The sequence below is a fragment of the Rhagoletis pomonella genome, unplaced genomic scaffold (genome assembly GCF_013731165.1).
Source record: "Rhagoletis pomonella isolate Grant_MI unplaced genomic scaffold, Rhpom_1.0 Rhpom_scaffold_00011, whole genome shotgun sequence".
NCBI classification, from domain to species: Eukaryota; Metazoa; Arthropoda; class Insecta; order Diptera; family Tephritidae; genus Rhagoletis; species Rhagoletis pomonella.
In genome coordinates, this window is record NW_023458565.1 from 20,390,496 (window position 1) to 20,462,584 (window position 72,089).

Sequence of the window (72,089 nt, forward strand, 5' to 3'; positions counted from 1 at the left end):
CAAAAGATAAACAGACAGATAGAACACGCGAGCAAAGCAAGGAAATGATAGACAATTACAAATATTCGCTGAGCTGCAATTATAAATTGCAAATCCTTCTTGCACACAACTACGCTAACAGCCACAATAGCAACAACAATTGCAAATAATCATGAAAAAAATTTAAAAGAAAATCACCGCATTTTTTTCATGTTTAAAAACAAGTCAAAGAGAAAGAAACACTAATAACGATGATAGCGTATAACAATTAACTTCGTTTGCGCAGCTGTTTCCACTGCCGGCTGCTGGCAAGTTGATTAAAAAACACTCATCCGCAATGGTGTACCCCATAAAGCGAGCGAGCAAACGTGCCAGTTGGGGGGGCGAATGAAATCGTATTGGCAGCAAAAAATGTAGCGCAAACACAAAGAGAATTTGTTTACCTTAAATGCTTGTAAGTTTTTAAACTGTAATTAATGATGAAAATTATGCAAAAAAATTAGCAGGGAGCCATACTCCGTTTAAGAAGGGATGAAGTGAAAAAACTTTACATCGTTTCACATACATACATAGAATTTTCTTTCTGCTTGTAAGTAAAGATACTAAAAAAAATTGTCAAAATGATTAAATTTCAGGACTTTTTTACTAATGACACAGTCATTGATAGTGGGTTAGTGGTTTGTGGTTTTTACACACTTCATAGAGCGCGAATTAAGTAACAGTACTTTTTTGTATTAATAGCAGCAATGGTTATTCAAAAAAACATTTCTATAGCTTTTAATCTATAAAAATACAGTTAACATTTGAGATTACCTATTTTCGTTATCTGTAGCTACCGAGACCTCAGCCGCTTGCACCAGAGCCACTGGACGATCTATTAGTTAGGGCATCCGCTGGCGCTTGGCGAGCGCCTCTTAGAGATCAACTGGCGCTCCTCAATAGTCGCACAGTTTCTGACACCTAACGAGAGATCCACATGTGCATCTAGCAACGCGCACTGTCACTCTCACTCTTACACCGTTGATGTAAACCGCCAACAGATTCACCAATATACTATTCAATGGTCGTCTACCAGTGCTCGGAATTCTACCACATTGTTGCAGAATTTTTCAGCATCTACCATACGAGGAAATCTATATATTCGCGTTTTTGGGAAGTTTTATTTTACTCGTCACAATTTTATTTATTTGTTTTTTTTTTTTTAATTTTAAGAGCACAAAATTGTCCAACACTAAAAAATATGTAATAAAAAACTGGCAGCGCTGTGCAAAGTTGTAAAATCTTTAAAAATATGTACAAAAAAATTGTCAACGCAATTTCTTAGTAACTTTTATAGGCATACTAAAATTTAATTGGCTATGAAATTGCACCAAAATTTTTTCCACAAATTCTAATTAAAAACTTTGCAGAATTTTTGTAATTTTTGCACAAAGTTTGAATGTGTTTTGTTAGATAATGAGTTATACTTTCCACATATTATATTAGGTGCAATTCATTTCAGGGACTGATTGAAATGTTATAATTAAAACTAAATGTCGTTCCCGTAGTCTTGTTACCAAGAGGACTTAAAACCCCAAACCGAAATGAGAACAATGCATTCGAGAGTGTTTTCAGAAGAACGATTGTGAGAACAAAACTGTCGGGAGCATTCTCAAGCGGAATTATATAAGAATAAAAACCCGCGGAACGTGCCAAAAGGCACAAAATGCGTACAATAATTTCGAGAACATTTCTAAGCTTGGAACGTTCTGGCAAAGAACAAAATGGGAACAAAAGTCTAAGTAACTTTTCTCAAAAAAACAATTTGGGAACTAAAGTCTCTGGAAATTTTTGGCAGAGAACAAAACGGGAACAAATCATCTCTGAACTATTATTCGCGAAGAATGGAAACAATAACCAGATGTTTCTCATATCGATGCTATTAGTTTGAAATATTTGAATATTAAAATTAGTCAAAAAAGAACTGAAAGATAATTTTGCAAACTAAGCCAAGGAAAGACTTAAGACTTGAACTTTTCTTGCACAGAAAATAAAAAATTGTTCTTTGCGCAAACAGTTCACCCAAATGATAAACGATCAGGAAGCTGATATGATCCATTTTTTCTCTGGCTAAGAATTAACAATCATGGATTTAACTGAAATGATTTTTTATCCCAATACACAGACGCTGCTCTCATTACTAACGCTTAGTTCTCAAAACTTTTGTTTTCATTTTGTTCGCTAGTATAATGTTTCTCAAACTTTTGTTCTTATGTGATCCTCCCTGAAAACGTTCTCTATACTTTCGTTCTGATTTCGCACTCATTGGAAACGTTCCCGAAAACTTCTCTCTCATTCTCTTCTTCTTGAGCATTTTCTTGAAATGTTATCTCTCTTTCGGTTCTTTTTGAGAACGTTCTTTACGGAAACGTTCGCGAACCTTTAGCTCTCATTTGTTCCCGTTCAAACTGCTCTCAATACTCTTGTTCGCGTCTGGTTATTTTGCGGAAACGTTATTGATATTACATTTTGTTCTAATGCAGAACTTAACCAAAACCAAGCCCGCTCTCGGTCCCGTAATTTATTTCAATAAAACTAAGTAAACATAAATATTTTCACATATTTCTTTTATCTAACCCTCTTAGAAATATTTTCAAACAAAAGTCTTCTTAAGCCCCTCTCGTCTAGCACCCATATTCTCATACACATTTCAATTGCCCAATTCCCTTAACCCTTAACCCTTAATTAGGCGCATGGGGTCAAGGCCATTTCAGGTTGAAAACAAAATGCCTTGGAGTGCTTGGAGCGTGCTCGCGTAGCTTCTCAACTCCCCGCGGGGTATGTAATAAAGTCACTGCCAGAACATCGGCGAGTACATATGTGTCGCTATGAGTGCTGACCCCATGCGACCACCAATGTAACATTTTTTGGGGGAGGTAAGTTTTTAATTTTTTTTTGTTTGAAGTCGAAAATATGTTTTTGGTTTTTTAAGTTTACGACAATAGAGTACTTTAATATTTTTGCTAATACACACTTCGTTTCTTTTATTTTTGAAACTGTTTTTTCAACACTTTTATTGTGGTCACTGGGGACCCCATGCGACTAATTGTGTGATTTTTTTATGCATCTAATTAAGGCAAATTCTAGTCGAATTTTATTTTTTAAACCAGCAACCCTCCTGCTGGTAGTTTAGAAATGAGGCCTTTCAAAACCCTTGATGTTAAAAATAAAGATTTCCTAACGCCCTATCGGTTGCTAACCATATTTTAATTTTTCATACAACTTGTGTAGAATCTAATTAAATTTGACATTTAAAATAGGTGGCAACCCTACTCAAAATATTTTGAGACCACATCCTACTTAAATCTCTTTCATCTGAAACCCATTCCACTAACCTTGTTCCTTTAATTCGGGATGAATTTGATTCTTTAAATATGTGGCAACCCTCCTACATATAATTTAGAAACAAAGCTTTTTTTAACCAATTTCGATTAATACACATATTGTAAAATTTCACTTAACTTATTAAATAATTGGAATTTTATTTCTTTTTTAGAAATTAGGAATTGTTTTAATAATTTCAGGAAAGTCAAAACTAAGTTTAGATTACTTTGAAAAAGAATTGGAAACAATAAACGGCCAAAGTTTTTTGTTTGAAAGACAATAATGAAATATAATATAATACACATTTTATGATCCCCCTGATACTTAACCTTCACTTAAATGTACGCTAGTTGGCATTTTTTTCCAAAAAAAGAGCCTCCTAAAATTTGAAATTTTTTTTCTAAAAGGTTTTTCGGGCAAAATTATATTCAACGGTTTTTTTTCATAAAGTCCATTGTCTTTCGTGAGACAACAAAAAGATTTTTGTTGTTGATTTTGTCGGGATATACTCGTATATATGTATAGTAGGGCACTCATCAGGACAGCATACACTTCTAACCCTTCGGCTATCATGGGTGTCTTAATCCTTAATAAGAACATAACTCACCTGCCTTCCCAAAGCAATCATGCAACATATATGTATGAACTAAATTAATAAAAAAAAGTTTCGAACCAACAAACATGTAATCAACACATCACCAGCCCATCAACTACAACAATTTACTATGAGTGTAGTAGTTGATTACACCAAACAGTTTGCGGAAACCCACGATTATCCTTATAAATGTCATTACAAAGCAAAGCCTTACAGCTGCACGCAAACGTTAAAATGTTTGCAATGGATGCAGTAATTGCGGTAATTTGCGTCAACATTCAGACAATTATGTTTTTTTCAACTTTTATTTTTTAAATGCGCGTTCATGTGATGACACTTATGCACTGCTGCAGGCGCTTTTGCAGTACGCCGACTACAAATTACGGTGTATTTATGTACATATATGTATGTAAGTAAGCAGATACGCTGTTGGTTGGCCTCATTCGTTTTATGTAATTATTTTTTTTAAATGCTTTGGTAACGTTGAGTAATTATTTATTTACAACAGTACTTCGAAACATATGTTTGCTTATGTTTCTGTATGTACTTCTGCATGTTTCAGCTTTAAAAAATATACTTATGTATGTATGTACTATATAATACGTACAGCATATTAAAATAGTAGCAATGTTTTTGGCTTGAATGCATTTAATGAAATAAATAAATTTGTAATAAAAATTCTAGATTTCTTCAAATCCCCCAGCTTAGGTTAAACTCAACTAAGCTGTCCATTGTGATGCCTTTAAGTGGGGAGAGGGAAAAGGCAGTAGGGTGGACGGAAGGTGAATGGAAAGATAGGAAAAGAGGGGGGAAATAGAAACGCTCCGTGCTCGCAAATAACCTCTTCAGTTGGCTGATGTCCATTCCCTACAGCTCATAGGGAGTGCGAAAAAAGTGCGATCCAAGGTGCTTAAAACTTAGTCTCACAAAAGCGGGCACCAGAGCAACAGGCATTGAGATGATTCCACTTCTTCTTCCACCTCATCATCCTCCATGCAGCTGGTGCAGTAAGGGTCATCGATGATGTTCTGCCTTACGGCATGCTTACTTATTAGCGAGAGATGCAGCTTGCTTAACCTCATGAGCTCCCCAGATTGCCTACGGTCTCAGCACCTAGAACAGTGCAACGATATGTCTATCATCTGAAGCTATAAGGTTCTCTCTGCATTGTTTTATTATGCTGCATGTGATGCTTACACAGCCAAGTGCATTAATGGCTGCCTGGCTATCCGAGAATATAGCAATGCTGGTGCCGGCTAGCTTCGACACTAAAATTATTTTGCACGATTTTTGATATGGCAAAGATCTCTGCCTGAGAAACATTACCCGAATTCGGTAGTTGAATAGAATCTTCGATTTGGAGGTCAGTTGAAAAAATTCCCGCCCCTACTCCATAATTTATTTTCTAGCTGTCCGTAAAAATAGATATAAAAATATACACAAATATACTTTGGCGCACATTTAGCATTAATATTCGTTATATATATGTGAATCATTACCAATATATTTATCGCTATTGCTATTGGTGTTCTTATTAATAATGTTGGGAATAATTTTCATACGTTCTTAATTATTTATCTATAAATTTATCGATACATTTATCGATATTATCATTCGCTATATAAATATCGAGATATCTATCATAAAAACAAATAACTTTCAAGAGTACTATCGATGTAAATATATATAAATATATAAATATGCACATACATATACACATGTGTGTATATTAATAAATCCTACCAAAATATGTGAAATACGCAGTTTCGAAAAAAGTGTTGGTCAGGGCCTTTGTGAATTAAGGTAACGATATGTATGTACATTAGGGTGCCTCGCCAAAAAGAAATGCGGATTTTCCATGAGAATAATAAAATCTATTTTATTATAAGAGCTCCGGCAAAATAATTCGGAAAAACATTAAGATTTATGTGAGGTAGACCGATTTGAAAATACTTCCAAAAATCTCATTATTTTGATTACGTTGGTACAAATTCTTAACACCTTTATGCAGATCTTCTAAGTTTTAACTCTGCTATCATCTGAGATAATTTTTTTAAAAAAAATATTTGTTTAACAAATTTTATTTAAAAAAAACTCCATTTCGGAGATATTTTTAAATCGGTACAGGGCACGTAAATGTTAATATTTTTCTAAAACATGCTGGCAGGGGTCTCACAATATAATAGATTTTATAATTCCGGTGGAAAAACGGTACCGATTTTTTGTTTCTTGGGATAGCCATGCACCCTAATATACATACATTTATTTAAGCACATTATTTTTCCACATCTGCCTTCAGCGTTCTCATATTTCGACTTACATACGCTATCCAGTCCGCAACAGTTGACGTAGGTTAATTATTTTACTGAAAAAATTATTGACTATGTTAAATTCCTTTGCACAGCACCTCCTGAAATAACAGAGTAAGAGCAACACGAATATTGAAATATTTTAAACATACAGCAATCATTTACATACGTCCATACATTTAAATACAAAATTAAATAAACGGCCACAAGAAAAGAAACCATAAACGAAATGCCATCATTGAAAACCGGTTGGCGAAAAAATTTTGTCTTTTAGCAGCTTTTTAAAGTGCAACATGGCGTATGAGTGTCGCTGGAAGTGAATATTCGACATTTATGGTCGTATCGAAGTGCCATGCTTACCGCCATTATTTGTTAACTACCTTTTTATATGCAGTCTGCTGATCGTTTGACAAATATTTTTTTTTTTTAATAATATTGCGAATTTTTTTTCGAAGACAACCTTTTAGCCGGCCAGCATACTGGCTGACTCCGTGTACGAAAATGCAATTATTGGCATTGCTCACATTTAATTAATGACAAAAGAAAGGCAACTTTCTTCGCTTCGCTGATTTTAATAAATGTAAACGCACACACACACACACACATAGATATACATATGCGTAAAGGTTAACGGAGCATTATGGCAATAACTGTTCAATTAAATTCCGTTTAACTCTTTTCTTTTTTATTTTTCCAACAAGTTTCCGAACAACAATAAAAGTGAAAAATGCATATTAAATTCCTTTTTGTTCACTTTTTTTTATACAAAGAAAATTTCATATGAAATTCCAACAAAATGATGCTGATGACAAGCGACTTTTTGTAGCGTAATGAGTAATTTTCATGCTGAAATACAAGAGACAATAAATGAGAGAGGCAGACAGCAGGGCAATGCAGTGCAGTGAGAGCCACAAAGAAAATTATATTATTTAAAAAAAAAGAATTAACAAGAAAAGGCCAACAACTAAAGCACTGCCTTTAATGCTTTTTCGGTTTTCACGCCTGCTTGAATTTCCTTTTCCGCTATTGAGTTTTCACTTTCCCTTACTTCGCCATTTTTAACAGCTCTGCAATATTTTCGTATTCAGCTGTCGTTCAGTTTTGCTGCTGGCAATTGGATGCTTTTCCATATAAATAAATAAACTTAAAAGCCTTTAATAAAGCAGAAAAGCAATGTCGATATAAACAAAAGGGGCAAGCGTTATCGCAAAGGCCGACCGACGGCAGCAAAAGGATGGACTTTTATGGAAGCTGCTGAAAAAGGCGATGAAGCACTTTAGTGCCTTTGTAGCAGTCGTCAAAGCATAATATAATGCTTTGTAATTATTATTGTTTTTTTTTTTATAAGTCGGTTACTGTTATGGTGGCTATTATGCGATTTTTTTATTTACGTATATATATACATGTATCTGCAACGTTGCGTTCTTCTGCGGTACGTAAATGTTACTCAACTTTATTTCCCTTTTACCGCATTGAATACTTTTTAACCGACTTCAAAAAGGAGGAGGTTATTAATTCGTCGAAATGTTTTATTTTTTTTTTATGTATATTACGTCATAAGTTTGGACCACGTTAACCGGTTTTACGAGGTGGTCCGATACTAATTTGGTTTAGAACCGGTCATCTTTTAATTTTTATATGAAAATTGAAGTTATTTTTGTTCTTTTGTTTAAAAATGGCTTGTACTTTTTCCCGAAAAAGCACAAAAAATTATTTCAATTATGTACATTAGTGTGGTGCAACTTTTGTATGGGGAAAAAAATTCATCCTATTAAAACGGGTCACCCCCTTAGTTTTTCCTTTTGATATCTGCAATATCCATACCAACATTCAGTTTTCTACTGCAACCAATACAGAGTGCTCAATCAACTTGAAAGGCGCTACTGGATCGTTGTAAAACTGTCAAAAATATTGGTGATTTTTATAAAAAGCTACTGTTGCCATAACAACTGAAGCTTTTGATATTTTAATAGATAATTTAAATTTGAAATGTTTTTAGGTTAGTTAACAAATTGTTTGATTGATACATATATGTACACAATACCTCTAGAGTAAAATATGAGCATCATGAGCATCCCCTAAATGAATACTTAGAAACGTAAAGTTTAGTATAAGCACCTCTTTCGGCAAGAGGAAACATTTTGGAAGGTGCCCAAAACCCTATCTGGGAATTTTTTTTTTTTACCGCTCTAATGTACATCACAAAGAGCAAACTATGAGTTCTTGCATTGAAAATATTTTATCCCAAACCAACGTATCGACAAAGCGGGTTTGAACATACCGATTGCGAATAAACTGCAATGAATATTATTAATACCTTGACAAATTACTTATTCCACTTTCAAAAGAAGCAACGTATATATTTATGCTTCACGCTTTCTTTTTTCTTATATTGTGTGTATTTGTATAAGCATTAAGTGTCCAACGACCATTTGACCTTTTTTTATTATGCTTCACCCGGCCGACTGCTGACTAACTAATTTACCCCTTTTACACATACATTTCACTGACATTTTTCATAACTGCATATTTACAGTTGTAATCAATTTTTTTATTACCGTAATATTTATGTACATATAACAGCTACTGTACTTTTTCTGTGTTATCTGTTTATATTTTTAGGAAAATGCTGATATTGCTGCCGTTGTTGGGTGTGTTTTTTAACGGTTTGACCACAGCGCATGTAGAGGCGAATTTAAGTTTGGAATTTAAAGCCACAAAGGTAAGTTAGCAAAAACTATTCGTATACATACGTCCCACTCCCTCTTACATACTAGACTAGCGGATTTATGAAAAAATTTACACATATCGCACACCGTCTTCAAAAGAGTCACAACTCAAAATTAGCCATTTTTGAGATTATGCGCTAGAAATGTACACAGAGCTTTTATTTACCTTTCAGCAAATGCTGGAGCAACCTTTTGTTATAATTTGTTAAAAAAACCTAAGGTAAAGTCGGCCTTGCCCATATGATTAGCATGTGCTACGAAATAGTTTTTCGCATTTTCTGACGAACGTATTATTTTGAGTTGTGACTCTTTTGAAGACGATGTGCGATATCATTCTAAAAAAAAAATATGCACAAAAACTTGGGTATTATGGCTTATAGCCTGATAAAGATTTTACACAATTAGTGTATAAATAAATAACTGTAACATTTTAATAACACCTTTTTCTTCTTATGCGCTAATTTGTCCTGGAAATTTCATTGCAGCTTTTGAGGCAACACAATCCGGGTAAGTTCAATAATTTGACTTTAATAATAAATAGTTATGCACTACGTGCTACTATGTATGTAAGTGTTCAAAAAACTGCTCGAATAATATTAAAAAAATTAAAGTTTTGTGCACTTGCGTAATGAATACAAAATAGATAAAATAAATGTATGAATAATTTGCAAACTTAAAATACTAAAATTGTTTACTCACTGTCGTCATAGTTTGCAGTGAGAAATAATTACACTGGTCTACAAATTTCAACTTTTTTTCTGCGAATAAGACGGGACCTGGTGTTTCTGAACGGATTTTTCGTGCTGAACACGAATCCGGGGTCAAAAATGTCCCATCACGTCACGTTTTCGAGAAAAAAGGGGTTGAAACCCCTAAAAACAGCGTTTTTGGCCATTTTCGAAAAATTATAGAGCTGAACCCTGACGTGGTACAAATTTTGCATATATCAGAAATTAAAGGCTAAACCGTGCCCTTTCGAATGAGCCCTATGCCGAATTGATCGCGTGCACCCTTAAAGCAGGGGGTGTATTTGTGTTTAGGGGTGCAGGAAAAATTGATCACAGAAAGAATTTAATCTTAAACGATCATAGAAAATTAATAATGCCAAGGTTTTAACTATATTAAAAGTCGCTGATTACGAATCTGCAGTTAGATTTTAAAAATTTAAGATGACGGGTCGAATATGGTGGATATAAAAAATAAACTGAAATTCGCTAAATAAAAATTTTTAAGTCCGCCATATTGGATCCGCCATTTTGAATTTTTAAAATCTAACTTCAGATTCGTAATCAGCGACTCTTAATGTAGTTAAGACCTTAGCATCATTCATTTTATATGGTCGTTTAAGATGAAATTCTTTCTGCGATCAATTTTCCCTGGACTCCTAGACACAAATACACCCCCTGATCTAAGGGTGCATGCGATTAATTCGGCATAGGGCTCATTCGAAAGGGCACGATTTAGCCTTTAATTTCTGACATATACAAAGTTTGTAGCACGTCAGGGTTCAGCTCTACAATTTTTCAAAAATGGCCAAAAACGCTGTTTTTAGGGGTTTCAACCCCTTTTTTCTCGAAAACGTGACGTGATGGGAAGTTTTGGACCCCAGATTCGTGTTCAGCACGAAAAATCCGTTCGGAAACACCAGGTCCCGTCTTATTCGCAAAACCCTTGTAGACCAGTGTTATGTAATAGAGAAGCCAACGCTACTTCTTCACTATCTGTGAGAGCGCAATTTGTTTTATTTCGCACAAGGGAGAGGCAGCAACAGATCAACCTCGTGGGGCTACATAGACATTTCCGAAGAGTTTACTCCTCTATGTTTGGGGAGGCAAATACTACGCATCTCCGAACCCAAATCTAAGTCGGAATAAATACAGAACTCTCTCCTTTAAATGCAGAAAAAATTCGAAAATTACGAAATACAAAGGCCCGGGGTTCAAGATTTGCTCATAAAACCTGCAAATCTTGCAGCGAAAGTGTGGATTCTTACGGTGTGATAAAGGTCATCTTATTAAGCCCAATCCGCAATCATAAAATAGTACAGAAACTTTGTTTTGAAAATTGAGGGCTAACGCTTGTGGGCAGCTGATTAAACCAAGTGATATTTTGACTAGTTTTAGCTATTTTTCTTTTGTTTATTTAATGCTTAATTTTTTTTTTATAAAAGTTAGCCCTTTACCTAACCAGCGCCACATAATCCACATTTCAAACAAAATTCAACAAACTTTAACATTTGCACGCAAAAATTTTAAAATTTTTATCTAGAATTTTTAGAAATATTTTGGGTATGCAGTCTTTTAGATAAATTAGTTTTAGTAGGTTAAAGTGCAAATTTCAAGTCGCTAGAAAATCGTATTGATTTTGAAAAATTTTTTGCTGATGGTGCCAGGCATTTTCTCCCATAGAAACGAAATGTTCGAGCATATTTTAAATAATTTAATGAAATATAAAATTGCATACCCAAAATTTTTCTAAAAATTTTAAATAAAAAGTTTAAAATTTTCGGGTGCAAATGTTAAAGTTTGCTGAACTTTTATAATTTTTGTGCGAAGTCAAACATGAATAAAATTGCCAAAAATAAACGGTAAGTCCTAGCTACTTTAAAATTGCACTTATTTATTATATTAGAAATGAACGCGCTGCAAGGCTTTTTGTTTTTGTTTGTTATATTTAATTGTTTAACAAAAAAAAATTACGCAAAACAAGTTGATTCATTAAAAATTGTTATTTTTGCGAGCACTGACTGAAAAATGGGCATAAAGAGGCTGAAATATTGCCACAATTATTTTTTTTGTGGGCGACAGCGAAATTTTACTATGGAACGGAGATAAAAATACATTCGTTTTATTTGACACAGTCCAATGTATATAATATGTATATGAAAGTGAATTGGCAATTAATTTTTAATGTTTTTATGTTTGTTTTTTTTTAATCCCATTGATTTAACAACAAATTATTTTAATGGAAATCCAAAGCTTTTCCAAAAGTCACTTTTACTATTTAAGTACTTGAATATTTAACTGTTTCGCAAAATATGTATATCGCGGCGCTAATTCCTTTAGTTTTAATTTAATTTAAATTTTTGTTTTTGTTTCGCTAAGTCCATCATTGTGCATTTTTTAAATCAAAATAACTTGAGTATATAAGCAGATACAACACAAATATTTATCGCTACTATGCCATTAGTGAATTCAATGCCAATGCAATTTACTCAACAAACTCACTCACTTCATATAAAAATATTTGGCATTGTTGCAAATAAAAAGTTTTCAGTCGAATTTTTGGCAGGCTATACAACATATATATATATGGGTACGAATTATAATGCAATGTACTAAGCAGTTTTCAAAAATGCTGCCTACATTTTTTATGACCTACGCTGATGGAGTATATACAAATGCATTTACATATATTTACTTATGTATACATATATTTATATGTAGTTTTATTCACTTGGGTCGCTGGTTGCTCACTAGAGAGCGCAGTTGATACCCTAAAACAACACAGCTTTTATACTTAGTTAGCCTTGAGCCTTGACCTGAAATGGGCGAGTACGCGAGTTGAGTACACAGTCAACAAAGTGCGGAATAAATATAGAGAAAATAGAAAAATTTTAAGGTAACTAACTAAGTAGAACAAATCAACTTTAACTAAGTTGATTTTGTTGTTTTAGGCAAAAAGTTTTGCATTTTAGTTATGCACACATACATATGTTAAATATATTTATACGAGTATGTATGTATGTATGAGTAACTAGAGTACTCTGTAATGTACGAAAATATCCATTTAAGCAAACACACTCGCATGCATTTTGTTAAACTCACACGCATATGAGATTGTAAATGTGTATGTGGTGTGCTTAATTACGATTTACATTTCCTGAGTTTGCAGTTAATTTGTGTGCTCTGCCAGAATATGTAATTTCAAATGAGCGAATAAATTCAGTTTTTTGCACAGTTGTTTGCGTTTTTTTTTGCAATTGTACGTAGCTACACCGAATTTTATGAGTTTGCGTGTAGTGTAGGGAAATTAATGTTACTTATACAAGCATATGCATGTATGTAAATACGTAGGTATATTCATGGGTCAATGTTGAACAAGTTAGATTGTTTGAATACAAGTTAGAGTTATTGCAGTAACTTCAGTTATTTTAGGTTTTTGAAATTAGAAATTCTACTCGAGATTATAAATTTGCATAAGTTTTGCAGGTAAATATAGAAAAAAAAATTTCTAATTTTTATATTGACTAGTAAGAATTTGGCGGCCGCTGGGGTGTAGTGGTTAGCAGTGCGCGCTACCTGGGTTTAAGCCCTGGTCAAAGCAAGATCGCAAAAAAATTTAGGAACATTTTTTTTTCTTAACAGTGTACTTCTGCTTTCTGCCATGAAAAACAGCCTCTCATAAAAATACAATCGCCGTTCGGAGTCGGCGTAAAACTGTTGGTCCCTCCGCTTTGTGTGACAACATCAAGGCGGACGCCACAAATCGGAAGAGAAGCTCAGCTTAACACTAACATATGTTCGACGTTCATTCTTTAGCGGAATTGACAAATATGCAGAATTATTCACTTACCTTTTTTAAGTACTCTCAAATAAAAGATTTCTTCAAGTTCCTCAAAATGGGAGTTTATTTAAGTGATGATATTTCCATCTGCTTAAAATGTTTGGCCGCATATCCATTATTTCCTTTTTTGAAACGTGAAATAGTCAGGGAAGAATGCGCTGGATAGGGTAGCAGTTTTTTAGACCGTTCTCAACATCGTCAGAAGAAGCAGCAGTGCTAATCAAAGGTCTAGCTATATATCTTACTGATAAAGTGTCGTTGGCATTAAATGACAAAACTTAGCAGATGATCAGCAATGGTGTCACTTTTCTCTTCACAAGCTAAAAATTTTTCTTCCGACCATCTTTTCTGATAAGAATATTGGCAATTATCATTTGCCAAAAAAAACAAAGTCATTATAAAAGGCTGTAGTAAAAAATATTTTAACCAATTCCTGCGTTTCACTCAATTATGTAAACTAAAACTTCAAAAACTAAATGCATTCGAAAATGATAAGCGTACACCGTCTCTTTATAATCATCTATTAGCTAATAATCTCTGGCTGAACATTTGCATATCAATCAAAGAGAATATCAATGAGAAATCTATGCCAATCAAATTTGTCATCAACTTGACTTCGCGGGTATGTTGACATAAACTGGAGCCAAGGATTATTAATGTAATCTCTCTAACTGGAGTCGATTTGTCAATCTTTGATATAAAATATCAAGCTTTAAATGTAAATGTGCGTTTCCATTTACACAGACAGACCGAGCGACAGATATGGTTGTATTAATCAATCAATTGCTGACCAACGATTGGCCGCAGCACAAAGATGTGCTGGCATGCAGCAAAACACGAACGAAGAGAGCAAAGCGTTTATGTATAAAATAATGCAAATAAAAGAATAATATTATCTTTGCTTGAAATTTTCAAAAGGAAATCAATTCCAGTGCTACAAGCGAGCGTAGGAGATAGAGAGGAGTGTAGGTAAGAAAGACAACTTTACTGTCGGGAATATTGTTCTCATTTGCATATGACAATTGAAGAGCAGTGCTGGGAAAACTATTCCGAGCAAAATTTATTATTAAAGAATATATGTATATGAAAGTCAAAGATATGCAAACATGAAAGGAAATAAGTGGTAAATCAAAATATTTTTAATACGTTTGCCAATATTATCAATGCAAAATACATACATGCACACATATGAGTAATATAAATATTTGTACATACATACATAGTAAGACAGACGAATATCAGCTTATGGCTATCACAAACGTTTACCTACGTCAGACCAAAAGTAAATATTTACATTTCAATAAGATTTGGTTGGCTATAGGCTAGTCGGGTTTCAAACTCAGGCAGGATGAAGAACTTGATTGAAGCAACATAAACAAATACAAAATGTGTAAATTTAATTTAAAGGTACAGAGAAAAATTTAATATTAACTGGACAGCGTAAATCTGTTATTACTTATTATGTGTTAATTTAACTTATTTATTTTAATTTTTTTTTATTTATATTTTTTTACTAATCTTGAAAAGAAACATAGCATAGAAAAGGAAAAATAGTAAGAAGTGACTGGCATCACTGACTTTCGTTTGGGTAGCAGAAATGAAGGGGAATGCAAATAAATAACTTATTTGCTCAAGATTTTATTACAGCAGCAGAAGCAGTAGCAATGTAAGGGTCAAATATTTATATTGCTATTGCATGGAGTGAGGTGGAGTGCTGAGTTGAAGGACGAACATTGAATGCGAATGAGTACGCAAATATTCTTAAGCGCATATACCGGTATTCGTAAAATTATTTTATAATTACACGTAGCTAAAATCGTTGCATTAGGTAAAGTTTACATTTGACGTAAACTTTCTTTCGCCCAATTATTAGCAGTAAAATTTAGAGAAATAGGGATACCGAACTGATTTCAACACTATTCGAAAGGTATATTGCAGTAGATGAGAAGAGTTTCTATGATTTTAAAATTTGTCGAAAATTACGGCCAAAATCGGAATTTAAGAATTTGCGTATTTGTGTATAGTTGTTGTTGCAACATTTATGGAGATATCGATTTATTTCGGGATATATACAGTTGTGAGTTATCGAAATTTAGCACAGTTATCGAAATAGTCGAGTTATCGAATTTTGTTGTGTTATCGGATTTTAGTATTTTTGAAATTCATTGAATTATCGATATGTAACAAATTACACAAATTCATCGACGAACTGGAATTTATCGGGCCAAAGTCCTCTAAAGACCTTCAAAGATATACAAAATTTTAGTCACGTTTTAGTTTCAAAGCAGGAGATTTTCCGGCAAGGTATTTTGCGCCTCATAAGTAAACTACGTGCTAAGTTAGAAAACCGCTTCAAGGGTCGTAGAAAACTCGAAAAACGGTCGAATTTTTAAAGTGAGTAGTCCTAGTAAAAAATAAAAATGCCAAAGTCGTTAAATTTACGACCGCGATTGGGATTACAAATACGGTTACGATTATGACTACGACTACCTTTACGGTAACGATTACCCTTATGACTATGATTGCGACTACGACTAAGATTATGATAACAATTTCGATAACGATAACGAATACACCTACGATTTCGATTACTGTTACAATTACGTTTATAATTGAGATTACGATTAATATTAAAATTAGGATTACGATCATGTTTACGAATTCAACTAAAATTACGACTACCATAAGGACCTTCGATTACGATTAAGGTTGCGATTCTAATTACGAAAACAATTTTAATTACGACTACGAACACGATACCGATTACAATTAAGGTTGCCTAACCATTGCAGTTACGATAATGATGATAACAATTACGACTATGATTACAATATCGATAAAGACAACGATAACGAGAACAATTACGACTTCGATTGCTGTTAAAATTAATTTTATGATTGAGATTATGATTGCGGCTATGACTAAAATTACGATAACGATACTGTTACAATTACTTTCATGATTATTATTAAGATTTAAATTAATATTACGATCACGTTTAAGAATAGAATTTCGACAACGACTATTATTACAACTTAAGATTACGACTAAGGTTGCATAGCAATTATAATTATGAATATGGTTACCTTTGCGATTATTTTACGGGGTGCGATTACGATTACAGTGGCGATACCCATAGATAACGATAACTATTTGAGGAAGAACAATTTATCAAAGCCTGTAACTTAAACCGGTTTATTTTACTGCATTTTTCATTCTACGGCCAAGCCGAAATCCTTGGTGGCTAGCGCTCTTTTGTTTAATTATACGATTTTTGAATTTAAAAGTAAGGAAAATAAATAAATATCTAAGTACGTGCATTCCCCAAAAGCAAATGCAATATTTTAAACTTGAAACCCAATTTTTTTTAAAACAAAATGTGATGTCCATTAAGCAATATTTCTTCTAGCATATGAACACACATACACATACAAAGCAATTCATATGAGGCCACCACAAAATAACGATAGTAGTAAATAATAACTTTCATAAATTGTAGAAGTTAAAAGTCAAATTGTTAAGTGCACTTTTTAGTGTCCAAGAGCACGTGACCGAAACACCAGCAGTGGAAGTCTATGAAGGAAAAGTTTGCAAGAACAATTGAAACTCTGAAGCAGAGGTATAATATAACGGCGCCTAAAGCACAATGCAACCGAATTATTATGTATCCAAAGTCATATGTACGTCCACATGTACTCGTATATCCTCAAATACATATGCATACATACATGAGTCACACGAATACCTATGTGTATTTATAAGAATGCACGCTTGAATACCTTTGCGGCGAGCAACTTTAGCGCACTTGCACGAAAGAAGCAGTTAAAGTTTGGGTAGTGCAATGGGAAAAGCAGCATATTTTTTACTTATGTACATACATACATATATATGTATGTACATATTTATACTTACTTAAATGCAACAATTTAAGCATGTATAGTGGGAACTTCTGAAGAAACCAAAACTTAACCGCCAATTTTATTATTTTATTAACTATGGAGAATAGAAAACAATATAAAAAAATGGTAGTCATAAGTTTATAACTGAACATTAATATTTGTTTTCAACAACATCCGCGGTACGAAAGTGTAAGGGAGCTTTGAAGTTTACAAGTACATACTACATATATATAAGTCCACACTATCAGAAGTAAGCAGGGTAAATCCGGCAACTGTCTTTCTCGCACACTCTTTCGAAAGACAAAAGAAAAAAGAAAAAAATATGAGAAAATAAAATTTAAAAAAGACATTCTTTTTAAAACAATAAAATCTGAAAACTAAAAGAAAATTAAATTAAAAAAAGAAAAAAAATTTAGGAGTAAAGAAAGTTTCTAAAAATTCCATAGATGAAATTAAAAAAAATATATTTTTCTTTTTAATACAAAATCTGAAAATAAAATTAAAATTTGTATTGAAAGAAATATAATAAAAAAAAATAAAGTATGTATATTCCTAAAAGTTCAATGAGAATAAGGAATGTCAATTAAAATTTATTTATTTATCAAATACTTTGGTAAAACTTAAATAAAAAAAAAATATTGTACTTTTTAAAACCATAAAATTTAAGAAATTTAAGAAAATTATACTAAGAAAAAAAATATTTTTCTTTTTAATACAAAATCTGAAAATAAAATGAAAATTTGTATTAACAGAAATTTAATTAAAAAAAAAATAAATAAAGTATGTATATTCCTAAAAGTTCAATGAGAAGAAGGAATGTCAATTAAAATTTAGTCATTTATAAAATACTTTTGTAAAAATTAAATAAAAATAAAAAATATTGTACTTTCTAAAACAATAAAATTTAAGAATTTTAAGAAAATTGTACTAAGAAAAGAAACTAAACTAAAAAAGAATTTGTTTTCTTAAAAATTAAATGATATTAAAAGCAAATATATTTTTTCTGTTTAAAGCAATAAAATCTATAAATAAAATAAAAAAAAATTAGTTTCTAAAGATCAAATGAAATTTTAAAAATTATATACATATTTTCCCTTTTAAGATAATAAAATCTAATAATTAAATGTAAAAAAGCACACAATTAAAAGTGAAAAAAAGAATAAAAACCTATTCCCCAAGGACTCGAAACCGTATCTTTGTTGTTGATTTAACAGCATACAAATATCCCAAAGAGTTTTTGGGGAGTGATTTGCTAAAATGACAGTCCTTGGCCAGATTTAAATCAAGGTCGTTGCGATTACGTAGACCCTATTGTCGTGGGAACGAATGCGTATCTCTCGATACAAGCGCTTTCTGGCAAATGAGCTTTCCGCCGCTAATGGTGCATGAGAGAGCTTTTCTTCTAAGGCTTTTGTGTAAACTAAAAAACGTCTTTCGAACTAGCTTGCATCTGTCTTCCACTTGTCTTGCGAAAGACATTTTACAATCGTTATATTTTGATTTTTTTGCTAACAAAATAATCGTTATTTTGGATATTTAGTTCTTCGATCATTTTTAACAATCATAACGGAGACTGCCATTTAATAGTCGATTTAAATTTTTTATATCCTTAAAATTAAATCTAAAAATAACGATTATAATATTATCCAAAAATAAAAATCAAAAATATCTCTTTAAAATTTATCGATAAAATAAAAATTTATAAATTACGATTATTATTAGTTTCACTAATAAAAAAATCTTAAAATCAGATAATTATTACGCTTCCTTTCATAAACTATGTACGTTTTTTTACTGAAACGATCAATATTTTGTAGCAATATTGAAATTAATCGTAGTTGTTGCTATTTCGTTATCAAGCTCGAAATTTTACATTAGTATTTACTCAGGCGAAATGCCGAATTTAGATATCACAGTATTTAATATTCAGCAAAAAAGTGCATATTTCGCTTTGGTGATACTTTGCTAAATTACAATTTCGTCAGCAAAAATAAAATAAAAATTTGAAATAAAACACACAAGCCTAGTAGCGTTTTTCCTCAATCTATGCTATAACTGCCAAATCCTAGAGAAATATGACACTCTGCACTTAAAATCAATAATTCGCAATTTTATTATTATCCTTTTTCCGAGAATTGAATAGCTGAAAATCTCATTACACTAATGCCCATAAATTTGGTTTGTCATTTGTCAGAATCTACAGGGCGTATACGTAACTAATGTGCTGTCCCACACATACATGCACACATACTTAATACGACCTTACGTAGCATTCTCACATGCGCTTGTCAATGCCTTGCAAATCGACATTGCCGACATCTGTGACTGCTCACTTATGTACATATATGTATGTATATATACAAATATACTATGCTCATATGTACATACACACCTACGTTAATATTTAGTCACATAGCTTGATGCATACTTATATAAAAGTGCAATTTTCTAAATGCATACCAAAGAACTTTTCTACCCAATTACTCTCATCTTTCCTTTTTCTGCAATTTCTATTTTTGGTCTAATGTAGTTTACAACGCATTCAGAAATGCACACATACATATATATATGTATATGTAGACGCCGATATTTCAAGGCAAAAAATTATGCTTAAAAGTCGGTATGTTTTTGCTTTTCATCATAAATACCAAGTGTGAATATACGTCACACTATTTCTGTTGCAGGCTTTTGATTAAAATTCGTACATATGTATGTCTGCACGTATGCACAAATGCGGATTTATGACTCTTTGTAGGCGTAGATATATGCACGTATGTATGAGAACTTGTAGAAATTATGCGCACTGCATTGCAAGCAAATCGACTTACCGAATGCTTTTGAGTGACTAATGTTCTACGTTAGATGGCAAGTCAACTTAAATCTTTTTCGCTTATTTGAAAATTAAGATTCGTTGGAACGTCGTTGATTCTCGCATATTATTTGTTCCTTTGATTTCCTCTTTTCTTAACTCAATGCCGTGCGTTACTCAACTAGTTTCTTTCGAAAAAATTAATAATTAATTTAATTTTAATACGAGTAGAATAGTAACCAGATTTCTTCTTATAATTTGTTGGGTGGGGTCGAGTGTTAAAAACGACGCCAATTGCATTAACCTCTTTTTCAAAGATCGGGCTCCTAACGGTATCGGAGCAGGCGTATTTTTTCCTATACTGAAGCTTTTAGCGCACAGTGGTTCAAAACTGATATTTATTGTGCAGTTTTCACTCACTTTGAATACTTAATTTTTTTATGAAAGCTTATCTAATTTTCAATAGACTAGGTAGTACTAAAATTTTATAGTCAATAAAACTGCATGCCCAAAAGTTTTCTAAGAACTAAAACAAATTTAATTTTGGTGAAATTTTTTCGCAGATCTTAGGAAAAATCATAGTAATGTTTTTCATTATTTCCAATTGTTGAAAAAGTACTTTGCTTCTGCTGCAAATTTTCTTGAAGAAATAAATATTCTAGCACTTTTTCCTTGAGAGCTGCAAACTGATTTAAGATAGAAGAAAATTTCCTATACATAAACCTCCTCAAGGTGAAGCTAAAAATTATTAAAGCTTTTTTGTTGGTTCTTTGAGTGCTAAGAGACCACTTTCACAAGCGATGGTCTGGTTAAAGTGATCTATTTTGCTTTTGCGACTGCGTCAAATAGACATCACTGCAACTCATCTTGGAGTGTGAGGCCGTTTTACGAGGAATGGAGAGATCAACCCCCGGGATCTATTCTGAAATTTATAGAGCCTTTTATGAACTGTGATTTAGATTGGAAGCTCCCCTATTATGCTTTATATTATCAAGTTAAATAACACAAGAGTGAGTTGCCCGGCCTAAAACCTTGCCAAATTGAAACATGGCGTCGTAGAAGCGGGTTCTCTTCATGCTTTCAAAAGCGCCTTTAAAATCGATGAAAAGGTGGTTTGTCCATTGGTTTTTGGAGGGTTTATTTTATAGAGCTTTTCAGGATTTCTTGCGCTGTTAGCTTCAGTCTCTCATACAATATCGTCTAAAGAACTTTATAATGCTAACATAATGCTAAAGTACACTCAGGATTTAGAAAATTTTGGAAAATTTTTTTGGGTATGTAGTTTTGTAGATTGTTAAACTTTAGTATAGTAAAGTGTAAGTTGAAAGCGGCTAAAAGTGCGCGTTGATTATTAATAATTTTTTCCCTTACATTTCGAGCACATCTGCATGTTGTATAGTTTATATTCTTATTTAATATATTATTAAAAATCAGCGCGAACCAGGGACCGACCATAAGGGTTATTGGTGAAAACTGTCATGGAAAAATCCACTATGAAGGAAATGTTCTACAACTAAGTGATACATACGAATCGATTTATTTTTTCACTGAGGCCCAAATTTGAAAATAAATTTTTATTTGCTATTTTTATGCAAAATTAAAAAAACTAAAAATTATTTTTTATTTTTATATTTTATGTCTTAGATAACAATTATTGAAGACTTTTATTTATAACATATAAAAAAAATTGTCTGACGTCAAAGCGTACTGCGGTAGCCTTGCCGAAAATGTCTATAATTACAACGCTAAGCATAATATTAAGTGCCTAGCGCCGCGCTGATTTCATCAAGGGCGGCCCTTTGATCGCTTTCTAACTTTTTAATTAATGTAGGAAGTCAAGTTAACCGCAACGAACGATATTTAAAAATTTCTATAGGGCTCTAAAGTGCACTCAAGTTTTCGGTCAAATTTTTTCCCACCCATTTTCGTAGAACATTTTAACTTTCTTACCATCACTTAACTTCACTAAAGTCGAGATTCTACGAGTTCTAGTACTATATATGTGTGTATGTATATATACCAACAGTATGTAAAGAAAAAATCTACGTGCTCACCTGTTATCATTATTACTATTAGAAGCGTCAGTGCAAGCCCTTGATATCTGCTCTACTTACACTTAAACACATATGTCTGCAAAAAAAATTCTTTTTGCCATTAAGCTGAAAAACCTTTTAACTTTTTACCATTTCAGCCATTATCTGTCTTGCTTACTTCACTTACTTTTCGTTTTTACCACACATTCATTTCGCATAGCTATTTCCACCCACATGCATATGTATATAATGCATTCGGCTCTTCATCCGCTTGCGTTTGAAGCAAGTCAAGTTATACTCAAGGCTTGCCTCAGCCATTACTTTATTGGCATTCCATTTCACTTTGACTCATACACCAGCTTTTTCCTACATATAGTTTTTTCTTTTTTTTTTCTTTAATTTTCTCCCTTCTTTGTATCTAAGCCTCAACTGACTACTTGTTCTGGCTAGTTGACTTGCTGCCTGCTGCCTTGGTTGGCTAACTGCCACTCATACTACTACACAAATAGACTTCCGTTGACATTGACATGTCATGTTCATGGCGCGCGGGTGAGTGAATTGAGGTACATAAATGGCAGTAAGAAAAAACAAAAAAAATGCAGTCAACCTCAAGTGGTTGAGTCACGTGTTGCCACATATCCGGCGCAGAAAGCTTGCTTTGCAGTAGTAAATGCATATACATACTTATATAGTTTTACAAAAACATACATAAATTTTGTACATATTTATAAAACTATGCATGCGGCATGTAAAAATTTTGTGTAAGGTCGTCTTGAAAGGACCTACATATTTTGCACTCATAAACTCTTCAAAACATGCATTGCATTAGCACATGTTAGCATACATACATATGAACGAATGCTTTTCTGTAAGTACATGCATATATACATATACATTTGTATGTGCGAACGAATAAGCGTCTTTCGCACAGATATACAAATACGCTATCTTTTTCGTCGATTTTGTAGTACATGGCGTATGAGCAACATTCAGAATATACTTTGCTTTCCTTTCATAAGTTTGTTTTGATTTTTGTTTTACTGGGTTTTTGTTTTTCTTCACAACTACATACATATGTACGTAGTTGTTTTTTCACCAGGTCCGTAAAATGCTCATGAGTACAAAACAGTTTAGTTTCTTAGTTTGCTTCCAAGTGTCAAAATGCCTTCCAGTCAAGTTAAGCACTGCTTATGACAAAATACTTAAACGTTTGTGTTCAGAATGAGTTGTCTGCCAGGGTAAATAAGCTAATAAGACTAGGAATTTATATCTTCTCTTTGCCGATGTATGAAAATAATTGAAATCCGATTTTCTTTTAATTATAAGTTTCTTTGATTTTTTGTTTAAAAGTCCCCCGCTTGAATTTCAAAATTAATTGGTAATCACGGTCAAAATCGTCCTTTAAAAATTACTGTATTTGTGTATGGGTGTTGTTGCAACCTGTTTAATTTGAGCTGTTTTCGCATTTTGTTTTACTTTTAATTTGAAATTAAACTTTGTAATAAAGATAAATCTGAAGATGAAGAAATAAATGATAACGATGAAGACAAAAGGAGAAGGCAAAAGTGAAGATAAAGCGAAAATAGAGACAATGAGATATACATAAGAATTAGGGCAACTGAAAGAGTAGGGAAATTAATTGCATTAATTGACAGAAATCGAAATAAATTAAATAGTTATCGAAATTTATCTAATCATCGAAGTTTATAGTTATCGAAATTTATCGAGTCATAGATGCTTATTGAGTTATGGCAACGTATCGAATTATTCACATTGGCCGAAGTTTATTGGGTTGTCGGAATATATAGATACAGAAACTTAGTTGTCGAAATGTGCGGATAGTTATCGAGCTATAAAAATTTATGGGATTATCGAAATTTATCAAGTTATTGAAATTTATTTAATTATCATTATTTATAGACTAAACGAAATTTATAGGGTTTTCGTAATGCATCGAGTTCTTTCAACTTACAGAGTTATCGATAATTATTGATCTACTGAAATTGTTCGATTTATAGAATCGAAGCTTATGGAATTTTCAATATATATCGATTTATTGAAATTTCAAGGTTGTATAAATTTACCGAGTTATCACTGCATATCGTAGCGTAATGAAGTATCGAAATTTTTCGATAGCTTTCGAAAAATATGGAGCTGTCAAAATCAAAAATTTATAAAAGTATCCAAATATATATACATTTTTGAGTTATCGAAATTTAACTAGCCCACGAACTTCACAGTTATCAAAATTAGCCGCGCTATCGAATTTTGTTGAGTTATCGGATTTTAGTGTTTTCGAAATTCATCGAGTTATCGATATGTATGAAATCACTGAAACTTATCGATAGACTGGAATGTGTCGGGTCAATACCAAGTCCTGCCGAAGTTCTCCAAAGACCTTGAAAGATATAAAAAATTTTACTCTCGGTTTAATTTTTAATTTTCATTTAGATAGCTCGTTAAAAGGCCTAACAATCAGTAGGAAAAAAATTTTAAATTTTCTGCCGGAAATTGGAAATTTAGTATTTTTTTAAAACATCTAAATTTTTGAATTCTTCAAAGACAAAAACTATAAACTAATATATAAAAATCTCGTGTCACAAAATAAAAAAAATCAAAACACAATTACGAGGATTGATAGAAGTCTTATTGATAATTTTGGCATAACATTAAGAGTTTCATCCTGCGGAATCCCGGTTAATGTTAGAACGTTTAAGGGAATTGCGAATTGAGATGTAAAGAAAATCATATAAGTTCTTTGGGTTTTATATTTCCACTTTATTAGGCTGAGCAATAGCAAGACGGCCGGATAACTCTAGTAGTTATGATATATGTAAATAAAATACTGCTAAAATTATTTTCGTTTGCTTTTCGAATCTGAATTGGAGTATTTCAGCATAAGCTACCTTGAAGACCTCTTATAGAAAAATCATCATAAAAGATGTCAATGCTTCATACTCATTAAGTTAAGTTATTCTATTAATGTAGCCATAGCTGTATCAACTGCAGATATTAAATGTACATTAACACATTAAAATTTTCCGCAAGTTTCCCTTTGTTTTTGGCACACCTTTCTTTTTTTGATCATTTTCCAATGTCTACTTTAAGCAATTATTTCTTCGCCAAAGCCAGTTCGAAAATTTAAAACCTATTCTTTCATTAGTATTTGAATAAAATGGCGCAACAAAAAAATAAAATCGATTCAAATAATTGAAACTTTGCCATAAATCACGCCTATTTTTTTTTTAATTGCATAATCCTGTTTAATACTACAAACATTTATCCCATATAAAATTGAAAACACAGCTTTATTTGCACTTTGCAATCAAGCAGTGGCAAAAAATTCGATGATACTCTAAGCGCAAAGTAAATGCTCACAGAAGCCGACTTAATAAAAAAAAGCAGCAAAGTATTTTTGTGGAAAAATGACAGTGGCATGACACAAGTGCACTCAAAAAGAGTACTTAAAAAGTATTTAGTGAGACTTACGCTTTAGCTTAATTAAACACGCATCAAACTTTAGCAAAAGCAAAAGGGAAATAGGAAAAAAAAAATAGCTGAAACCTGAAGAATGAGAACAAAGTATGAGGCGGGCGGGAAAACACATTCGTGTACGTACGCATTTCCACGAGCATATTCATACACGTTTAAGTTATAAAAAGTTTGGAGAGGATTTAAAACAAATATACTACTTATGTAAGTGTGTAATTACACAGGCATTTTAATTGCATACTAAATATTGAAATATCCCTCTCGGTAAATATCAGCAGGTAACTGATACAAAATTTAATTGAAATTTGTTTACTCTAAATATATTGCGCTTGCGAGTTAGACTGGTAGATAATAAGCCGATAAAGAAAACTTTCAGCGTATAAGTTATCCATAGTAAACCACGAAATAACTCGTAAATTTTATTGTAGCCCAAAATGTTAAAAATTTTAGCATTTTTTTATTTAATAAAAATGAGCTAAGACTTTTAAGCACTGGATAGCTTAGGGAAAAGTATTTAGATAATGCAACCAACAATCGCGCCTACATTGATGGGGTGTGATTAAAACCTACAAAGACATCCGAATAATATCTCAGTGAACCTTGATCGTCGCGATATATTTCTATTCTGTTTGTCCTTTAGTAGAGAGTTTTGTAAAATTAAATTTAAAATATAAAATTTTTCTTTTTAAAACAATAAGAACTAAACTAACGGAAATTCAAAGTAAAAAAGAAACAAATCTGAAACAAGTAATTATTAAGCAAAACACACAACCGACTTCAATTCTCATATAAAAATTTAGAAGTACTGTTAATTTTTTATGATCAAATGTTCAGATCTGAACCAAATTAGTATGGGACTATTTAACTACTAACTTTCCGATAGAATTATCGAAAATTGTCTTTTCTGTCTTTCGAAAGACTAATAAGGGTATGTGTCAACGAGCAGGTCTAGCGTTAGATATCATGTTTGTCTGAAAATTTAGTGAAATAAAAAGATAAACTTTTATTTTAATCATAAATGAAAAGAAAAAAATCAAAAAAATTAGACAAAAAAGTTAAAATCAACTTAAAAAACTAAATGAAAAAAGGTATATTTATATTTTAATAATTACTTTTCTTTTAAAAAACAAGAAAAAATAATTAAAAGAAAATTTAATTAAAAAAAGAAAAAAACTACATATTAAATTAGATAAAAAATATATGTTTCCTTTTAAAAGAATAAAATCTGAATATTAACAAAATATAAACTTAAAAATTAAATTTGATTTAAAAAATATTGTTTAAAACAATAAAATCTTAAAATTAAAGCCACCTATATTAAAGAAATTAAATAACTTTCTAAAAATGAAATGAAATTTAAAATAAATTTTTTCTTTAAAATAATAAAATCTAAATATTTAAAAAAATTTGTTTAAAAAGGATAAACAAACAATTATAGATAAGAAAAAAATACATAAAAATTGTGTTAAATAAAATAAATATTTTTCTTTTTAAAAAATCTAACAATTAAAAAAATTTAAAAATTAAATAAAAAAATAAAAACAAAATCCGCAACGCGAGGATTCCAATCTCGGTTTTCTCTCTCGGCCGTTGCGACTGTTGGAACAGCGCGAGCAAAATGATATACTTAGGGCCAAATTCACAGTGCATAGTTAACTCAGACTCGGCAGTTAATTACAGATATTCAGTATTTGCACTGTGAATTTGGCCCTTATAATATGTTCATATATCTCTATTTGAAACATGCTCAAGTTCTTTCTGTCAAAAGAGCTTTTCGCAATGAAGGTTGGCAAAGTAGCTTTTTTTTGTAAAGGCAATGTCACACGATTGGGCATTTTTCTTTATCCCAATCACGAAAAACAATTTGTCCAATCTTTTCAATAGAAGTTTGCTGTATTATGCCAATCGTGTGACTACAAAAAAAATGCCGTTTCAATATTTTTATTTTGTACCAATAACCCAAAATAAAAAATATACAAATGTACCAATCGTGTGACACTGCCTTAAGACTTTCATGACGGCGTAAACAAAATCTTTCCAACTAACTGGCCCTTCCGCCTTTGAACTGTCTTACATAAATTCTTGCAAGTATTTTAGCCAATGTTTTCCTGTAAAAATGTCGATACACCTATTTTGCTAACTGATATCGTTCTCGATGCATTCGAGTTTTTTACAGAAAAAGTTTTTTTGCCACACAGGACAGAAAACTTGAGAAAATATTGGAAGTCGCTGATAGATTTCGCATTTTCATTTAGGTGCTGCGAGCGCGTCTTACAATACACCGATTTCCAGTACTAAATATGAAAATTTTGTCACCCAAACTTTTTGTTTCAAATAAAATTTCTTTTAATTTTCAAATTATTTTCGCCTCAATATATAGTACATAGAGCAATCCTCTGTGTTTTGAAATTCAATGCACCTAAATCAGGAAACTAATAAGATTGCTTGCTCTCTAATCGCACAGCACACTCCACACATAGCATTCGTGGTTGATATACATGTGTATGTATTTTCGAAATTGCCACTTAACTTGACAGGCAAAAAGTTTTATATTGCCGCAATCTCTTGTGGATTTAATACCTCCAACCGCTCCATTTCGCTACAAAATATCATTCGAGCTACCATAAAACTAATATAAAACTCCACACACTAGTACGAATACGACTCCCTCGACATGCCAATGTTATACATTTTTACAGATCTACTGGGTAGCGCAAATATCAAATAGAAAATACAAACAAATATTTCAACTTACTCTCTATGCACGTGTAAATGGACATATCAAGAAACAATGCAACAAAGTCAAATACAACACAATTTCATTTCATTTCAAATGCATTTTTCGCAACAATGCAACAGCCAGCAATGCGAGTAGTAGTACCGGTACTACGAGTATTCGAGCAGTTTGACTAAGCCTTTTGCTGGTTTATTTTATCAAACACTTTTTTATGTAAACATAGTAATACTCTAAATGCATCTATCTTCATTTGGTGTTATAAATTTCGTTTGTTCTTTTTTCTCCTTTTTCTTCACAATTTTCAATTCAACAACTCAACTTAACTGCGCCGCTGCCACTGCCGCCGGTATACACAATCGCTTCAACATCATCAACATATCAACACCGCTCGTATTTCTGTTGGCAACAAACAACCACCACTGTTTGTGTGTGTACTCGTATATTCAACTTGTGGCTATCGTACTTTGTGCAACATATGTGCAACGTTTGTGCAGCTAACTGTACAGTTGGCAATACAACATATGCACATGGACAGACATTTAAATTGGATTGTAAAACACAATGTGTCTGCGAGGTAAGTTGACAAAATGGAGTGAAAGGGGCGAACGCTTGAGTGAGTGTTTGTGTGCAGTTTAAGCAAGGAGGAAAGGAGTGAAAGGGAGCAGTGAGATAAAATGATTGTTGAACATGCCAGCTTAGGCAGCATAAAGCTAGATATAAACGTAAACGTGTGCATGTAGTGTTTTATATTTATTAACAAATGTGTGGCTGTACTTTTTTCCATTCATTCAATATTATTGTTAGCGCTTTTATTATTTCAATTCCACTGTAGCCTACACTTTTTCCATTTATTTAGGCTTTTCTTTTTTTGCTGTTTTACTCTCATTTTCTCGTGTGTCTCTCAATTTCCTTTAGAGGTAAGTATTTGATTTGGTATTTGAAAAATGCCTGTAGGAAAAATACTACACCAAAAAGCTTTGGCGCAGAGATTTTTCTACATCCGTCACTTTAAAGCAATCTGAATGTCGGAAAAATTTTACTAGTTCAGTTGAACAAAGCGTTGTAACCGAAAATCCTCGGGGTTACCTTCGACAGTCTGCTGTCCTTCTCAGCAGCACACAACCGCAGGACCGCGGAGTCCTCGCTAAAGCAAGTCAGAAGGCAACCTTACGAACTGACGGACGAATTCCAGAGGTTAATAAAGCAACCTCTGCACCCGACAGCATATGTACAGGCCTTGAACGGCATTCACAGGGGCCTCAAGTTACATAGACTCCCGACCTGTGATTGCCGGTTTGGGCACTCAACCAGCTGACGTGGGCGAGACAGAGCTTCGTCTGCCTCGGGAGACTCCGATCACAATAGCCCCTTCTTCCTGGCTACTGCAGCAGGTTAAACTCGTACCTGAGTAGTCCAATTCGATGTTTTGCCCTCGGAGTGTACGTACGTCTAAAACACTGGAAGCTTGCCTTCCGTCTATTACATAGCCTCATGGATCTTTTTATACTTTAACCAGTACTGCATATGTTTTGAACCCCGCGAAGACGATCAGCCTCAGTCCGTTATTGGACGTTTCATCATAGAGGCTGAATTATTCGAGGGTGGGCCTAAGTATCCCTTTCTTACCACCCCTGGTATTATAATCGCCAAACGCAAGCCTCTCTCCCACCACAAATCAAACACCGAATTTGCACTGCTTTCCGTGGCAGCTACAGTAGAAGTCGCGAGGCCCCAGATATTTTATGCCTTGTGCTGTCCAAAACCACTCTTAGATATCGGTGATGACAGCTTTTGTCCTTACGAGAACATCAACCAGCCGGACAGAGGCACCTTCGCCATTAAGGGTCCGACCATTCCAGGTGTATGCGTTAAAATCGTAGTCCTTTAAATGCTTGCCTCCCCGTCTCATCCGAGTCTTTGTTATAATTTTTCATTGGAGCCTGTGTTTACTTGGCGGGTTCTAAACCCAGCGCACAACCCATTGCTGGGAGGGTGGTTGGAGTTTCTTAACCAAGTAGACGTTTATATAGCGAACCGTTTGCTCCAAGACAGATGCCCGCTTGCAGCCGCACCTACTGATGAATAGACGCTGCAGAATTCAGTGAGCCCTTTAACCGAATAAGTCGGAGTGGCCCCGCCGAAGCTCCCACTCTTTCTGCCGTGACCCAAGGCTGCACTTGGATTGGTTACCGCATCTCGCACATGGGTTTCTCACGTTGCCCAGAGAGCGCGAACGAGGATGAAGACGAAGGAGTCGGGATTGAGTATAGCCGGGCCACTGTAACTATATACCCAGCACAACGACTATACCCCATTGCTCCCCATACCGCCAAGATAAAAAGGGGCTTCGTCGAATAGATGATTTTTCGAGCCCAATTGTTATTAATTTCATTTGCATTATATCACAATATTGTTCAAGCGGGAAAAACCTGTCACTGTCAAAATAGCATACCGTATCTAAAACCACGTTTGATATCGATCAACTCCAAGAGCTCCATCCCAATCCTAAAGGAGTTGGCGGTGTTGCTCAATGTCAGTTTACATATGTGTAAGTTATTCGGGTATATCCAATTCACATTCCGTAAATTATTTTTCGTCTTGCGGAAAGTGGACTTTAAAATACGGAATTCGATCGTGCGTGTTGATTCTCCTTTCTCGAATATATTTTAAGATTTTGTGGTTGATGAATATCTGGTATATACTAGTATATTAAACAGGGTCTCTAGACGCACTAACCCGGTACTCGCAGCATCGCGCCACAGAAATATAAGAAGCTTTAATGTAGCAAAAGCACCCTTCCCAGTAAGTCCAGAAAATAGTGTTGAGCAAAGGAGGCCGCCAGCTGAAAAGCCCATTCAATAAAAAAGAGCTGTTTATAATAAAAATAAACAAAATTTGTAAATATTTACCACAGCCCCAAATTCCTCACAGTACCAGCACCGATGACGCCCTTCTCTACAGGGCTACTAGTTAAATGCAAACTTCGCTTTATTTCTCATTGTCAATGCTGCAAAAAATGCCAAAGCGTATTAGAGTAAATTGAATTTATGTGGCAATAGGATTTCTTCAACAAAGTGAGGGTGCAAGTAAATGCGACACTGGGTATGAATAAAAAATGCAGGTGCTAGACATTTAGGTGAAAATAAAAATTGTATTGAAACGAGAATAGGTAAAATTCTATCAAGGTAATGAAAAAATGCCAATGTGTTTAAGCAATTTCAGCAGCAAACACGTTCGCATATTGTCAAGCCGACATGCAAGTAAGTATATTGCAACACGTGTGGCAAGCAGTGGCAGTATCTATATGTATGCACTTGTGCACTTGCTTATTTGAATATTGTATGAAAGGGTAGAATATGTGTATGTAGGTTTTGTCTCGTTTCTGTTATTAACTTAAGCATGCACATTTGTGCCTGCATACATACTACATTCGACTACTTGTCATTTGGCTCATCTCCAATGTGTTCTCACTTCAATATCAGAATGCCTGCACTATATTTTCCCTAAAGTCTAATCTTACAGCCATTTTCAGAATGTCATCAGTGTGCAAATTATTGTTGGCCAGAGCACATATTTCCAATTAACTCTTTAATACCCACAACAATATCAACGAAATGAAAGACATGTGAAATTAAATTTTTAGTAGCCTTTTAATTCCAGTTCGATCTCTTTTGAAAGCATTCTCATTTGAAAGTAGGCATATGGGCTTAACGTGGTAGCTGAGCCGAAGCTTTTCACCTGGTATGGGTGTACTGGTGTGTTGCTACATACCAGCCACGATATGACAGGTGAGGTGTCAAGACTCACATCCTTTCCGCTCTCATCTTTTTAGAAACATTTAAGCATGCCACTCGCTAACTGCAGGCTACACGGAAATGATATAACATTCAACTGCTTGGAACGACAAACAGCTTGTACTCGTAAAGAACTCCTTCATGTCTCTGATACACTCAAAAGCATACTGACTGTTCCGGGTAGATAAATGCTGTTTCCTAGATACCCAGAGTAATAATTATTTCATGGTAGGGTTTTAAAAAAGTCATCAAAATTTTCGTAAGAATTATAAAAGTCTGTTGATAATAATTATGTGTGAGAATATTGTTTTAAGTTATCGAATACTATTGCTTTAAGACTTATACAATAGAAGTATTTTTATAATAATTATCAGCGAGATAAATATTTTTAAATCTTCAAAGGCTTTTATTTTGAGATTTAAATTATAAAAGTCTGCTCGTAATAATTATCCTTGGGATAAATATTTTTAAGTCTTCAAAGACTTTTTTAGACTTATATTATAAAAGTCTTTTGATAATAATTATGAGTGCGAACTGATCCCCACCTAGCCCCGAACTGGAAATGCTACTGAACAAGTCCCGTCTTTTAAGACTTAAACATTTTTTTCTAGCCCATAATTATTATGAAAAGAGTTTATAATATAAGTCTTAAAATAAAAGTCTTTGAAGTCATAAAAATATTTATCTCTCTGATAATTATTAGGACAAAATTTTTTTATAATATAAGCCTTAAAATAAAAGTCTTTAAAGACTTAAAAATATTTATCTCTCTGATAATTGTTATGAAAGAACTTTTATAATATAAGTCTTTGAATAACAGTTATAGATGACTCGAAAAATATTTATCTTAATATAGTGATTATTGATTGACTTTTATGCTTTTCTCTTATAATAGTTATGTCTCTGCTATTTCCCTCTCCCTAGTTGGGTCAGCACAAGAGACAAAATATCTGGCGGTGATTCTACATAGAAATCTCAATTCAAACAAGGCCACAAATATAAATGTTGCCTGTTAAAGGATTCATAGCGTAGCAAGAGGAATATCTGTGAAATTGATTTACTGGTCATTCAATAAAATGAAGGTATACGATCACCAGCCATAATTATTGAGAACCAGGCATGAAGAACGAAAACTTAAAGTATCAGTTAGATAGTTCGAAAACATTTCTTCTAGTCAATGATTCCGTCGACAAACACCCAAACAAATACTGTTTGCCTTGTCGTCTATTGAGTCTAAAAAGATTTTATTCCTGAAAAGGACACTGGTAGATTGATAATCAACAGTATCAGCGAAGATTAACAAGTTTAATATATATATAAATACCAAGTTGAAGATGGGTGCGCTCTGAAGGCTTTTGTGAACCTAGGTTTCAAAGAGTGTATGTGCTTTCGCTGGTAGAAGGAGTAGTGGGACCATAGTATACAAATATTTTAAGTTTTATTAGAGACCTTAAGCTAAAGTAAAATTGTACCAAGGCTTATCGATAACTACAAATATCTAAAAAAAACAAAAATTATGTATTAATGCATAACGGAGCTACCTTGTGGTAAGTTCTAACGAAATAGCTGTCGCTTTCGCAAAAATTGTGACCATCGCAGCTTGTGTGGTTAGGTTAGGTTAAGTAGATCTGTCCGTAGCGTTGCCAGTTGGAGTTCGATTTTAGGCGTTAAAGAAAACATCAAAACCCATTTTTTGTGTACAAGCAGCCACCATAATTTTTCCCATAAGCAATCAGGTAACAACTCTGCAATCCTTCCTTTATAGCCGTAAGATGAAGTGAGTATAATTGCTTTAGCTGTTTTTGCACATCACTTTTGTAATTTTTCGTGTGGTTAACTCATTTCAACTAGCCCTGAATTGCCCAGTCATACTGCCGTAAATTTCGTTGTACAAGTTTTGGAGTGGCCTATGTATATAGTTGGTCTTTGTGAGATTCGGTGTGGTGCCGGTCTTGGCAGTCATACCTGTTGTTTCATTACGCTCTAGTTCTTCGTGGTCGTATACACATTAGAAATGCATTATTATGTTTACAGGCAGCCAGTCAATGGCCACGGCTGCGAAGTAAATGAAATCAGAGTTGGGCAAAATTTATTCGAATGACGAATAACAAATGAATAAATTGTTTTTCTTGTTATTCGTAAATAATAAATAATTTTGTTTATTCAAAAAAAAAATTATTCGAATGACGGATAAATTATTTTATTCGTTATTCGAATAATTATTATCTTCATTAATTATTCGAATAACGAATAAAATAATAATAAAAGAAGTAATTTATGTATATAGATATGTACATATATTTATGTATATGATAAATGATAACCGTTTTCGTTGTTGCGATTTAAATCAAACCTCTGGATAGATTTAAGTCAAATTTTCGGAGGTTATTCCCTGCGCATAAAGTCCTATTAAAGGCTACTAGAAAACTCCTTGGTGGCGATGGAGCCGAGTTATTTATAAAAGCCGTATTTATGAACAGATTTCGTTCAAATTCAAAATGTGTTCTTGCTGCATGATGAAAAATACTTATGCGAAAAATGGACCCGCTAGGTGGCGCTGCAGTTGAGTTATTTAGAAAATCCCTATTTATTGTACAATCAGGTTGCAATTCATAATGGTGCTGCAGTCGAAATCATTAGAAACCCCATATGTTTGTACTACTTTGTTTTTTATGTTTATATTATATGAATTTACGATGTCTTACGTCGTCATACACCCTAAATGCGACTTTGCATCTACCTCCGCTTGATGAAATTGCTCGGGCGGCCATTGCTGCAGCAGTAAGACTCAAGGAAACCAGCTCTTGGATATTTTAAAAGTGGCGAATCAGCAAGGAAAGTAACGACCACATCCTTCCAAGAAAGACCACTGTTGGTATATCAATGGCCAAATTTTACATCGAGGGTTTTTGGCTCTCCTATAATAGAAAACGCACATCTGTGCTCTTCAGCTTCCTTATAAGGACTTTTGTTGGCCTACATGACATAAGCCTAGAGGCTGACGCATCGGACCAATGTTGTAGTTGCAAGATCATAGAAGAAGATTACGCACGCTTAGAAAAGATCTCACAAGTGGAAATAAGACCATCGGTAAAGCTCATGACATTGAAAGGGATTTTTTCTTGCATATAGCATCAGAGCGCTATTTTTTTGGCAGAAATATGTGTGAGGAGGGTTCTGCTCTTTAGTTGTTCAACCTAAATTAAGAATTTTTACTTTACCCATATTTGGGATTCAACGCTATTCTTGCATGGGCCAACGCAAAAAATCGTATCAGGGGCCGCGAAACCAGAGGGAATGAGCTAGTATTCTTGATAAAATAGCAAACAAAATTCAGCTAACTCACAATCCTTGACAATAGAAATAAAAGTAAAAGGTGGCTCAATGTGTTAAAATGAGTTTTTATTCATTATTTAAAATAACGAATAAAACAACGAATAAATTATTCGAAAGCAATTTATTCACGAATAATTTATTCGTAAATGAGTTATCTGCGAATAATTATATTACGGATAAAATTTTATTCGAATAATTATCTAAATAGCAATTTATTCGAATAATGCCCAACTCTGAATGAAATACTGTAGGAGGTAACTGCCTTAATTGCCGTCTGACTGTTTAGTTATAAGTTAACTTTTGAGTTGACTGTCGTTTCGTTGTAGGCTACCTCTGTTGCCATCCTCATTGCGAAAACCTCTGTTTTAAATATGCTGCACGGGTCAGGTAACCTTAATGCCTGTTTGACGTCCAATTTCTGGCAGTTTACTCCGGCAACCACTCCCATTGTCATTTTAGAGCCATCCGTGAAAATGTTTGGGGATATACAGCTAAGTTTCCTTCCCTTGCGCCATTCCTCCTCCTCAACCATTGTGCGAAAACGTCGTTCCCAGTAAAATCAAGGTGGCTTAATCTTAAAACCAAGCAGAATCTAAGACTTGCCTCGTATTTCCCCTGCCCTCTGTAAATTGCAGTACGAGCGTAGCGAAATATAAAGGGCCGAATCGCGGTAGTCGTTATCAAATTGAAGCGAATAAAATTACAGCTGCTTTTTCCCCCAATCTTATTACTTAAAACGAGCAATCCTTGTATGTAGAGGGTGAACCATCTATAATTTTTTCATTCGGTTTTTTTTTCTATAGATCGCGGGTGACTGGTGTCATACTATCATCTTATTCTTATTCATTATTTTTTGAAAATTCATCATGGAAGGGCTCATACCCCAACAAAGCCTCCAAATTATTCAAAATAAGAAATATGTTTGCACTTCGAACACCACCGGATTATTTTCTCTAAGGTTTTATGAAGTCAAAGGTCTTTGTAGATTAGCCATCTACCATTCAAAACTTGGAAGCCAACATTTCCCGCGTAATTCTCGAGATATCGATAGCAATGGTGGAAAGAGTAATTGAAAATTTGACCTTCTGAATGGACCACCTAAAGCATAGTCGCGGCCAATATTTGAATGAAATTATTTTTAAAAAGTACATGTCAATGATTGTTATTTTGGGTAATAATAAAGATTCCGGCATCCAGTTCTGTTTTGAGCATTTTATTTAAAATTAGAAAAATCTCTTGATACGTAAAACTTGAAAATTGAAACAATTAATGAAATTATGCATTCGGAGCAAAGCTCGGTCAAGTAGGTACTTACGACTTAAATTGACTAAATGGGTAATTACTCTTTCTAGCCATTCCAACCTAACCTAAGCTACGTCCGATATCGAAAGCTGCGATTCGGACCCAGATCGTGTGTGGTACTGACATTGTAATTCTTTGTTTTTATCTTATAGTGGGCACAGTAAAGATCGGAAGCCAAAAAGCAGCTTAGTTTTTCCCCACCCTAAAGATGCATTAACAGATGGGGATATAGTGCATCAATAACAAAATCATCAAAAAGATCGGCCTATCTCGGCAGCCTGTTCGAAAACGCCATTTCTCATAAAATTTTTCAAGAATATCCCACTTCAGAATTTGATTGAATTTCAAAATTGCTCTATTTCAAACGAAAATACATAGATAGGGCGTTTTTCAATGAAATTCTGAAATAGGGCGTTTTCGAACTGGCTCCGGAGATAGGTCGCTCTTCCACTCAGCCATCGCTATGGTAATGCCTTTTCAATCTTCTGGGCGCAATAATTGCACAACTACCCATTAAATTAAGCATTATTGCTTCTCTTTTGTGCTGTGGTGCAATACATTTTATTTCTTATTACTTACGTTCTTTGCATTGTCTGTTAATTTGCGACTGGGCCGCCCAGTCTGACAACCTTTTTATTAATTTTCGTTTGCTTCTCGCAGGCAATGCAGGCATTTTTTCGGCAATTCTTACTACTATAACAAAGATTCTTCTTTAATGTATTCCTCGTTTCCTTTTTTTACGTCATGTAACTCACACCCATAAATGCATTGCCTTAACCTTGATTTTTTACGCACTTTCAGCATTTTTCCATTTTCTTAAGATAATTATTGTATTCCTTTATTAATGCTTCTTTGTTTCACAACATACATTTGCGCAGATATATGTATGTATGTATACCCACATTTACATATAACAAACATAGTTGACTTTAAGAGCTTCCGTTATTTTCCCTCGCTACAGAATGGACGTCATGCCTGTTCGTCGCTGTGTCCGAAGGAGCAACTGCCGGCGCCGGAGGATACGCTTTCATGCAGATCACCACGTCTGGTGGAGGTGCCGGGCCATTGCTGTAAAATGTGGCTGTGTGAGAATCCCACAGCTGATGGTAAGTGTTCGAGGAATGAATGCATTTTACGGTGAAATAAGTAAAATACACAGTGAAAAAATTGGGTGATGAAACAACAAGAACGGAATTTTTGGAAATAAATTGGAATTATAGTAAACATTTAGGCGCTGTTCTTAACCTTAACTTATTGAATAATCATATGGGGCAAAAAATTTAAAATTTTCGCTCAGTGTGCCCTTCACATACAGCACACATTGAAAGAATTTTCCACAAATAAGCAAGGAAGCACGTGGCCTTGTGCTTCCTGGCCAGCTCTTCAGCAACACAAATATGCGAAAACAAACAAAAAAAAACTATCTTTAGGTCTGCCTCCTGTAGCGCAATATTCCTTTACATACATATGTGTTTGTGTGTGTATTTATGTACCATAACTACATATGTATTGGATAAGTAAACGCAAACACAGTGGCCATTGTGGGTGTTACAAAAACAATAACTACCATACCATAGCGTCACGTTGTCTACCACTTCGTTGAGACAGCATCCGCCTGAGGCCAACACGGCTGGGCAACCACAGTCATCCATGTAGATAGCTGGGCGGCATGTTGACCGCCAAGCAGCTATGGCAAAACTTAATGATTTTTAAGGCGAATTAACAAGAAATATTTATGAGTACAAGGCACAGGCGAGCAATTTTCGGCAGCAAGACAAAGCGAGCGCGTACGAGTGTAATGCTGAAGGCAATGATAAAGGAGGCGTAATTACTCATGCAAGGATAAGGAAATGAAACATTGCATTGTGATAAAAATAAAAGAAAATTCTTTAAGAGATTAATGAAAGTTGGCTGGAAGGAAGTTGTATGGCCAGGATTTATCTTTTTTTTGGTGTTTCTTTTTTTTAACTCTTGAGAACCTTTCATTCTCTCGTTGACCAACAAGTACAAAAATTTATGGCTTTGATAAGAATCTATTTTGGCATAAGATATATGCGAACCTGGATATTGAGATTTATAAGAGGAACATAATAAATAAGAGTGGAATTAGATAAGAAAACGGTCCACTTTGGCAATAATGGAAAAAAACGTAAAAGCCCTTTAAAAAATGGTTTGAGTGCTCAGAATTTATGAGTCTAAAATGAGTCTTTCTTTCGTAATAAATATGATTCTGAGATCAGTCAAGCAGACGGACCCATTTCGGACTCTTTTGGTGGCAGAAATTCTGACGTGAACAAAACCCGGCTAGCCGAACAGTAAGCATTTTGAAATAAGGATCCGAAAGGAGTCTTAATTTTGAGCTTTTTGGGATAGCTTTTTTTAAGCACTAAAAACATGCACCTTTTTCTGCGGGCTTTTGGAGTGATAAGCGTTAATGCTCATGTATGGGAGCATTTTTTGAGCATGCGGCATTTGCTAAGTGAACTTCATATGAAAAGTTTAAAGTCAATATTTTTTCTTTTTTTTTAATAAAAGAGGTGAATAATAATAAATATTTTTAAAAACTTGTCCAGAAAATCATGCAGAAAGGAAGCTGCTGAAATCGTAGATTATATTAAAAAAAGAAAACATGTGTTTATTGTGTTTGATTTGTATGGTTTTTGTCAAAGAATAAACTTTTTTTTATACAAAAATAACCCAACTTCAATTCTCATATAAAAATTTTAGTTTATCGTTAATTTCTTCATGATCCAATGATTGGATTTAAACCAAATTAGTATGGGACCACCTCCTGATAAAAAAAAGAATTGTAGAAATCGGTATAATAAAAATATTCCAACGAATTGATAACCTTTTTGTGAAATCGAGTAAACATTAGTTTCTAAAAATATTTTTTCAGCAAATCACCTCAGATCAATCACCTCAATATAAAAGATTTTTAGCTTAAAAGCTCTGCATAAAAATTTTAATTTTTTTTTTACTGGAATCAAAATAGTTAGATTTTTTGCGGTATATTGAAATCGGTCTAGTTCACCTAAATCTCAATATTTTTCCAAAATATTTTGGCGGAAGTCTGAGAATGTAATAAGTTTTATAATTCCGGTGAAAAAAACGCTACTTCTTTTGGTGAGGCACCCTAATATGCATATGTACATATTCTCTTAATTACCATTCTAACCCACTAACTCCCTGTCCCTTCCTCTCTTCCTCGCTGCAGTATACGCCACCTGCCACAATGCCTCTACAAGTCCATGGACGCCTTGCTCACAACCCTGTGGCCTTGGCATTTCGACGCGCTTCACCAGCACGAATGCAGGCTGCCGGCAATTGAGCAACTTGCGACTATGTGAAAACCGCAAATGTGATCAAGACAATAACAACAATAATAGTAAAATAAACAAAAACTATGCAATACCCATGGAAGAGTCACAGCTGGCGCAGAAAACCACAGCAATTCAACAAAAGCAGGCGCACGAACAGCAACAACAGCAACAAAAACCACAATTAATTAGCCATAATGCGGCGGCAGCGGCGGCGAGCAATTTAGTTGTAAGTGAGCCTAAGGATATTAAGGATTCAACAAATTACAATGCATTGTTCGAGCACGAGGAGCATCGAATACGCGTAAGTTGTTGATAAAAATTCTTCTTGAGTCAAAATTTTGCTACACCAAAAAAAAATTTTGTTTCGGAATTTTGTATGCTTTAATATTATTCAGCGTAATTTAGTTGCTATCTTCTCACAAATTCATAGTTTAGTTAATGTTCACAACTCGATTTTATTTTCGATTTAATTTCCCCATTATAGTTTATGAAACTTTACTCAACTGCATTGTTTTTTGTTGCACTTATGCTTTGTTACGCAGAAATATTTTTATTTAACAAATTGTTAATCCAAGTAAGCAAAACAACTAACAATAACAAGCAAAACCGCAAGCTAAGAGCCCCAGCAGACAATTGCATTTCTCAACTTAGGACAGAGGCTAAAAAAAAATTTACGCATCCGTTCACTTCAGTTTATTTTTCAACAACAGCTTAAAAATCACAAAATCTCTTTACTTTACTATCAGCATACAAATTTATTTATTTCTCGCTGCTTCATATACATACATATTTATTTATTTATGTACACACTGTAGGGTGGGGAAAATTCTGGCAACGGCCCTTCAACTCACCACAGTCTTCCGAAATACAAAATTTTTTCGTAAGAAAATTATTTTTCATTTAAAAACAGCCTCAAACGCAATAAAATTGTTGAAAATAAGTTTCTTAAAAATTAAATTAATTAATAAAAGCACAATCAAAACCAATAAATTAAATAATTAATTAAAGAAAATTAAATGAAAAGTAAAATGAAAATAAAGCAAAAATAAATAAAAGTATTTCTAATAAATATTAAACGAAATTATCTTTATAGGAATTTTTCTTTTCACAAAGATAAAATCTAAAAATTAAAGGAAAACTAAATTATGAAAAAAATTAAATAAAAACAGAATTTGATGTGTACTAAAAATTAAATAAAATAAAAATATATACTTTGTTTTAAACAAAATATAAAAAAATAAGGAGAACTAAATTAAAAAAGACAAAAAATTAAAATAAATAAAATAAAACAAGATCCTAAAATTAACTAAAGTAAAAAAATATAGTTTTCCTTTTAAAATCTAAAACCAAAAAGAAAATTAAATTTTACAAAATTTTTTGTTGATTAAAAAATATAATAAAAATTATTGAAATTAAAAAATATATATTTTTCCTTTTGAAACAGTAAATAAATAAAATAAATTTCTAAAAATTTAATTTAATTTAAGAAATATAAATTTTTCTTAATTAATATTAATTTAACAATTAAAACAAAATTAAATTAAAAAAAGCTGTTGAAGCGATGCAAGCTAGATAAAATTCAAGTGCTTTCTCCCTAAGTAGCTTTTCACCTGGAGTGGTGAATGAGAGAGCCGTTTTTAAGAAATTTGTTCTAAGTTCACACTGGTTTGCAAATAATTATGTTGAAAAAAAAATACCAAGAAACTCGTGTATATGGATTATTATGTATGGACTTCCTGAGCTCAAAACGCACTTTTTTCACGTAAAATGACATACCACTTGTTTTTATTGGACCAAAGTTGATAAAAATTGACATTTTGTCGAATTTTTGCTATTAAAAAAAATCAACTTTTCGAACTCTGGTAGCGAGCTCTAAAATGTATTTAAAAATTTCGAAATTTTCGGAGATGTCTTTATTTTGTACGTAGAACAAAATATTAACAAAATTTACGCACAAAGTTTAGGTGTTGATGTTTCTAAGGGCCGCCCTAATATACTGGTAGGTGTGTTGTTGTAACTTTCGGCTAAAAGTTTTACGTTTCCTCCTGCAGAATTTTAAGTTGATCATTCTCCGTAAAACAAAGCGGTTTAAGCTGTCAAATCTTGTCTGTTGTCGTCTTGTCTGCATAGAGAAATCTTCGGTGTTTGTTTGCAGCTTGAATACATTAAATTGTTAAGGATAAGTCGTCGGCATTCTTTAAGAAGGCAATTCAATCTTTACATAACTAAAAAAAAATTACAAAACGGAAGCTTTAAAATGGCAAAACAGAAATTTCTGCAAATTTTCTTTTAATTTAAATAAAATGAATCTAAGTGGTCTTAGCATTGAAGTATAATTTTGTAATTTTTTCGATGTCCTTGTTGTTAAAGAAATATGTATATATGTATTGTATGTATGTAAATTTTTAATCAATAAATCGTATATTCTTTGCAGAAAGGACACGAATGCCGCAATTTGCAGCGCCTTGGGCCTGCACGCATACGCCTGGGCGCCTGCATTTCACGAAAGCTATATCGACCGAAATTATGTGGACTTTGTCATCAGCATTCGGGAAAATGTTGTGTACCCTCGGTATCTACAACCATACAGGTGAGTGAAAAAAAAATGATATGTTATATACAATTAATACATATTAGGGTATTCCAGAAAATAAGATCACCATTTTTTTCGAATTTCGATAGGCGTAGTATTGTAGTCGTATTGACATTAGCTTATCGTGTGACATTATGTACTCCTCTCAATTCCATAGGTTCAGTAAAGATCTTGATCCTGGACTTGATCTTAACAAAGTCATATTAAGGCACACTGTAGCGAAGCCTGTTTTATCGACAGCTTCATCATTTTGCAATGTTTTTACGTGTAGCACTTGTAGCACTACTGTTGCTAATACGGGTTACGCCCACTTCAATTGATTTCTGTGGGCTCTGCATTCGTCATTACCTTCGGCTTTGAAATCTTCCCATATTTTGTCATCACAGCAAATGATCGATTCCAGATTTTTTTCCTCTTCTGTCTCGTTACTGGGAATCCATCCACCGCTCTATGGCGCTCATGAACCCATCCAAACTTTTCGAAGTCGAAATCCAAAATGTCCTTCATTGAAACTCCTTCACGAAGTCGCCCTGATACTCCCTATGCAATCAGCGAGTTTACACACTACGAGCGTAAGGCCAGAGTTAGGGAGTGGTCTTAGACTGTTGTGCTTTTGCGAAGTCCTTAGCCCCTCGACTTGTCATCAAGCTTTTGTATTTAGAAAATTTTTATTCTCTTCTGATTTCCCTCTTTCTTGCAGGTTGAGTTGTTATGCCCCTTGAATGCCAATGACCCCATCAGCTTTGCCGAACAACAGCAAAAGCCGGAAGGACAGTCACCACTACAGCTATGGGATACAGTGTCGCTGGAGCCAATCGATCAGGAATTCCTGCAATCACATCAAATACAAATTGAAAACAAATTCATTGCAGTTGAATGGATATTGAAATGCGAATGTAACAAAAAGGTGAGTAATATTTATTACTGTTTTTTTTTACTTATTTGATTTAATCACACATTAAAAGTACGTAGAATTGGGCGGTGCAGCTTTGTGAACCCAAGAAGATAAATTAAACGCCTGCGGTCCATTTCAACCAGAAATATATTTTTTGTTGCATACTTATGCCCTAGCTACCTTCCAGCATTCTCTGAGTTGCAAGAAGGCTCGCCTGTCCTAAGGTGCTAAGTTTACAAAGGTTCTGACAATTGGCTCCGGAAGAATATTATTAGAAACCCCCTCAATGTCAATAGTTGCACCCACAATGAAGTCCTTTTGTAGAAAAACATCCGCCTGCGATTTCACGATTAGCATCGCGCTATCCAGAGGGGCTTCACTTTGGAGTGCGCCTCTGCTACACAGGGAAAACGGTTTAGTTGGGTCAACCACATATATATCTCTTAAAACATGTCTTTCTTATAGTTAACACACCTTGTTTTGAGGGAAATGGAACCACTAAATTCTTTTTTCAATACTGTTAGAAGAAGCAGATCGTCTCTTTAAACAGACCTTTTATATATGTATGAATTGCACCAAGATTCGACTTGTCTATTTATGTTTTTATTTAATTATTTTTAATTTTATTGATCTTTAGGCCGTTTTTAATTCAAAAAAATAATATTAGTTTGTTATTAAATAGGCTTATAAATAGCAAAAAAAAAATTTTAAGAATTTGCAATCAAAATACTGTTCATTCTATAATAAAACCCAAATAAACGCAAGTTTAAAACTTTGCGTAAAACTAAAAAAAGAGTTCAATATATTTCCCTCCAAATTTCTAACTTTTTTCTCAGAAGTGTTAGAATTTTTTTTTAAGTAAGCATTTTTATTGTCCGTTGATTTTTATTTATTTTTGTCGCACTTGCTTCAATATAACGAATAAACACAATTTATTCTCTTACATATGAACAAATCTCGCGAGTCGTTACATACTCGCAAGACGTTGCTTAAAAGTCATATTATTTAAAAATAATTAAATATGGGTGTGGAATATTTCTCTACAGTATTCGAGGAGAATATGTATTAGTTTCTTCATCCATGTAACAATTTTAGAATGAATTTAAGTTGTGTCGATAGAAATTGTAAAATTGAAATTTTTGTTTCTCAAATCAGCGTTTACTTATAATGAGCGTAATTTTTTTCATTTGATGGCACATTAGTTTCATTACTCTAGATTGGTTCGCTAGGGCAAGAAAATTTTCACCGTTTAATGTTAAAATCTTGAAGTAAATTAAACTTTTAAAATGAAAAAAATCGTTAAATATCTACAAAATAGCTGCCTTTTTTTGGTGGCACACTCTTGAAACACCACTGGTATGTTGTATATGATGAAAACTTGTATTACCTCTAACATCAACATTTTATTTGAAAACTGCCCAAAGTTCTTAAAAAAATATAATTTTTTCGAGTAACAATGAAAAATTAGTAATTTCGCCTTAGTAAACTTTTTAGAGCTAAAATTGTTCAAATACTTGATTTATTTATTATTGTACGTACTTGGTTTTGGAACTCCATTGATTGAAATTAATGCAAGAAGAATGCTTTAATGTTTTTTTTTTGGCAAAAGAAGGGAGTGAAAACAACTCATAAGATTTGCTCATATACATACGTAGAAGAAAACCGCAACACCTTCAGCAAAATAAACTTAAAAAAATCAACTTTAATTTTTAGCCACTAAAATTTAATGCGCTATAAAACTTTATACACAGAAACTTCTAACACTTCTGAGAAAAAGTTCGAAATTTTCATTAAATTTTTTTCAATTTTATTATTTTGTTTTCTACAAATTTTTAAACTACGATTTTTTAGAGAATGAACTGCATTTTAATAGAAAATTCTTAAAAATAAATAAGTAAATATTTGTGGCAAATACTTACATTTTGAAATTGGGGTCCTGATGATATAACCGATACTGTACATTCGCATAAAATCTTAAATCACACGACTGGAATGTCTTTTATTGCACATTAAAATTCCAATGAAAACATAAAAATTTTACATCATTCGGCAAAATTATGAAACCAATGGTAAAGGTGCTCAAATAATATCGGCAACAGTGTAACATCCTTAACGAATGACCATAAGATCTCATCAAAATAAATACTATTAACAATAAAAGGACACACATTTTCGCAGAGCCAATTGACCTTCAATAAAAATTGCTTACATAAAAAATTCATTGATGCATACATGGTGCCATAAATAAATACAGATATGTATATAAATACCTAAGTAGCCAGCACAGACCAGAAGTGACACACGCAACATTGCTTCCTGCGGATTACATCAGAGTAAAATGCCATAAAATCACATTTTCTCACTCCTGCCTTTTTTACCTATTTCCTAAGGGCCCTATTGATAGGCCCATGTAGTATGTCAGAAAGCCTGCTTTGACAGAACAAAGGGCCATTGCGCATAAATATACTTGTTTCTAAATGAAAATTTCAATCCAAGCAAAAGCAGTAAAATTAAAATGAGATAAAGCAGGAAACAATAAAAATTCCATGTACAAAGAACAAAACACACATAGAACAAGTAAGGACGACAATACAGGATAAAAAATCACTTATGTACAAAGCTTATTAAAAAAGCAAGCAATAAAAATCACTCCAACACAAATGGTTACATACTATTGGGCATAGATCCTGTCACTTAAGAACAATAGTACATGGAATGAATTGTATGACAATATATTGAAAGGCTGAGTGTAGGAAAGCAGCATGAAACAGACGGCAGGTTCATATTGCTGGTAAAAAAGGGGTCAAGTAAATGCGATTAGAATGAGAAGTGAAAACAATTTCCGCTTGAATGCATGAATGAAAGGATATGAATGTGCTAGCATACAAGCAATATGGCCAGATAAAACCGCATACTTTGAGCAAGATACTCGTATTTGAAAATGGCTTGTAAATCAATGAATAAATATTGTAAGAGCCAAAGGAAAATGAAACATCATTCGAAAATTAAAATCCACTGGCTGTGGCCCTGCCGGAAAAGCGTGGTCTTACACAGAGTATACTTCTTGCACTATTTATGGACACATAGAGCACAAAACGCTAAGCTAAAACTGAGTTTATACCAAAACTAAACCCACATGCCTTCAAGGGGTGCTGCAGTGTCTATGTGATTCGTAATTAGAATATTGACAAAATATTAAATGGCGAAATGGTGAAATGACGCTTGCGATTAATAGAAAATTTTACAATATCAATTTTGAATAGTTTTCATTTAATTAGTGATAAAAATTCAGCAGACCATGCCAAATTTAAAATTTGGCTCGACTGAAAAATATATTAAGAAGTTACCAAATTCGAAAATCCTACTACTTAATACTACACATAATACAAAAATTTAAAGGTAAAACCGCTGAGAGGCAGCCTGAATATGTTTGAAGTTATCTAGCATAACAAAATTGTTTTCAAATTTTTCATCTCACACATGCATTCTCCCTTTTAGTCTCAAATAAAAATAAAATTTAATATTTTCATGTTAATTTTTTGTTTTACTTTTATTTGGCAATTGAGTTGCTCTGAAAATTTTAATTTTATAAAGTAGACAAACTTCAAGAAATAAACGATGACCGACGAATTGAGCGAACGGTTTTATCTTTAAATGCTTGTATCATGATACTACATATAAACGTGAAAGTTTTTGAGTGAGTGGTGTGTGAGTAGTCTTCTTGCTCTTTCACGCTAAAACGGCTGGCCGTATTTCAATGAAATTTGACAGACATAAAGGCTATGATGACCCAAGGCATATTAAACAGCTAGTAGCATTAGAGCAAAAACAACATTTGCGTGTATTTTGTTGTTGCTTCTGGTACCGAAAGTGTCGAAACCTGTTCTGATTTTTTCCTTCTAAATCAAAGCGTGCCATGTGAAATACAAAAAAAAATAAAAAAATTAAATTGCAAAAAATTAAAATTGTTGCCACTTTCTTTCTTAGTAAATTTGTTTGCTTCTCGAAGCATTGATCCAGCCTTTGTAAGGCCCAGTAATCAGCGGTTGTGCTGCTGAGTTGGGCGATCGTTCCAAAAGCTGCTATTCAATCGCTTGTTTTGTATGGAAAAAGGTTTCACATGCAAATAGATTTTAACAATTTAAAATTTTCTGAGAATAAATTAATAATATTTGACAGTTTCGAGACCAAATAATTTGAAAACAATCAAATCAGCTGCTCTACTTATACTACCTGTTCAATGTGCCTTGCTATGATCTGAATTAACATAAAGGATATTCTTTTAAAAGAGCTGGCGCCTTTTTAAAAAGTTTAAATTAAATCTAACAAGTTCTAAAACTATTCATTTCAAAAATTCATTTCAAAAATATTTGTTTTACGGGTTGCCACCTATGTATTTTAAAAGTTGAAATCGACTAATTAATAAGTGAAATATGTGGATGTCGGATGAAAAGGGTGGTTCGACCAAGATTTATGTTTTTCGAAAATAAAAGTTAAAGAAAAAATTTATATATTATTAAAATATTCACCTTCCCTTCAATTTAAAATCAATTTAATTAACGAGTTCAACGAACTCTTTCGATATTGATATCAAATAAAAGAGGTTTAAGAAACACTTATTTCAAAACTTATTCTTAAAAGGAGCTGCCACCTATTTAGAAATTCAAAATAAATTTAATTCGCATTTAGAAACTGAAATCCGCTTCAAGCATTGACTGGAGATGCAGAACGATCACGCATGACTTCGGCTCTGCGCGAAATTTTTTTCTAACCGAAATGTAGCCTAAACATCATCGAATAACAATAAACGGTTTTAATATAGCACCTTAATATGCAAACGGTTCAAAAAATATTTCTCGGTTTGATAGGTTGGACGGCCGGATAAAATGTAAACGCATATTTTAGAAAGCGTTTCCGCTACTATTTTAACCCTTTGTATACGGCGGAAAAAACTAGCATTACCTACCATTTGTGGTTCATTGGACCCCTATGTACATAAATAATAATGTGGTTCCTAAGGTTATGAAAAGGACTTATTCGCTGATCCGTAGCCAATGACAAACCTGCGAGTGTATTTCTCGCAAATAACTGTTTCTGTCCGGAAACGCAGACTATGTAGAAATTGCGTAAGCAACTTGGCCAAATAAAAAGCAAAAGTTTGAGCTCCAATTGTAAATTTCCTTGTCGACGAATTGGAAAGCTCTCTTGTTCTCACTGGGGTGCAGCGGTCCCATACGTCCGCATCACTATTGTAAATGTATTTTCTTTAGAAATAATTTAAAAAATATCTGCATATGTATGTACATATTTCCGAGTTAATTTCTGTTTAGCTGTTAACATTCAAAAGGGGAAAATATTGCTAAACTCAACAAACGCATTTTAATCAGCTGGATTTTAAACTAAATGAAGTTATTTATGTGTACGTAATTGATACGTAGATCAAATCGGGATTACGGTTATATTTGCATTTTGTTATGAGGAAGCGTTCATTTAATGCATGAAAAATGAAGATGCAGTATGTGGGAAGCCATTTGGAAAGCCAGTGATTTTTTCTAATTTTTCGCGTAATAACGCTAAATGCAAACGAAATAGGTCGATCTTCTATCCAATAATCGATATAGTATATGATACATTATGAAATAAATATGTTTGTATCTAGTAGTTGTAGGGCGGCCGCCGTGGACAAGTGGTTAGAGTTACGCACTACCACATTCTTGTCACTCATACGCCGTGGCATCTGAATAACTTAAACTGGTAGACAAATAAATCAAGTGCATTAATTTTTGTAATAGGTAGTTTTGTTATAATGCGCAAAAATGTATTATTTAATGTGTAAGTCTAAAATATATCTTGGGCCAAAAGTCATAAATACCGACTTCTTGGATTTTGTTCTAATATAGATAAGTGAAAAGGTGTAGATCATACAATAGTGTACAATAATTTTTAGAACTATTTAGTACTTTGTTTCCTTCGAATGAAGATTCGCCAAAGGCTTTACTTGATTCCTGCCTTCTAGTCTAAGTTACTCACATGCCATGGCGTATGAGTGACAACAATGTCTAATATCAACATCAATATTAAGTGCCCCGCATACTGCGGATTTTATTGGCCCTCAACTTGGCTGCCAATTTTTCCTAGGCATGCAGTGCCATATTTTGTGTGAAATCGTAGAAAAAAGAGACGAATCAGACGCCAATTTTTATAAATTAAAGTGAGCTTATTTATTTAATAAATTGCATAAAAATATAAAATAAAGAATACAACTTAAAAATTTAAGTTAAATTTAACATTCTTAAAATTAATTTTTACAGCATTATATACATATGTATGTATATGAGGTTCATTCTGGGCTTCTCTGCTTGAGTTAATAAAATTTGTCTTTATGTTGTATTTGAAATAACTTGGGGTCTTTTGCATTGCTAACGACGATATTATAAAATGAAAAGGTATGTACAGATAACTAACGATCAAAGAAAAAATTTAATTTGAAAATGTACATAGTTCTGAATAGACTTAGACAGCCTTATAATAAATTCGGACAGAAACTTAATTGAGTCAATTAACATTTTAATTAAGCTACCGCTTTTTAGTATTCACACACAGTCTGCTGCTCGACTAGCTACAGTGATGGAAAAGTTGGTTCAATCGTACTTTTATTTAGTTTGAAATTATATTCGGTACAAACACATCCTTTTAGGTACATTTCGAATGTGGTCAAATAACTTTTCAGGAAATCGTTTTTTATTTTTATTCACATTTTAGGCATTTTCTGGTGCCCAACAGTCTACCTTCTTTGTTGTAAATTAACCCTAGAACACACACCCAGAAAATACCACGTAAACACACACCCGGGATACGTTTGTACCCGGGACCTTATTTTGCGGTTTTTTTAATGCTTATTCAACCGATTTCTATGATTTTTTTTTTTGAAATGTATATTTTAATATATAACAAGTATTTTGTATTTTGTTTCATTCGAATATTCCTACTGGTTCCAGCGATATGGGCAAATAATGTCAGGACATGCAACAGTGGATTTTTGTTTTTGTTGTTGTCCTGATAAATGCAAAACAAAATAATATAATTTATAATAATATACTTGTAGAGTAACAACGAATACACATTTTGGTTTTTATTTCATTGAAATATTCTACCTGGTTCAAAAGATATGTGCAAAAAGGTCGCGCAAGGTATGGGTACATAGGTAGCAAATACACTGGTATAACTGGTTTTTGTATTTTATATGCAGCTGCAAGGGTTGTTTTCACACGAGGTGTTGTTATAAATGCTGCCTGTTGATATTTTCATTATTGTTTTGGTGCTCAAAAGTGTAAGAAGTGAAAATATAAGTGAAAATAAATATATCTGAAACTATAAATAACTGGATACGAAATGACTTCAAGAAGAAACGAATATTTATCAAGTGCAGCATATAGAAGGTAAAAAATGTAAAATAAGCAACAATGTAAACATATACTAATTTTTTTTATTATGCAGGCTAACTGAGGAACAGCGAGAATCATATATACAATCTTTATTTGATGAAATTTGTGACGATGACGCCTATGACTTTGACTCAGAAGATGAAGAAGAAATTCAAATCAATGACATTGAAATTGCTGATGACGATGCTGAAGTTTCGCAAAGTGCCGCAGAAGTATTACCTGATTATGCGGACTATGAGGATGATGAAGAAGACGATGAAGAAGAAGAAGTAGAAGAAAATAATGAATTACCTGCTAGTGCCGAAAAATTTGTTGCACGTGATGGTACTGAGTGGATGAAAGAACCAAATGTAAGTCGTCAGGTACTCAGACAAAATATTATAAGAGAACGTTCTGGACCAGCTAGATGCACTGAAATGTTGTCAATAGAGCAAACATTCAAATGTTTCATGAACGTTGAAATGGCTGATATAATTATGCGCCACACAAATAAGTTAGCAAAAGAAACTTATAATGCTTACAACAATGCGCATCCAAACACAACTCCTAAGTCATGGACGCCTGTGTCAATAACAGAGCTGTATGCATTTTTTGGCATACTTATTATGACTGGTGCGAACCATAGCAATGGAGAACATGTTCGAGATTTATGGAGCGTCAAAATGGGAGTCAACCGTTTCTGTTCGATATTGCGGTTCCTAAGATTTGACGATAAAAACACTCGTGCAACACGCTTACTAACTGATAAAGCAGCACCGATCAGTGAGTTGTGGACGATGATGAACAATAATCTTGCTGCACATTACAAGCCCAGCTCATGCTTGACGATTGATGAACAATTATTTCCTTACCGTGGACGCACACGGTTTACGCAGTACATACCGTCAAAACCTGCTAAATATGGTATCAAGGTTTGGTGGATTTGCGATGCCACAAATGCATATCCACTGCATGGACAAATATATACTGGTCAAGCAGAAACTGGTAGGGAAACGAACCAAGGCGAACGAGTGGTGAAGGATTTGTCTGCCAAATACCAAGGAAGTGGCCGAAACATTACAATGGACAATTTGTTTACGACCTTGCCAGTTGCAGAACTGCTTCTCACCTGGAAACTCACGATCGTTGGAACTTTGCGCAAAAACAAATCATATATTCCTCAAGAAATGAAGCAGAACAAAAACAGGACAATTGGTTCAACGACATTTGGCTTCAAAAATAATGTGACAATGTGCTCTTATGTTCCCAAAAAAAATAAAGCAGTAATTTTGCTTTCGACCATGCATAATGATGCTGAAATAGCTGACAGTGGGAAACCTGAAATAATTGAATATTATAATCGTACCAAAGGTGGTGTTGATCGAATGGACCAAATGTTTGCGGAATATCCAACACAAAGACAAACAAAACGATGGCCACTAGCGATGTTCTTCAACATGTTGGACATTACAGCTCTTGCAGCCTACATTGTCTACGATTTGAATAACCCTATGTTGCCTTGGAGAACAAACAACAAGCGTAAGCAGATCCTGCGCAGCTTGGCTGAAGCATTGTGTATGCCCATTATTGAAGCCAGAGCCATAAATCGTCAAGTGACGCGAAATTTTTCGACTAAAATTGCTATTGAAGCATATTTCCACCGACCGGTGGAATCAATGGTGTCAACAGCAGCATCAACATCTGCCGCAGCGCGCACGCCAAAACCTGTGTCCGGATCTTGCTATTTATGTTACGCACAAGAGGAAAAACGCCGTAGAAAAACCAGAAAGCTGTGCGACAAATGTAAGAAGCCAATGTGTCTTGAACATTCGGTCACATCAACAAATTGCTCTATTTGCCATGATTTTCCTTAGATATAAGATGCATTTTTATAATTTTTATAATAAAAGTCAATAATATAATGTGTGAAATGAATATTTTTAATTTTTCAAATAAAAAAAATAATATAAAAAATGTTTTTTTTTTTATTATTATGAGGATTTTTACTATTGGGGTACAAACGTATCCCGGGTGTGTGTTTACGTATATAATGTGTTTGGAAGGCTGTAGCTCCTGAACCAATGGTCCGATCTGGTTCAAATTTTGAATTTGAACTCAGAACTAAATAATCTTCCTAGATAGCGGTATAGAGGTATAGCGGTTCAAAAGTTACAACACTTCAAAGTTGAAAGTGGATACATTTGTACCCGGGTGTGTGTTCTAGGGTTAAGGTAACTGTAGTTAGTTACGGCAGATAGAAGAGAGTATTTCTTTTTAAAATGTCAGATCCAAGAATTCGGAAGAAAGAGATTCACCATTTCGAAAACATAGTTTTGTCTCGAACTGTACATGCAAAAATATATAACCTTTCCGCAAATTATGTACAGTTTGAAAATTCAGTTTTCCGTCTAAATGAATACGGCTTGGGCACCTCTAGCGACACATAACATATCCATAATGTTTACGATTTTATATTGAAGCCCTCCCGCTTTTGCGTTGGATATTTTAAGGGCTATGTTTTAGCGATTTCCAGAATCCCACACCTGTTCTCGCAAGTCCAGAGTAGCTGTACACACACAGAGTAAATCGAACATAGTGCTTCTTATCGGAATATCAGGGAAACACAAGCCATTGGTCACATGGCTGTCAGTTCGGATCGGCGTATAACACTTTGTAAAGAAGTTCTGAAGGCGAAGAAGAGACTAACTTCTGGTGGAAAACTTAGGCAACGTTACACTGAGAGTTTTGTTGGGACTCGTAAAAAAATTATGTAATAAATTAAAGATATATATATTGCCTATCTCCACAGCTCTTCTAGAGCAAATGGAAATAGGCTGGTTTCTAGGAGAGATTGGCTTAAAGTCGTCAAAAAAAAATTACTGATTCAAAGTCATGTGGACATAGGATATCCTATCTAGAGCAACGAAAAAAGCATACAGGGGATGAGTATCGAATTATAAATGTTGTCCCTAAGTTCTGGGGCATCCTAGCGCATACATACATACATAAGTATATGTATATATAAGAATGTGATTTAAGCCATTTAAGCTATTGAGTTTATGGGTTCCTCTCTTTAAAAAAAAAAACATACAAAATTGAACGCAATGGAATTCATATTTTTAACAACCTTTTCTTTTTCTCTTCCGCATGGCTTCCTATTATCGCCACACTTTGACCGAAACAGGAAAACTGCAACAACCTACACAAATACAGCGCAACAATGCAAAGCAACAGAGGCAGCAATAATAGCAGCAATAGTTACAACAGCAAACTGGAAAACAACAACAACAACCAGGATAGTAGTTGGCATACAAGTGGCTATGTAGATGACCACAACAATAATAAAAATGCGGCGACAAACATTATCAGCACCATAACGCACAACTACAATAAAAATGCGTACAACAATGCAAACAATGCGAACACGACTGGCAGTGGCAATGACAAAAGAAACATGGCAAACAGCATTGGCAAGCAGGACAACGAGCAAAACATCGCAGATGACAATGGGAGTGATAATCGCTACGTGCAACAGCAACAACAACAAGAACAACAGGAGATAAAAGAAGCAACAGAAGCAGAGCAAGAAGAGCAGCATTTAGTGTCCTCGTCTACGTCGAGTGAATTGCAACCAGACATTATACCATATCCGGCAATGTTGCCGCCGCGCCGCAATAATCGACAACAACAACAAGAGGAGCAAAACCAAAAGAGGCCGGCAAATGGTGACAAGAAAAACAAAAACAAAGGCAGTAGCAGCAACTGGCGTGGTGGCGAGCAGAGCAGCGCGGTCAGCAGTGACGGAGGTGACGGCATGCGTACGAACATCGAGCGTGACAACAATAAAAACAACAACAACAAAAAGGGCGTAAAAAATGTGGCTGTGTCGAATGAAAATATTTTTATTGCTGATTTTGGTTTTTATGGCCACGACAGCGACGAGGGCGACCATAATGGCGACGTTGATCACAGCACAGGCGACGATGAAAAGGCGAAATATTACGGAAGCAATGAGCAGCAGCAGCAGCAGCAAAACGCACTTGAGGGGAAGCAAGGCGACCAGTTAGAACAGCAACACAGCCAAGTGGAGGAGTGGCAAGTTGAGAAAAATTTGCATTATGGCTATCGAGAGCAGCAGCTGGCAGCGCCGGTCTTTGGACGGGCTTGGCAACAATATTACACACAAGATGAGCAACAAGAACAGCAACAAAAACAAAAACAGCAGCAATATAAAGAACAGAAACATCAGCAGCACCATCATCACGACCATCACACACATCTTCAGCATCAACAGCGATATCAGCACCAGCATCATCAAGACCACTACCACCACCACCACCATCACCACCAGCATCGTCATCACCAGCAACATCCACATCCGCCACCGCCTCCGCCACAGCCAGAGCATCACTTTGAGCTCGAACAACAGCAGGAGTCAGCAATCACGCCGCACGCACTTCCTCAACGACGCACATAGCAACGCAGACGTGCACCACAAACGCATCGCCAACGCTGGCCGCCACAACGCAAAGGGCGAGGCAAGAGGAAAAAAGGCAACGGAGGAGCGAAACGACGGCGCATCGACAGTGGTAAAATGGCGCCGAGGGAAGCAACAGCAGACGCAAGTGCTGGTAATGGGCACACAGGCGGGCACTTCATAAATAAATAAAAGCGAAAAACTGATAAACCGAAGCGACGCGACGCGACGCAAGAGCAACAAAATTATGCAAGCGGAATGGCGCAAATGGTAAAAGAAGTGGGAAAATAAAACAGCAAAAGGGCGAAAAACGAAGGATAAGCAAGGATGTGTAGTGCTTGAGAGTTAACAGCAAACGGACAACTGACAACAGCGACGAAAGCAACAACAAACGCCGCAGTAAAAACAAAGCAGCAAGCGTGCAACAGTAAATAGAATCGAGAGCTTGCAGACAGACAAACGACCAACAAGCGCCGACAGCCAAGCAAACAAAGCAGTCGAGCAGTGAAGCAGAGCACTAACAGTAGTTGCAACTTTTGCATATCACAAAGCAAATAAATTTTTAATTTCCAGTGGGGGCAAAAAATGACAAGAGTGCGAAGTGAAAAATGAAATCGCAAAAAAAAACGCAAGCGTTGATGGTCCACAACGAAAGGAAGTAACAACTTTCAGGAAACAAAAAAAACGGAGGCAACAAACACAGCGGCAACAAAAAAAGTAACAAAAAGTTATTAAGCAAATATTGTCGCTACAATGACCAACAGACAACAAACAACAGACCGAACACGAAAGCAAACAAATTGATAAAACTAAGTACGCGGAAAAAAGCAATGAAAAAAGAAAAAAACAAAATGTTTTTTTTTGAGTTGTTTCCTTTTGTTTTGTCAACCGCTTTCGTTGCAACTGCATTGAAAATTTGAGAGCTTGTTGTCATTTTCACCATAAGCCGTCAGTATTTAGTTGCTGTATCTTACTGCTTGGCTGCCTGGCTGGCTGGCCGACTGGCTGACAATGGCGTTAATGGCACCAAGTGGCTGGCCTAGCTCGTTGCGGCTGCGGTTCGTTTGGCTGCCACCGTTTATGTTGCAATAGTAGAGTGCAAAAAGCAGCTAGAACTACAGGATAGTAAGTAGAGAGAACGATTATGCGAATAGCACTTAAAGAGAATGCGTGAGCTAATGTTTGTATGAAGGAAATCACTGCAGTATTTTGTTAGAAAAATTGCCGAATTTTTTCAAGCGATTAAGAGATACATACTCGTATTAAGTAAAACTACATTTTATTTATAACGATGTGTGGAATGAATATTAAACCAAACAAATGCATACCAGAAAAACACATATCTGTTTTAAAACTGCAAACATGAACACATATCTGGACCGATAAATGTAGAACTAAATATATACATTCTTATATTGAGTGGCAATATCATAAGCATGGCATGAACTCATGGGAGCAGGAATGCAAAATAACTACCGAAGCTTTTCAGTAACACAGTGCAACAACAGTTTTGGGGCAGAATGATTCCCAGTCAGAATGAAAGACCTAGACCCGTATAATAAAACCTACAAATCTTTTTGACTATTCACGAAACGAATTTAGACACCCGAAATTTGCCGCGGTTCCACCTTTTAAACAAATTCCACGAATGGAAGATATACCTCCATCCCCCGAATCTCCTGCACTATTCCAATGACTGTTACCAAGGGTAACGTTTATTCAGGCTCGTATTAGCTCGTATCAAGGGCGTTTTGAGTTCTACGATCAGCCAAGATAGACTTATAAAATATCCTCAAACTATTTTTCATTGGAATCATCTCTGGCTTTTACCACTGGTTTTGAGTCCATTGACCTCAATGTTTGCTGACGGAAATGCCCAAATATTTGTTTAATAAAAGTCACATGCAAATGTGGCCAAACTATTTAAAATTTTTATGAACAAAATCGGAAACAGGAACTTTATTTAGCGGGTTAAAATTTTTTATTACCAGCGCAGAATAGACCGGTTAATATTTCTCATACGTACCATATCTGTAACAATTTTCATTTTTTAAATTTTCATGTTCAAGATTTCATAGCAAAGGTATTTCTTCATGTGTGCTGAGCCAAAGCAGTATTTCATAGTCCGGGACCCTTTTGTGGGTTCAATAAAGCACCCATAAGGGGATCATAAAGATCTGGGAATGGAATATCCAGGATAGAAACAAACCAAATGATTTATCTGTATTTCAAAAGAAGCTTCAAAGAAATTATCTAATTTAGGCAGAGAGGACCTCAAGATACTCACGCGACATTGCTCCCTTTATTATCACCTATTATATTCGCTTCATTGGCTAGAGGAAATTTGGCATAAAAATGCTTGTTCTGGCTTCTTTGGTGTCCATCCTTAACTTAACTCGAATTATTTTGCATTCCTGGTCAAAGCTTAAGCCATGGAAAGATTAACTACATGCAGGCATTAACTGGCAAAAAGATGTTGTTTTTTTATTACTTGCGCCCTTTTCACAAAACAACAAAAAGCATCTGATAGTTTTCATGAATTAGGTAAAAAAGCTAAAAACACTGCAAAATCGTTTTGTGTGGGAAAACAATTAAAGATGACGCTTAAGTTGTTGATGAGCGACTCAGAAAATCGACATGCTAAAATAAAATGCAAAACACAACATAGTACATAATGGTATTTTGCTAAGCATATGTGTGCGTGATAACTTGAAAATTTAGATAAATAGGCTTAAAATACCACAAAAAGGAAAACAATAAACACAAAACTAAAAAGAAAAATATATTTAGAGTGGAAAAATAATGAGTAACTAATTAAGTGTATTGCACAAATTAAATAAAGAGAAGAAAAGTAAATATTTTTGCGAGCAGATATATACAGAAAAACAAAATAAACAGTCTTAAAAAATTGCAGCAAAAACAAATAAAATTCGGGTATAACAATATCACCCAAATTAATAAACGGAATTATTTAGTTGCTAGAAACTATAAGCTAATTGTAAAAATCTTAGCTTAAGGCATACGTATACATAAGTGTGTAGGTAAGAAAAAATTAAATATCCAAGAAAAATCACCAAATTAAATAATGGAAAAATTTGAAAAATTCGAAAAATCTCGCCTGCTACCAAGCAGCAGCACAAAGTTGTTGGGCCCACAACTTGAGCGTAAAAGGATCTAAATTCTCAAAAAAAAAAGTATGTATAAACAAAAAAAGACCAACAACAACATATGCTATTAAGAATCATGTATAAACGTTAATTATATATATTTGTATGTATGTATAAGTATATAAGCATAATATGTAGATTAGGATGTTCCTTAAAATATCAACATCATGGGGCACCCCTTTATTTTGTTCTACGTACAAAATAAAGATATCTATGAAAAAAATACAAATAAAAATTATTTTAATTGTGGGTACCAGAATTTGAAAAAAAAAATAATAATTTTTTGAATCGAAAAAATTTCACAAAATTTGGACACTGGAAAGTCATAGCTCAGCGAGTTTATGAATTTATATGAATAATTTTCTAAAATATGTTGAATTTTTCAGACATCTAGTCAATTTTTGATCGAATTTTTGCATTTTTTTTTTTAATTTAAATTTTTCATTACCATGGTTGCAAGCCCTAAATATTTGTTTAAAATTTTTAATATTTGTCGTGGATGTCTTCATTTTGTACGTAGAAACTGAAATGTTAATATTTTAAGGACCACCCTACTGAACTCCTATTTATATTTTACATGTATGAGTAAGGTGACGTGAAGTGCACAACGAAAATTTCGCTCTGCGACGGATTTTTGTAAGCGGTAATCTCATATCTTTTTGTCTAACACTAAAATATAGCTGTTAACTTGAACAAAAATATACCTACTAAGGATATTTTTTGAAAATATTTCTCCACAATGTGCTTCATGTAGTACTTCACAATGATATGTGTGTATATTTTCTTAAAAAATGCGTGACTTAGCGAAATTTTCGTGCCACACTTCACGTAGCCTTACCCATATGTTTGTATGTACTTACAATTTATCGATGATATGGCAAAGTTCAATAAAAATTGCATAGATACATACATATATGGGAGTATTGTAAGAGCGAAAAAAATATTTAAATAAAAAACGGAACGTTTTAAATTTCGTATACAGCAAAAACTACGCCCCAAAGGTTTATTAAAAACCTAAACTGCACATATCTACATATACATATTCTATGTATCTATCTGTGTATCTGTGTGTATTGAGCGAATGCTTGGCATTCCAAGAAGAAGTTTTAAATGTTTGCAAGAATTTTGTTCATTTTACTTTAACTATTTATATTGAATATTTATTGCAGTTTAAAATTGTCTTTATATTTACCTGCATATTTACGTTTATACATATTTATTCCCATGTTTATTTTAAACTATAATAATTATAAATTTATGCAATAAAAAAACAATATAAATAACGATATTTTAAGCAAAAGATTAATGCATAAATTTAGTTTTCATTTGTAAGGAGCTACGTAAGTATTTTTTTGTTATATTAATATTTTAATAAACTTATGAAAAAGTCGAAAACTAGCTGATTATATCATCCTTATAGTTCTTACGTAGACGCGAATAGGAAAAAGTCCCTAAATTCCAAGAATTTTAACATTTTATGATTTTTCCTTTCGTTTGTTTGTATGTACTTAATAAGAGCAATTACCAGTTAAGACTTGGTGAAAATGAACTACTAGACTTTAACCCATGCTTGAAATACGTCATAGTTAAATCAAGAGCATAGAATTGTGAAACATATGTAGTATGTGTTCGTATAATGGCTCGCACCCCACAAAGCAGTGATGGTATAGTTATAACAAAGTAATCCCGAGAAGGGCCAGAATTATGAAACTGTCCTGAAAATTCCTAAATAATCACGAAAAGCTACGAAAAAAATCCCGAAAGACTCCGAACTATTGAACACGAAAAACCCCCAAATATCTTATCTAAGTTAAGAAAAGCTCCCCAAAGCTACTGTCCCGAAAAATACAACACGAAGAATGCCCAAAAAATGACAATACAATTTTTTGTATGAAATTGAGGGACGAAGTACAAAAATTTTACACAGATCCTGTTATTTGTTTTAAATTTTTCTCCCATTTAAGTTTAATTTTTTAATTTTTTTTCATAAAAAAAAGTCTGGAATGATTAATTAATTTGTTCGAAACTATCATATTTATCGAAAAGTGGTGTATATACGGGCTGTGAACAATTTTGTTAGCTTTGATTTGCCGTACTTTATACTAAGATTGTTAAATTCGTTCGTAAGATATATGTGATTAAGTGGAACCCCTTTTTGTTTTAAGCTGAATAACGGTAAAATGAAAATATTTCGAAAGCTTATCCATAGAATAAAAAATTAACTCGATTTTCGGAATTAGCGAGCAATTCTATATAGGGATTTGATTTTATTTTAATTTCACTGCAAAATCGCATGTACGTATGTAAGTTTGTTTATTTGGGTCAAATCGTGCAATCAATTTCTAACCAACTTCCCGATGAGCTAGAATCTTGTACTTTCAAATTTAACTCAGAACTCTATGACGGTATGAAAGATGAATTAATCCGCTAGGTGGCACATGAGTCGAGATATTTGAAAAACTCGTATTTATAATCCGATTTGGTTCATGTTTGGAATATATAATATCTATATAGATGACAGTAACTTCACAAAAAAATTACCAGCAGGTGGCGTATGGCTCTTATGACACAAAGCTCTTGCATGTTCCAAATGGAGATGTACCTATTCATTGCTCGCGCTGCTCCAACAGACGCAATGGCCGAGTTAGCAAGGTACTAGCATGCCATTGGAGAGATCCGAGGTTAGAATCCTAAGGATTCAATCCTTGGCCTTAATTTAATATTTTTTGCTATTTTAATTAATTTTCCTCTAGTCTTTATATTTTATTGTTTTAAAAAGAAAATTATATATTTTTAAATTTTATTATTTTACAAAAATAAAGAATATAATTTTTTATAGTTTCATTTAATTTTCAGAAACATATTTTATTTCTGTATTTTGTTTTAATTTTGCCTTATTTTTAATTTATTTTCTTTTAAATTTCAGATTTTATTGTTTTAAAAAGAAAAATATTTTTTAAATTCATTAATTTTTAGATTTTTGTTTATTGTTTTAATTTAATCTTTTTTAATGCCTTTAAATTTTAAGATTTTTTTGTTTTAAAAGGAAAAATATTTTTTTTTTAGAGTAATTTAATTTTTAGGAACTTCATTTTCTTTTAGGTTTAGATTTTTTTGTTTTAAAATAATAATAACCTAATTTCACTCGCTTTTGGAAACTTTTTTACTTACTCATACTTTTTGAATTAAATTTTCTTTATTGTTTTACAAAGAAAAATTAATATTTTTTTTAAATTAATTTTTAGAAAGCTTATTGCAAACAGAATAACGACGCTAAGACAGAAAAGGGCTTCCAAGATAGTTGCCTGAATTAACAAATGTCTTAAAAAAGGCATTTGTCTTTCGAAAGACTGTGGTGAGATGAAAGATAGTTACCAAAATTGTCCTGAAAGGGCATAACGACTTTTTCGAAGAAAAAGTCAACACGAAAAAGAGCGTACAAACTTTAACTGCCTACCTTTCGGGCATCCTGAGTTCATAAGTTACAGAGTGTGGTTTTTTTACAGAGTTGAACTCATACTCGATAAAAAATTTCTAGACCACACCACTCTGTGGCTGCCGAAATGTACAAATCTGTACAAATGTACAAATCGCGTGATGTTTGCTTTAGATTTGTAAATTTCATATGCCAGTTTGATGTTATATTGTCATGATCTGAGTACTTGCAAAATGGGTGCAAACCATATGTCTTAGTGTGTAGGTTTCAACACCGACCGCCACTCAACCTTTCAAGACTTTTTTTTAACAACAAACTGCATTAAAAAATCTCGTAATGCTTATAAACACTAATTAAATAGATTATCCATTTACGAAAGACAGTAAACGGTTTTAGATAATTTCTTTGATTATTTTGATATTCCATCAATTTCTACTTTTTTCTCTTACACGACATAATAAGCGCTAATAAATAGTGAAAATATCTTCACAAAATTCATGAATCATTAAATAATGCTCTGGATTTGCCAGGCTGCAATTTCAGGACTTCAATTTTCCCAACTATCTAAACTACAACAGCACTGCTGTTTATTTACTTACATCTGTATGTAAATAGGTCATTGAGATTGTCAATCATGATGCCATCATACTATTTTCATTGACTTGTGATTATTCAATCGGACCACTCGTGCGCTCGCTCGTTCCATAAACAAAGTCCTTTGCGCCAACTCATTTCTCCAACTATTTGCTGGTATCTAATCATTTTTGCCGGTAAATCATTTCTCTGGTCTGACAAATAATTTCTATTGTTTATTTTGTGTACCTATGTACTCTTTTACTTGCTGGCACTGGGTTTTAAGTAGTAAACATAAACACATGCAATTGTTGACGCTGTAAAAATATATGCATGTACGTACATATGTGTCCTGGACAATTCAGTGTTTGGTTTGTATTGCTGCTGGGCAATACGTATATGAACCTAAACAGAGTGACAAGCGAAAAGTGGACTCAATGAGTGAATGATTGTGGCATGATGAATGACAGGCGAGGCAGTAAAGTGATTGTAAAAGAGGTTGAACGAATGAATGAATGTCTGCTTTCAACTTCGGTTGACATTTTATTGCAATGATCAATCAACTTCCACTCAAACATCTTTATGCTTTTATTTTGCCAATCTGTCTATGAATGAGTAAAATAAGCCGATAACAAAATTTTCAAAGTTTTTTTAATGCATGCACTTACAACATACATACGTAGACACAATATCCCACTGGGAAAATAGGTAAGCACCTTGCGAGGTAAGCCATGTTTTCTTTCAGTTTTTAGTACCAAAATTGTCATCATGGCCAATGTCATCTACTAGTAAAGGCCAAAATGAACACCTCCGAAGACACATTACGTTGTCAGTTGCAAAATAACGTGCAGCCGAAGTTATTTCCAAGCACCGAACTACTCCGAGCGACTGCTCTGCATTACACGTAACTTACTTTGTAAAGCGGCTCAGAAGTATGTATGATACCAAATGTACATTCTAAATTCCAACTTACATAAGGCGGCCATGCCTTTGTAAAAGTAAGGGACGTTCGGCAGGGAAATGGTAATGACTGCCAGGTGAAGAGTAAGTTGCTAATAAGGTATTATTACGTGCTCCTAATTCCCACTGGGATGCTTCTTCTACGTAAAGTTTACACTGTAAACACATACTACATACGTACGTGTATGTTTATGCCTCAGAGTATGTACTGGTAGGTTGCGGCCTTAAAGTTGTCTCTCCCGCGTAAACAGTAGCGAGTTTGTCTTTGCAGAATTGTCTGAAACTCCATGGGATACTCATGATGCACCAATTTCGGCCAAGGTCACCTTCGTTTTAGCATAGTCGGTCCTAAGAGATCCTTCGGATACAAGCACACGTATGTACATACAAATAATTTGAAATTAAAAAGGACAGCCACACTTAACGACGTGCTTTCACAGCTGCAATTTTATGCTTATACATAAATACATACATACATGTTTACATGAATATATATAGGATGGTACATTCAAAAAATAAAAATACTTTTTTCAAAACGAAAAAAGAACACACAAATTAATATAAATTTTGAATGCGCTTGCACTATATGAATATTCATATGTATGTATGTAGGTATGCACGCAGATACCTATGTATGTATTCATACCAATGCACAATGGGCCAGAAGACTGAAAAAGTGGCGCAAAACCAATACCAACTACAGTTAAAGCTTTTGAATTTTTGCAAACTATCAATGAATGTTAGAAAAAGTACTGTAACAAAATTTATTGATAATTATTTTTTGTTTTAAAAGACATTTTAATTAATAAAAATTTAATATTTTAGTAAAGTACTCTATTCCGATTATAGCCACCGCTGTTAAAAAAATATATAGAGAACTATTCTATAGCAAAAGATATCTTCATTAATTAATATCGGCGGATAATTTGCACTTTTTGTAATTAATTCTTAAATTTTCAAGAAAGCGTATGCGTAACCTTCCCCTATGGTCACATCATACAGAGCATAAAAGAGAATATCGAAAATTACTCAACGGATTTGGACGAGATTTTCTCTAGTATATTCTGCAATGATAGGAGTGTGGCCTTTGGTGTTTAGAATTTCTATAGGGTTGCCAGCTGTCTAGAAAATTAAAAGATTCGCACCGTTCGTTGGATTACAAAAAATTGGGTGTTAAATGAAATGGATTGGCCTTAAGATAAGCATAAATGTTTTATTTTTTTTTATAGGGTTTCCTACTGTTAAGAAAATTACTATATTCAATATTAATAAGCGAAGGTATCAGTTCTGCACCGTCACTGTCAAAGTCTTTTCTGTATAATTTTTTCGAGTAAGGTTGCCAACTGTTTAAAAATTATAAGATGTTCACCGTTTGTTGGAGTTAAAATGAGATAACAAGTGAAAGGATGTGCAATATGTGAGTTGTCTAATGAAAGGACTTGGCCTCCAGATGTGCAATAAGGTTTTAATATATTTAAATTTAAATGACAATAAAAAAATAATAAGAAATAAAGATATTGAAAAAATTAAATTAATAAAGTAATCTAATTAACGATGACTAAGTTAACAAAGGAATTAACGAAATGCTTTTTTTAAGTGGTTGAGTTTTTTCTTACGCTAATTAAATTATTAAAAAAAAAATAAATAAATACAAAATAGTACAAATTAAATATTACAAGTATTTTATTCCTGTAACCTCTTCGTGGTTGGCTCTGGATACTGCAAGTGCGAAAATTCGCAGGCTAATAACAGGTTAAATTTTGAAAAAAAATTTTAAAATCCATTTATCCAATTAGTCACATGAATGTTTTTTTTAACAATTTAGCATAAAACGCACGACTTAAAATTTTTCAATTAAATTCGTATTTTTATTCCTTTAAATAATATAAATTAAATAATTAAAATGGCGGCCTTAGTTGCTAGATAGGCAACGCTACTCAAAAACATGTTAGTGTTAAAGCTTGTTCAAATATTTTCCGCTTGATACCCATAATTAATAAACGTAATTGCAACTAGAAAGAAAGCTAGCAATCCCACTCAAAAATATTTATTTATCTCTGCAAACGGTTTTTGCTTTACTATGGAATTTGAAGTATACTGTGGAGCTTTTGAATAATTATGAATTTCCAAATATCTGGCAACCCAGTTTTTAGAATTTTTTCCAGAAACTTTCTACAGAAAATACCAAGTAGCGGGGGAAAAAATAAAATAAATCCGTTGAGTTGTTAATACGTTTGAGGCTGCTAAAATGTCAAAAAATTCAAAATACTTGCCTTCTCGGCTTTTTCATAGTTTCCGGACACCTGGTACTTTTCTAGGTACCACGTATTTTAATACCTTAGACAATAAGCTATATCATGAAATTTTTTTCACGGTTCACTAGTCAAGAGACAATTTTGGCTACTTTCTCTTTTTTCTGGCCCACTGTGCAACGCCTCTAGCAACCACAATCGTGTACAGCAAAACTGTCTTTGGTTTCCGTTTGCCGTTGCATGTCCGCTACGTTTGTTGAACGCATCCGCCAATATCAGGTTTTATGTGCGGCACATTGCCGTCCAATGGCTGATTTAATGTCTGAAACATTTGTGTTTTTGTGTAAGTGTGAAAGATTGTACAATATATGTAAACATAACTGTTCTTACATTTATGTATGGGAATGGGCATAAAATAAATACCAGCGTCAGATAAATGTGCAGTAATAAATGGAAAAAGCAAATAAGTGTAACCACAAGCTCCTATGGCTAAATAAATGTGGCACTTTTCAAGCGGAAAATAATACTGGTACATACATATACATATATATATATATATGAATGTAAATCCGGTTGTTAGTTTGTTTTTACTGGCGCATAATTTTTATTTTTATGACATGCGATAATCGCTGCGTAAAAAGCGTTAATCGGTAAACCACTAATACTTTGACTCTAAATACAAATGCGAACGCGTCAATGCCAACGATTGCGCCAGCAAGCGTCGATGGTAAATTCTTATTTGATGGCCACATTGTTAACATGAAATCATTTAATTCTCTTTTGCGTTTATTTAATTGTTATCTTAAATAAATAATAAAGGCCTGCAATGGTTTCTCCCTTAAAAAAACGAATTATTAATTTGAGTAGGTATCAGGTACCCAGATACGAAGACACGTATACTTAACTTTTAGTCGTAAATTACGGATATATATACCATTTTTTTATACCAGGTAATTTTCCCAAGATAACCTTATTTTAAGTTTGGATTGCGAATGAAATAAAATATTACTCATACGCCATGTAGGAGTATGGACGCGTTCGGCTATGTTACGCTATGGCGTTTGAATAACATTGTTTCGTGCTCCTTTTTCATTAGAATATTACTTCACATTTTTCCTTGACAACTCAAACTTCTTGATTTAACCATCGATTATCATCATTAATAGCTAGATTTTTTAGCAAAAAATTAATAGATTATTTTTTATGTAATTAACTTCTCTAAAAATTAAATCCATTTAATTGACGAAATAAATCGAATCTATTAATATGAGAGTTCCCACCTGTTTAAAAATTAAAAATTAATTTTGTAACAAATTATAAAAATTTTCATAATTTAATATTCAAAGGCCAATGCCAAAAATAAAATATTTTATTAACAAATGAAACGAATTATTTTATAACGGGTATCAAACGAGGGAGGTTTCAGAAAGCCTTGTTTCGAAAATATTTGTGAATAGTGTTGCCACCTGTTAAAAAATTCAAAATCAATTCAAGTAAATATTTTAATACGGGCGTCAAATGAGAAAGCCTTAAAAGCTATGTATCTAAAATATTTTAAAAGACGGTTGTCACATTTTAAGTAATTCAAAATTATTATAATTGATAAGTGAAATGAAATATTTTAATACAGTTGTCATATAAGAGGTTTAAGAAAACTTTATTTGGAAAATTTGTTTACTAGGATTGCCATCAGTTTAAAAGTTCTAGTACGGTGGCAGCACTTCTAGCATAACCAAGTTGAAAAAACCCTATTCTCACACTGGCATTTGCTTGAGCACACATCAGCGTAGACTTTACGTAATCGACGTTTAATCGATTTATTTTGTATTCATTACATTGAACATTGGCTTGCGTTTTCATAGTTGTTTACTTTCATTTTAAAAAGCATAATTTATAGAACAATGACAAAGAAACCATTTGACATTTCACACGCTGCATCGATCATCAAAAACAGCAATTAAGTAAACACAATTTACCTGACCATTGCCCATTATGCCGCTCATTAGTGCCATCTAGCTTCCTGCTGTCGCTGTCGCTGCCGCTGTTAGTCTCGTCGTTTCGCATTCATTCAGTATCTCATTGCAGTCAATCACTCATTTCCGTAGGATATCCGCTGTCATGGCGTTTGCTCATACCGACCGCAGTCGTTAACCTCAACATCAACGCTTCATCAACACACGCCGACGGAAGTATTTTACACGCACTTGCTGCACATTGTTCAAAGCCGCTACGCACAGTGGGCTGATGGGGCAATAAATTCGAGAAAATATTACTTTCAGAAGCTTTCTACTCCTGTACTTGCAACTGCATTAGAGGTCAATCCATGTCAAATCGGCCACTGATTGGAATCGACTAAGTATTTTTGTACTTGGAACAATTTGGGTCAGAAATTTTCTTTTATCATTAAATAAAGTGCTGTAAAAGAAAAAAAGATGGCTCATAGCCGAAAGCGGTCTGTTTTCTAACCAAATTTGACAAGGCATGACCGAAACTCGTTCACAATACAAAAAATATATAATTTTTTGAAAGCTATGCAAAATTCCAAATTTTACAATTTCCGGGATTTTCAAGGTTCGTTTTTGAATATCTCAAAAAGTATTTTTGGTGACAAAATGGGTCTGATTTAGAGCTATAAAGAAAAAATTCATATGTACAAAAATCTAAAAATAGAAAAATTACAAAATTTTGAAAAAAAAAATTTAAAGCAAAAACTGATCAAAAAATGTTGGCTAATTGTTTTATACAATGTGTCTTATAAATAAACCTTAGCAATTGCTTTTTCTTAAAATTTCAGACCTTTCACTCGATTTATTCAAAAAAATTTAAGTAAAAGGTCTGAAATTTTGAGAAAATATGGCTCAATACTTCCAATTGATCTTCAAATATCTCTGACATTTTTAAGTAGGTATTTTTTTAAAGGTATTAATTTTTGAAATTTAAAACAAATTTCTTATTTGTTTCAACTAATAGCCAGTTTCACAAAAGCAATTAAAGTTATTTTTTTTTATTTGAGTTTAATATGGAAACTAACAGAAAAAATTATAATTTTTCCCTCAAATTGGTTTCATAAAACCGGCAGTAAATAACGTTTTGTTTAAAAAGTTTCACTTAGTTTAAATAAATTTTTAATTTGGAGTTTGCGAGCTAAAATAATCTTCGAAAGTTTGAAATTTTACAATTTCCCGAACTGTGCAAGTTTTTTTTTTCTAAAACTTTTGTACTTAGTTCCAGACATGGTTTTGGTTTAATTTTAATTTGTAATATTTGGGACTATATGAAATGGACATACGCATTAAAAAATTTTAAAATTAAAAAAATTACAGAAATTTGAAAATTTATAAATCGTTAAAGTAAAAACTTATCTAAATTTTTTGCTTAATTTTTTTATACAACGCTAAATATCAATTTTAAAATGAGACCAAAAACCGTTTTAGGAACTTAAGGAGTTTATGAGAAATTCAAAAAATTAACATGAACAATTCGAGAAATTTTGAATTTTCGAACTTTTGAAAAAAAAATGTTTTTTTCCTTTTGACAGAACTTCGTTATATGACAAAAGAAAAAGAAAGAAAATTACCAAAATTAATCCATAGGTCGATTCCAATCTTTAATCGATTTTACATGGATTGGCCCATAGATTTTTTTTTTTGGAAATCATTTAAATGTTTGCTACACTGTGGCACTGCTGCATCGCTATCTCGTATGCATGTATGTATGTAGTAAAATTACGAGAATTGCAAGTGGCATTTATACGCTCATTGACATTGACGCTCGGCATCATTATTCGCTTAACGCAGTCGTTTGCGTTATTGCTTTTGTCTGGTTTTTGATTGCGCGCATAAAACTATGTACAAGTATCTACTTTAGTGCATAGATATGTATGTATGTATGTATGTATGTATGTCTATATCAGTATTCACTTTATTTACCAACGAAGGCAGACACTTTCTGTTTTGCCAGCAATTTGCATCACACACGATTTTGCTGCATTCCAATGCTGGTGTGGCGATATGGTTTACAAGTAATTATGCAGGAATTGAATGCGTTTGTTTTGAGTTTTTGAAAAATACGACATTTTAAAAGCAAAGGACGAATAAAGTACGGATGGAATGTATCACTTTCGCGCGGCTTCTTCAAGGGAATTTTAGAAATCGTGGCATGAGAACGTGAAAGTCCGAATATTGTGACATCTTCGACCGAAAACATTGCCCATCAGCGCAGCGTTTTCCGGTTAAGAAAAGCAGATTGGTGTTTCGGTGAAAAAGGACAGGACAAAGTTCCTTCGGGCAGCAAAGAAATCGCCTTGGAATTATAACTACCCTATGTAGTATTCAGTACTAACACCAAAAGTAATATCTTGCCAATAGCTAAAACTTGGCCTTGAAAGTCTGAGGCCTCACACCGCTTAATTAGCCGTCCTTGCCTATGGCGCAGGAACATCAACAATGTCGAACAAAGTCGATACGACTTTATGGGCTTTCAAAACAACCTTTCAACGTAAGATCCTTTATTTTGTTTGTGTGGGCGATATATGTATGAACGATGACTGCAAAGACGGCCACGAACACTATGGAAGGATCACTTAAAATCAAAAATTTTTGAACCAAATTTCCATATATAATTTCGTGCTTGAAAAACTCGAGTAAACCGAAATATATTCAACTTTTTCATGTGAAACAATTTACAACATTAAACTTTTAAATTCCTCATACAACGCTCACTCATTTAATTACTGTAATAGCAAGTAAATAGCATATTGATTGCCAGCGACATGTAACACTTAAGCTCAGTGAATTTTATCTTCAACAATATTATTATCATTACCATAGGCAATAAAAAATAAAAATTATATACTACCAACTATAAACTATATGTATGCACATATGGGCGTATGAATACTTCATATGTAGACATATGTATCTATGTACGTAAATGATACCAGTTTAGTTGTGCATTCACCCATGAATTACGACATAATTATAGGGTCACATGGACGGGTAATGTGCCAATAGTGATTGCATGATGCGATAATGATCTTTCGTTTGTGGCTTAATTAAGCCGCGATTTAATGTCAGTTCGGTAAATGATCATTGTCACAGGGATGTCCACTGCAATTGATTTGTTGCATAGTATAACATACATACATTTGTAAAATCATGCGTGTATGAATAAATACATACATATGTAGGTTTTATTAGCGACGTAATGTCTTAATTTAATATAATGTAATATTTTTAATGTTGAATACCGGAGAAAATGTTTTTTTTTCTAAGAAATCTGCTGAAAGCAAAAAATGTTTTGGCGTAGTTGCAAATCTCCCTTGTTTTTTTTATTAAACTAAATACACAAAACAAATCTACTCGAAATATTATAAAAGATATTTTTCATTAGAAATGTTCACCAATTTTCTCACAGATTTAAGAACAGTAGTTGAGAAGCAGGGACGTCGCTCCTGAAACCGCTTCCTTTGACCCCTGCAATTATTTTTTTAGATCCAGTTACATCTCACTGGAGGTAATTTTAGGTTACGGTTTTCAATTTAGCACTCAATCTATTAAAAGTACAGATGATTACGTATTTGTATAGTTTCTGCCTTCACATGGACCCACCTTAATCTACAACCGTTTAGCACTAAATTTTCACACTCTAAACTAAACGTAATAAGCAATGCGTAAAATATTGCGTATACGCCATGGACGTTCATTAATGAATACACGCATATTTATGTTGCGCTGACTCTTGGGCGTAGATACATACCTACATATGTACATATATATGGACATATAGATGTTCCTCTGCAAAGAGAACACAATTCAAAATTAAAAAAATTAAATCTCTTACTATTGTTAAGGAGCTTATTCTCTAATACTTGTCTAATCTATGTCTAAGCCTTACTACTTACTGTTGTAAGGATTAGACATGGATTACACAAGTATTAATGCCATGAGTCACTTAACAGTAGTAACGGATTTAGTTTTTTGAATATTGAGTTATGTCTTTATTGCAGAGGACCATCGATATGTATATTTTAATCTAAGGATTAACG

General features: G+C 33.5%; 1 protein-coding gene across 1 annotated transcript; it reads left to right on the top strand.

Moving 5' to 3' along the window:
• The first annotated feature begins 8,872 nt into the window (after positions 1–8,872).
• LOC118746789 (transcription factor mef2A-like) lies at positions 8,873–56,341 on the top strand. Its single transcript, XM_036480699.1, has 8 exons — positions 8,873–8,968; positions 9,461–9,482; positions 29,006–29,085; positions 37,905–38,049; positions 40,161–40,567; positions 42,701–42,856; positions 43,560–43,766; positions 54,363–56,341. The coding sequence occupies exons 1-8, from the start codon at positions 8,873–8,875 to the stop codon at positions 55,653–55,655; spliced, it is 2,406 nt and encodes an 801-aa protein (XP_036336592.1). The 3' UTR covers positions 55,656–56,341.
• Positions 56,342–72,089: the final 15,748 nt, after the last annotated feature.

What these genes read in the sequence shown, in the direction of transcription:
- LOC118746789 (XM_036480699.1), top strand. Translation starts at nt 8,873, where the DNA reads ATGCTGATATTGCTGCCGTTGTTGGGTGTGTTTTTTAACGGTTTGACC. An exon ending in AAACACAATGTGTCTGCGAG is followed by an intron (nt 29,086 to 37,904) that starts GTAAGTTGACAA and finishes CCCTCGCTACAG; the next exon opens with AATGGACGTCATGCCTGTTC. An exon ending in CGGTATCTACAACCATACAG is followed by an intron (nt 42,857 to 43,559) that starts GTGAGTGAAAAA and finishes TCTTTCTTGCAG; the next exon opens with GTTGAGTTGTTATGCCCCTT.